The 60,948-nt window shown below is 38.7% G+C and overlaps 2 protein-coding genes and 2 pseudogenes across 2 annotated transcripts; 2 read left to right on the top strand and 2 right to left on the bottom strand.

Annotated features, from left to right (window-relative positions):
• Positions 1-10,232: 10,232 nt before the first annotated feature.
• LOC141560034 (sulfotransferase 2A1-like) lies at positions 10,233-22,618 on the top strand. Its single transcript, XM_074297668.1, has 6 exons — positions 10,233-10,374; positions 12,594-12,802; positions 19,025-19,151; positions 19,791-19,885; positions 21,828-22,008; positions 22,500-22,618. Exons 1-6 carry the CDS (start codon positions 10,233-10,235, stop codon positions 22,616-22,618), a joined length of 873 nt encoding a protein of 290 aa, XP_074153769.1.
• Positions 22,619-30,887: 8,269 nt separating this feature from the next.
• On the bottom strand, positions 30,888-30,979 carry LOC141565192 (U6 spliceosomal RNA; annotated as a pseudogene).
• Positions 30,980-34,756: 3,777 nt separating this feature from the next.
• On the top strand, positions 34,757-50,523 carry LOC141560033 (sulfotransferase 2A1-like). The gene is made up of 6 exons (XM_074297665.1): positions 34,757-34,895; positions 37,136-37,344; positions 45,619-45,745; positions 46,492-46,586; positions 49,744-49,924; positions 50,405-50,523. The coding sequence occupies exons 1-6, from the start codon at positions 34,757-34,759 to the stop codon at positions 50,521-50,523; spliced, it is 870 nt and encodes a 289-aa protein (XP_074153766.1).
• An 8,353-nt stretch (positions 50,524-58,876) lies between these two features.
• Positions 58,877-58,969, bottom strand: LOC141565214 (U6 spliceosomal RNA; annotated as a pseudogene).
• Positions 58,970-60,948: the final 1,979 nt, after the last annotated feature.

Below are 60,948 nucleotides of genomic sequence, written 5' to 3'. Positions count from 1 at the left end.
AGGTACAGCTAGGCCACCTTCACTTGATTTTTTTTTTTTTTTCATTAGTTCCCTTGAAATTCTTGACTTTTTGTTTTTCCATATGAACTTTGTTGTTATTTTTTCTAGGTCATTAAAATAGTTTTTTTGGGAGTCTGATTGGTATCACGCTAAATAAATAGATTAGTTTAGGTAGTATTGTCATCTTTGTTATATTTGCTTGAGCTATCCAAGAGCACTTAATATTTTTCCAATTGGTTAGATCTGATTTTATTTGTGTAGAAAGTGTTTTGTAGTTTTGCTCATATAGTTCCTGATTTTCCCTTGGCAGATAGAATCCCAAATATTTTATACTATCAGCAGTTACTTTAAATGGAATTTCTTTTTGTAACTCTAACTGTTGGATTTTGTTAATGATATATAAGAATGCTGATGACTTATGTGGGTTTATTTTGTATCCTGCAACTTTGCTAAAGGTGTGAATTATTTCTAATAGCTTTTTAGTAGAATCTCTGGGCTTGTCTAAGTATCTGAAATATTTCTTTAAAATTTGGTCCATGGTGGGGACATTGATGACTGGCAAAGGGGATCAGAGGACACTGATAAGCTTGAATGACAGACCACCAGCAATTCCATTTTTCTCTTTTTAAGAAATCAAAATGAAGTCTCAGGTTTGCATTTTTGCTCTTTTGGAAGCATCTTTATCAACTTTTCATTGCCTTTTACTTGGGTTTGCTGTACTGGTGTAAAGTGTCTCTAATTTCATTGAATTGTCCTTTTTTTCTCTTTCTCTCTTCCTCCTGCCTTCTCTTTATCTCTCTCAGTCACAATTTCTCAGAATCTATATTTCTATCTTTCTTATTTATCTATCACTTTTTTTTTGACTCTATTTCTATCTCTCTGTCTCTTAGTTATTTTCTTTATCTCTGTCTCAATCTCCAAGTCTCTGTGTGTCTTCATTTGTCTCCTGCCCATATTTATCTGTCTCTTTCCTGATTTTGATTACTCCAGACAACCTAGCAAAAGTTGTTTAACTTCCTCTGTCCTCCTTGTGAGTGCTTGTCTCATGGGAGTTCTCCATAAAATAGTCCTTTGGGCAAAAATACTTCTGTCATTCATATCAGGAAATTTTCATGACAAGTAGTATTATCTCAAGTAGAGTTGGGCAGCCTTCCTTTACTCCTTTCCTGGAAATTTTTCACTGGGCTTTGCTACTATGCTTTAGATTGATGACTCTGTTATTTCTCCTAGCCAGAAGATCTGTAATTCTGTGAAGGAAATATTCCTAAGGTCACTCCCTTCCTTTTATTCTATGTAGGAACCCAGGGATGATAGATATCTTTAGGCATTTGGATCAAATATGTCCCTTACTGGACAGAGAAGTGCTGACCTACAAACTTGGGAAGACTGAAGTGTGTTTATGAAGGTGGGTAAGAGTGGAAAAGTGCTTTTCAGAATTTTTCAGAAAACTTCACAGACTTTTTTGCCTCCAGCTTGCTGGCTCCTGGTCAAAGATTCTTTTACTTTTAGGAATGCACATCTTTGAAAAGTTTTTACCTGATGGTATTTGAATATATCATAAATAAAGGGACTGTTTGTTTAAATCTTTATGTTCTGAATGATGCAACACACTAGATCTGAAAAGAACATAACTGAAATAACTGAATTTTTAACTATTTAAATAGAATATCAATTGTCAAGAGCAGATGAAGACAATAGAGATGACTCAGTGTCAAATACCCTAAACAGTCCATTGTCACAACTAAAAGAGTTGAAAAGAGCCAAGAAAGGACCTGAGTAAGCAGACACATGACATCCTTTCCAAGAGAAGAAAGATGGTCATTTAAAATAAATAATTTACTTAAGGTTATAGGGTTATAAAGAAAATAAATTTAAAATGAAATTATACCAATTTCAAAGAAAAAAGAAACCATATTAAGAAGGCTTGAGGATTACAATCAGAGCATTGCATAGTAGGGATAAGCAGTATGAGGAAAAACTATTGAGAGGATCTTAATAAGATATCTAAGGAAGCAAAATCATGGCAAAACATACTTAAGGAAGAAAAAGGAAAGGAAAGAAGAAAAAGAATATAGGTAGGTTCTCAGGACAAACTATACACTATAGAGGTCAATACAGCCACCATACTTGAAGTGTAACACCAGGATCCCTGTGATGAGGTCTTGAATGTAAATGTGTGGCATAGTGAAACTGAAGAATTGATAAAATTGGTCAGTCTTGGCTTACCGTGTTTTGTCAGAAATCCCAGCCATATCCCAGAGGAAAATTTTCCCTATAAAATCTATGGCCCATGGCATATTCCCTGCCCTCTTTTGGGTCAGTCTGCCACAACACTCTACCTCATGGTGTCCTTTTCCCTTAACCTTTCCACTATGCCATCTAGTATTTCCCCTAACCCTAAAATACTTGTCAACTCCATTTCTTTTCCTTTTAGGTTACTAACTCTTTTAAGATGGTAAGTCCCTTTCAGGATTTAGCTTGCCAATTAAGAGTATTTCCCAACCTCATGGAGTGTTTCCTTTCTTCTCAGAAGTGCAAGTTCCTCTAGAACTTTCCTTTCCATCATTAATTATCAAAAGCCCTTTCTATGCTTTCCCAAGCCTATTTTATATTTTACCATTCTTAATGGTGTCCCTCTAATTTTTTCTTTAACCTATTCCCCTAAATAAATCAACTTTTGTCAGAGAGAATGGCCATGGTGAATTCTTCACATGACTGGATTTCAATATTTGGTACTTACCATCATTAGGCACATCATTGAGTCCAGAAATGCTAATAAAGAGAAGACAGAGTGGAGAAGCAGCCAGATTGGACCAAATCTATGTATGAGAGATCTATGTGTCAAACACAAGTTTGATTTTGTTAAGAAGTCAATTTATCAAGTCTCTGAAGGTGGAGAAGATAGCTAATTGAGAAGGGAGAAATTTCTGACCTTATTAAAACAAAGAAAACAAGAACTAAATAACCAAGAGAAAAAACTATTGTGAACTTACTTGCATAGTTTATACAAAGCTTTGTGAAATTTGAGGATAGTCTCAAGGAGGGTTTTAGTAGGAAAAAGGCAGCTTTCCTAATCGATATTTTATAATGAATCACATGAATGTCATATAAATGACATAAGTGACTGAAAAGTACAGAAAATGCCACATCCAACTCTGCTTATCATTTGTTGTTTTTGGGAAAATGTTTCACTCAGTTCAATGAAAATATCACTTTGTGGGCTCTTTTCATAAACAACATCCCCCATTTGATATTGATGAAAATTGTTCAAAATTCCTTGAAAGATGAAATAACAGTAATTGGTTTTCTTCAATAGCATTAACAGTAATAATCAGATGAGGACTTGTTCCTATCTTATCTGAGGTTATGTTGTGCCTTCCTAGGAGAATCAGATGTCCTCAAGGGCACAGAGTATTTTGTGTTGGTCTTTGTATGCCCAGTGCCAACCTGCTGTTCCTCCCAAATCAGCCCTAAGTCAGACTCACTTCTGTCCTGTAGTCAAGATCCAAACCCTAACACCAGTGCCACGTCAAACTTTAAATCTACACCTCAATTAATAAACAATATTAAGTGCCTTCTATGTACCAGGCACTGTGTTATAAACGCTGGGAGTCCTAATAAAGGTAAAAAGACAGGCTCTATCTTTAAGGAGTTTACAATTTAATGGGGAAATGAGGAACAATCAAATATACAGAAAACAAACTACAGATAGGATAAATTAGAAGTATATGTAGCATTGGCAAAGCTTTAAGATGCATGCGGTATGGAAAGATTTTTCATAGTTTACTCAGAAAACATTCCAAGGAAAACTATTCTCTGCACCATTGGAGTCACACTCTTTCCTCTTTCAAACTAGCTTGCCTTAAGGCAAAGAGCTCCCTAACAGATGCTCTCTCTTCAATGCTCTGCAGTGAGTCTGGATCCATGGCCCAGGTCATTGCTCTTGGGGGTATTCTCATTGGTCCTGACTTGGAGGCACATTGGGGAGTCATTTGAGTGACTCTGTAAAGTCCTGAAAGTGGAAACTTTCAGATCTACACTTCCCCTCACTAAGGAATGCCCTGGTAACTAGTTGCCATAGATTTCTGGAGGGGACCTTCTGTAGGACGATCTTCTAGTTAAACAGCTGCAGGTCCAAGTGGACCCACACCTCCTGCTATTCCTGCTTTTTTTTTTTTTTTTTTTTTTTACTTTACCTTCATTCTGTATGTATCACTGAGGTTTAAATATGTTTTTTATAAACCACGTATTGTAGGATTATGGCTTTTAATCCAGTCTGCAATCTGCCTCAGCTTTTTGGGCCAGAACTCTGTACTTGAAACAAGGATTCTTACAAGGTGCTAACTCAGTGGAATTGATAAGACAAGGGTTATCTAGTTTAGCAAGATGATTAATAGTTCTCTAGTTTAGTACATTACTTACTACTTAATATAGTTCTACAAGATTCACACCTATGATAATGTAATCAGAATAGAGCATATAAACTGGGATAAACTCAGCCAAATTCATTCCATTGCCCACCTTTGTGGTAGCTGGAGGCTGAAGCACAAGCCCGCAGACTCAGAGACAGATTCATTTCATCTCACACCATTTTGGTAGCTGACTTCCTGCACTTCCCCCACTGAGACCAAGTCCTGTCTGAAAGGTGTTAGGATTACTAGGTGAGAATTCAGGTTGTCTGGACAATTACAAGGTGAGAACTCAGGTTGACTTGACAGTTCTCTGGCTCAGACCTGTAAAGGGAGTTTACACCTTAGGAATCCTAGAAGGAGCAAGCTCATTGGTTGAAGTGGTTCTTCCCAGAAGCCCTTGCATTATCCCATGTCCATTCTCTGGGAGGATAAAAGAGGACACCACTCCAGAGATAGGAGAAGTCTCTGCATTACATCAGGCCTGACGGGGCTCTCTGCAGGAAGGTAAGTCACTTCTCTGGACAAGAGTTAACAGCAACTGCCTGGAGACAACGGTTCCCTACAGGAAGAAGAATCTGTCTGAGAGATTTGAGTAGACACAGCAGATCTCTTCCCAGAGAGCGATCCAGCAGCTTCTGGAGACGACAGCTCACTACAGAAAGGCTCTCCAGAAATCTGCCCAGCCCTAGGCAAGAAGATAATAAAGAATTTGGACTTTATCCATGGCTATTCTTGTGATAATTACTCTATTGAAACAAAAGCTGCTCCAAGACCTCCAGAAAACCAAGGAGAACACTATAGGAGAATTCATCCCATTCACATTCACAGTAAAAATAACGAATTCCATATTTCCTGCCACCTTATTTACCTTAAATTTTGCTTATCTCTTTCCTTTCCCTCTTCTCTCTTCCCCAATATTTTGCTTTTGATGACCACCTTCCTCAAACATTCCTCCCCCTTTAGAGACCCTCCCCCTTGCTTACACCTTTCCCAGATACTTCTTTTTTCTCTTCAATTGATCTTTCCCTTTCTTTTCTCTCCTTCCCTCCCATTTCCCTATAAGGTGAGACAAGTTTCTCTGTGAAATCAAATATGTCTGATATTGTCTATTAGAGCCAAATCTGATGAGAGTAAGATTCACACAATGCTCATCCCCTCCCTTCTTTCTCTCAATTATAATAGAGTGTTTTGGGTTTTTTTTGCCTCCCTCTGAGATGTAATTTTCCTCACTTTACCTCCTTTTTCTTCTTTTTTCCAGTATGATCCCCTTTCCACCTCTACTTTTCATATTATCATAATAAAATCAAATTATAACCCCATTCACTAAATATACTCAAAACAAATATAATTCTCAAAAGTTCTTTCCTTTTACCTTTTTATGCTACTCTTGAATTTTGTATTTGGAGATCAAAGTTTTTGTTCGCTTCTGGTCTTTTCATTAGAAATAGGTGAAATTCACCTATATTGTTGAATGTCCATCTTCTTTCCTGAAAGATAATGCTCATTATAACTGGATAGCTTATTCTGACTGTAATCCCAGTTTCTTTGCTTTTCAGAATATTAGATTCCAGGCCCTTTGATCCTTTAAGGTGGAAGCTATTATGTCCTGGGTAATCCTAATTGTGGCTCCTCAGTATTTAAATTGTTTCTTTCTGGCTGCTTGTAATATCTTTTCCTTGGTATACTAGTTCTGAAATTTAGCCACCATATTCCTTGGGGATTTAAGTATCTTTCAGGAGGTGATCCGTGAACTCTTTAGATGGATATTTTATCTTATGATTCTAAAATATCAAGGAAGTTTTCTTTTATGATTTCCTATAAGATAATGTCTAGGTTCTTTTTTTAATCATGTCTTTCAGGAAGTTTAATAATCCTTAGATTGTTTCACCTAGATCTATTTTCCAGGTCAGTTGTTTTTCCTAGGAGATATTTCATATTTTCTTCTATTTTTCATTTTTTAAATTTTTGTTTGACTGATTCTTGAAGTCTTACTAAGTCATTCACTTCCTTTTGTTCAATTCTAATTTTTAATGGATTATATTTTGCAGTGAGCTTTTTTTCAAGCTCCTTTTGTAATTGGCCAATTGAATTTTTTGTTCATTGCATTCTTTCTCCCTTTCACAAATTTTGTTTTTTAGTGAATAGATATCTTTTTTCATATCTGTTTTTTAGGGAATTATATACTTTTCTTACTCCTTGCAATGATCTCATTTGATTTCTCCATTTTTTTCTAACTCTCTTTTAAAATCCTTCATGCAATCTTCCAGGAAAGCTTTGTGAAATGGGAACCAGCTCAGTCTCCCTTTGGGGCTTCATTTGGAGTTGCTTTGCCTTTAGAAACCTCAGGATTTGGGGTCTATTCTCTCTCTCCATAAAAGCTGTCTATAGTGAGAGTTCTTTTTGTTTTTTTATTCATTTTTTTTAAAGGCCTGAGGTCTGTTCAATGCAAAGGAGCAATAGTTGCTTTAAATTGACCTGGGTTAATTCTGCTGATTGATTTGCAGTGCTGGGTAATGGCAGTTAGGTCTGGCATTCTTCTGGAGGGCTCAGTGGTTTACAATTTGCTTTTTGTAGCAAATCTGCCAAACCACCTTCTTGCAATCAGGACAGAATAGTCTAAGAAACTCACAGAAGATTTCCAGGTGCATGGAAGTTGCAATGCTCTGACTCCCCATCTCAGCTTCTTGTCCTGGTCTCTCTGTGCTGAGGTCTGGGCTTGGCAAACTGTCCCTGTGCCCATTTGAAACAGGTCTTCCAAGGTATCTTCTTTTGGGAATGTGTTGTACTCCAAACATTTGTGGATTCTTTGACTCCAAAACCTGTTTAGTAGCTTAATGTGCTGTTGGTTTGAGAGAAGGTCAGAGGAGCTCACAGAAAGTCATGTCTCCTCTCTGCCATGTTGGCTCTGCCCCACCATAGTAACAAAGAGTTAAAAGATGAGTAAAAGGCTGGGAAAATAAGCCAAAATTTTTTCCCAGCCTTTTACTCAGCTTTTACATCTTTGTTAAAAATAGGATTCTGGGGTAGGGCAGAGGCAACATGGCAGAGAGGCATAGTAACTATGGTGATAACAAAGAACAAAGCCTCCAAAAAATTAAGAATTGGTCTCAGACAATAGAAGAATTCAAAAGGGATTTTGAAAATCAAGTAAGAGAGATAAAGGAAAAATTGGGAAGATAATGAGAGTGAGGCAAAAAAGAAAATCATACAAAAAGCTAATGAGAAGAATTCCTTTAATAGCAAAATTGGCCAATTGGAAAATGAGGCACAAAAGGTCAGTGAAGAAAATGATTTCTTAACAATTAGAATTGAGCAAATGAAAGCTAATGAGTTCATGAGAAATGACGATACACTCTGAGAAAACTAAAAAAAAAAAAAAAAAAAAAAAAAGGAAATGATGTGAAATGTCTCACTGAAGAAAACAACTGAACTGGAAAATAGATCTAGGATAGATAATTAATTTTTTTTTTTTTTTTTACTTGAAAGCGCGATGAGAGTAGCAGTAAAAACACCCTGAATCCACTCTGCCCAAGGCTGAGGGTTCCAGAGGGGAAAGTGTGTTTACAGTTCAAGGGGATGTGGTTCTGCTTCTGTTCTTGTTAAGTCTTCTCAGTATACTAGTCATTAGAAAGTGTTTCCAGACACCCATCCCAAATCAGCTTTTCTAACTCTGCCCCTGGAACCAAAATAGCCATGCCTTATCTCTCTCCTCCAAGGCAGTCTTCCAGCAGTCTTGAAGACATATGCATGCCATGGGCACTGATTAAGGGAAGTGTTATCATTGAGCTAATATTTTTTGTTCTTAGCCTGTGTATTTAGGGCCAACTGTTCTTTGTGCCAGAAAACCTCAGAGATTCAGATTTCTTGACTCTGTTCATGATTTTACCAAACACCCCAACTTCTAAACCTTCTTAATGAACCCACTCTGCCCTCTTCAAAATGAATAGGCATGTGGAATGGGGGGGGGATTCAAGAGAAAGCAGTTACCCATCCTGGAGAAACCTGCCTGCATGGAGAGTCTCAAAAGATTTGGACAGCAAAGGTTCTTATACTTTGGTATGTTATGGAACCTTCTGGCAGACAGTTTGCTGAATTCTATAATCCCCTTATCAGAACACAATTTTGAAATAATTGAGAGTGCAAAATTTCAATAAGAGGTTAATGAAATCAAATTTAAAATTTCCAACTTCCACCCCAATCCCCTACCTCTACCCATAGTTCTGGGGGTCCGTGGGAAGACTCCAGAGGACTTCTGGATGGCTGAGCCTTGAGCTTTCCCTAGTGCCAATAGCAGTGGCATACTGCAGAGATTCTGCCCCTTTGGGGCAGATTTCCCCTTTGGGCCTAGGGACTGACTTTAAGCCACACATTAATCTATCCAGGACAACTACTTTCTATTCCCTTCTGGGTTGTGATTGAATTATGTAAATGTCACCAAAATATGATGATTTCCTTTATTTTTAATGATGGATTTTTTTCTATCACAATATGTTAAACAAATTTTAAAAAATGACCAAGTGAAATGTTTTAGTAGAAATCATTATTGATCAGTAACTTACTGCTTTTGCTATTAAACGGAAAAACAACTGTGGCTTGCCCTGAGATGCAGACAAGGGAATTTGTAATATATGGTAAAGACTCTTGAAAGAGGCTTTGATTTGCTTTCAGTGATAGGTCCACGTATATCTGTGTGAATGAGTGTCAAACCCACTTTAGCAGTCAAAGACAAATGCCAAGAAGTGTTCTCCGGCCTTTCAGAGGAAATGCTCACAGTCCCAGTCTGCTTATACGAATAAAACCCTGTGCAGGATGCATTCAATTCTAGGAGACCTAAAGCAAAAGGTTCTTCGATTTCTCCCTTATTCCTGCAAAGTCCATGTTTTTCTGAAGGTCTCTGGCTACAGACAAGGTTGAGTGAAGGAGGATAATCAGAAGAAGCAACCAATAGCTTTATAGAGCTCCAAATTCCCCAGAACAGTCCTTCACAAGGCCACTTTTGGAAAGCAATGGCTTCCCTCTTCTTGGCCTTTGTTGTTACTCAATAGAGGACAGAGGGTTTATCATTTGTCCAGAGTTGCTTATTATGGGTTGGGTAATGAATGGTGGTCTCTCTAGCAAGATAAGGGGAATGTAAGGGCTTCTGTTGTTCAAAGGCTTCACCCTTCAGCTCTGCCACATTCAGAAGTGAACCTGGTGGGAACCATTCCAGGTAAAGTGAAGGCAACTCTCCCCAAGGATAAAGGTTTTAGAGGGAAATATATGTACAGTTATGGGGAATTGGTTGTGCTTCTGCTCTTGCTATAGCTTATCAGGAACTGTTCTATTGTAAAAATTCTTGGCTGATGATTGCTTTTCAATAATAACTTGTAAACATAATTATACTTGTTAGAAAATATTTCTGGACATGTAGTCCCAATTACCCTTTGCATTTATTTTCCACTCTGTCCTCAAAACAAAAACAAATAGATCTGTCCTCTGTTTTTCCATGATATCCCTTAAAAAGCCTTAAAAGCATATATGCCATGGAAAATGACTCAGGATATGGTGTTGTTCAGCTAATATTTGTTGTTCTCACCCCATGTGCCCATGTTCAGATGTACTTCTTGCCAGAAAGACCCAAGGGTTCTTGGATTTGATAATTCTTATATCAGAAAACCTCATTCCAAAGCTTCTTATTCCTCTCACACACCCTTTGGCTATTCAACAGGTGGGTAATTAACTAGAGCTTGGACAGAGTCAAGAAAACAGCAGCAGGAACAGGAGGAGCAGTTGCAAAGTTCCAGGAGAAAGCTGTCAGCTAACTAGAAGTCAACTGCCTACATGGAGAACCCCACAAAATTTGTCTTTTTCAAGGGAGTCCCTCTCCTTGCCAGTTTTCATGATGTGGAACATATTCAAAGAATGCAGGATGAGTTTGAGCTTCAGGATGAAGATGTCATGATAGTGACCTACCCCAAGTCAGGTAAGGAGCAGGGGAAGGAAACAGGACATGGAGAAGGAGGCTAGAAGAGATGAGCTTTCTTCTGTTCCTCTATATTCCAGGCTCAGTCCTTGGAGAACAAAGAGACTTTAGACTGCAGGTAGCCCAGCCTTCTCATTGGTGACCAGAGATTCCTAAATTTGGTGCACCCTGGTCTCTCTGGCAGGGAGTTTGGTGAAGCTCATAGATCCCTTTTGAGAATAAAATGTTGAAATAATTAAATGGAAAGCTAAACTTGTAAAGTTGTCCCCCTCAACTACATGGATCCTCTGAAATATCTCTATAGATATTTCTGGAGATTCTTGGACCTCAAATTAAGAACCCAAGATATAAACAGAGTGTCTTAGGCACTTAGGTACAGTAGAATGAGAATGATTCATTTTTGTGAGTTCAAATCTGGACTCAGACACTTCCTAGCTCTGTTTTCCTGGACAAATCATTAAATCCTCTTTGCTTCAGGTTCCTCATCTGTAAAATAAGTTGGAGAATGGATAGCAAACCACTCCACTATATTTGCCAAGAAAACCCCAAATGCTGTCAGAAAGTATCAGATAAGACTTCAAAAAGTGAACACCAACACCACGGTCTGAGAAGAAAAGAAGCTGGCCAGGAGCCATAAAGCTACCAAAAAACAGACAGAGAAGACCCATAATCCTGACAGCATGGTCCCCCTTTGCTTATGTTTGTCCCTCAGGAATGTGTCCTGATCCTCTTTAAAGGAAGAAGTGTTTGAGGCACCCCAGGAGGGCCAGGCCAGATTCATGCTCCTGTTCCCAGAACTCAGTGTCACTGGTAGTCAGGGAAAGAGTCACTGGTAGGAAGACTGGAAAGGGACTATGTTCCACAGAGACTTAAAACTCAGACAGCATTTGATGTTTCAGCAGAAGACTTTGGGAGAAGCAACATTCCAACCCAGGGCTTCCTGACTCTACAACTAATGCTTCATTAACTCCAACACTCCAAGGTCTCTGGAAGGTCCCCTAGTTTGCATGGAAATGATACAACTGGGATTAGAACTCAAGCCAAGTCCTCAGGCCATAGGGCAAAGGAGCACTTGTACATATGCTGTGCTACAGCCCTGCTGACCCATCCCTAGAAATGCTCCCTGCTGCCCTCCTCTCATACCTTCCTTTATGCAGAATTCAAAACACAGAATGCACTTCCCATACCCATTTCTCTGGTAAAGCTGGGGACATTTACCTGGCACAGTGCATAGAACACAAGCCTTGAAATCAGGAGAACCTGAGTTCAAATCTGGTCACAACAGACACAATACTTCCTAGCTCTGTGACCCTGGGCAAGTCACTTAACCCCACTTGCTCAGGAAAAAAAAAAAACAAACAACCACCAACTAAACAACCCTCCCCAACTTTCTGGTGAAGTCTTATTCCTTCTTTATGACCCAGAAATCTCTGTCTTAACTTCTCAGTCCCACCAGGGATAGACCTTTCCCATAATACCTATTTCTCTCTTACATCTCTCATGCAAACTTCCAGGCAGGTCTAGCTAGTGGGATGTTTCACAGAGTTGCACTGTCTGCATCCACCTGACTCCATTATAGTGAACAACTTGAATTCTAGGACCACATGCTTATGTCTCCCAACTCTGATCAAAATACACTGACACACTGTACACTGAGCCTAGACTTTGTGCTGGCGTACTCCCCCATGCCTGGAAGGTTCCCTTTCCTCATCTTGGTCTTATACCTTCCCTGGCTTCCTGCAGGACTGAGCTCAAATATCACCTACTAGAAGCTTTCCATGAAACTCCCAACTCCCTGCTCTTTCCTCTCTGAGATCCCCCTGCATCCATTCTCTGTGTCACATTTCTCCTCTTACCTTAGATTATGAGCCCCTTGTGGTAAGAGACTGAGTTTTTCCTTCCCTCTGATCCCCAGCATTCAGCACAGGGTCTGGAACCCCATAAGTGCTCCAAAGATGCTGGTGGAATCGCCATAGGCTCTTTGGTGTAGCCATCCACCTCCCCAGGCACATTTGAATTTCATCTCAACTTAGTAAGTAGCACTCTCTCAGGTAGAGCTGGGAGTCCTTTCCCCTCCTCCTGTGGAAGTTTTCCACTGGCTTGTTCAAATGTGGGCAAGACTGAAATCTGTGAAGTCTCTCCTGCCTCTCCTACCTATGATTCTGTGAATAAAATAATCATGAGACTCTAACCCATCTTTTGCTTTTTATTCCATGTAGGAACCCACTGGATGATACAGATCCTCAGTCTAATCTACTCAAAAGGGGACCCCACTTGGGTTAAATCTGTCTCTTCTTGGAAACGTTGTCCCTGGATAGAGGTAAAATATAACATGGAAATGATCAAGAACAGAACAGACTGCCGTCTCTTCACTTCCCATCTCCCAGTCCATCTCTTCCCTAAGTCCTATTTCACCAGCAAGGCCAAGGTGAGCACATGCGGGCCCCAGTTGAAAGAGAAAGAAACAGATATCTAAGAGGTGGAAGGAGGATGGGACAGAGAGAGGCTGGAGCAACATTTCTGGTTCATATTTCATAGGAATTCAGGAATGGGAGGAAGCAGATGGAGGTTTCTCTCTGCTCTCCATCCTTTACACACTGCCTCATAATTCTCCTGCTTGTTCCTTCTGACTCTGTCACTGCTCACTTTTACCTCTGGGGAGGAAGGACAAAGGTTATGTGGAGGATAACATTCAGGATAGGAGCATGAAATAAAGAAGGGAAAGGAAAGAAAATGGAAGCATGAAGAGGATTTGGATAGGTTTGAAGAAATGCCAAAAACTATACTGGAGATGGGGAAATTTGAAATCCTGGAGAATAGGTAGTAGCAGGATGGGATTCAGGAGAGACAGAAGACCTCTTCTTCCAGTATCTAATGGGCCAAAATATATACAAGTGGTTAGGTTATTTTTTTATGCCTTTCTCCAACTGAGAAAGCCAGGAACAATGAGGAGATGTGATAAATAGGCCTAATTGAAGCTAAAAGGATCCTTTTGAGATGGTAAGTGGATGTTCTTGATTTCTACTTTCCCTTCCTGTTCTATCAGTCATAGATAATTTGATTATTTCTTGCACTATTGTGTCAAAGTTACTTTTTTGGTCACAGCTTTCAGGTAGCCTAATTATTCTTATATTTTCTCTTCTTAATCTCTTCTCCAGATCTGTTTTTCTAATGTTTCCATTCTCTTCTATTTTTTCATCCTTTTCTATTTTATTTTATTATTTTCTGGTCTCTTATAGGTTCACTGGCTTCCCCTGTCCAATTTTAATTTTCAAAGCATTATTTTCATCTTTGAGACTCTGTATCTCCTTTTTTAATTTGTTAACTTTTCCCCCCACAATCTTCTTGTTTTTTCTTAGATTTTTAAGTTTTTCTCATTGTCTCTCATTTAATTTTTAAATTATTCTTTGAGTTCTTTTATAAATTCTCTCTGGGCAGGGAGGCATTTCAAAGAATTATACTACTCACTGGATATGCTGGTTCCTTCTTTTGCAGAACCATGTCTCAGCAGCACAGCTGGGCCTGGTATTCCTAATCAGTAGAAGTTCCTCCAGTCTTCTTGTATTCAGACTCCTGATTCCCCACACAATCTTGGAGGTGAAAGTTCCGGTGATTCTGACTGGGTCTTTAGCCCCAGGGTTCTTCACTTGCTGTTTCTGTGGAGCTGGCCTGGAGCTATTTGCACTTCACCCAAGTGAAACCTCATCCTGGGGACTTTTTTCTCATCTTCTGTTCTCAGGAGGAACACTGTTCTACAAGTCTTTGTTTTTCTGGTCTATGTTCACTCTGAGGCACAAATTTGTTCTAATTGTGGAGAAAATCTAGAGAGCTTGAAATATTCTGACCTTCTCTGTCATCTTCCCAGAGTCCTTATTTTTAATGAGGCTTCCTAAGACCCACTTGACTTCATCCTCCAGTTCTAGATCAGTAGCCATGCCATCCTGGTTATCAGTGATGATAAGAGATTTCTTGTCTATTTTTTTTGTGTATTCTCACCATCTTTTCTTAATCTCTTCTGCTCCTGTTAAACCCTTACCATTTTTTTCCTTTTCTCTTGTCCTTTTTTGCATCAAACTTGTCTTTGAAATCTCTAATTTTCTTGAAGAATCTCTTGTGTATCTTACTCTATTGTTTTCTTCTATTTATTTCCATTGCTCATTTAAGAAAACCTTCTTGTGTGTCCTTGCTATTCTCTGAAATTCTGCATTCATTTGGACATATATTTAATTAACCTTTTTCCTTTCCATTTTCCTTCTTCCCTCAGCTGTTTGTAAAACTTCAGCAGACAACCATTTAGCTTTTTCACACTTCTTTTTATCTGGAATGCTTTTTCTTTGTGGCTGCCTCCCAGACAATATTTCGAACTTTTGTCCAGAGGGCTTTAGGCAATCTATATACAGTTCTCATCCTTTAAATCTTTCAATTTACCTCCATTTCATATTCATAAATGATGTAAATAGGGTCAGATGGTTTCCCCTTCTTTCTTCCATTTAAGTATAAATTTTGCTAGAAGAAGCTCAGGATCTGAGCCACTGTGAGCTTTAGGTTTTATTTTAACTGACTACACTTTTCCACATTTGAATGCACAATATATAAACAATGAGATCTCTGTATTGACCATCAGGTGATATTTGTGTGTAGGGTTTTTTTTTTTTTAAGATTGTTGAAAAGCAGTGTTTGCTATAACCAATAAGTTATTTTGACAAAACTCTATTAGTCTCTGCTCTGGTTTATTTTCTGTACCAAAATCAATCTTGCCTGTTATTCCAATTATTTCCTACTTTAACATTCCAGTCCAAGTAGTGAGTGTGATTTTTTGTATTATTTCTAGGAGATGTTGAAGATCTTCATAGAACTGATTCACTTCGGTCTCTTTAGCATCAGTGGTTAGAGAACTTGCTTGTGTTTCTGTGACCTTGAAGAGTTTGTCTTAGATTTGAACAAAAATCACTTGATATCCACAGTAGCATATGTAGTGATCATGTGAATCAAATTCAGCCATTCCCTTCCATTTGTGTTCACTGACACTTAAGATGTAGATGTTTAATCTTTGTATCTACTATTTGACCGTATCCAACTTATCTTGGTCATAGATCTTACATCCCAAATTCTTAAGCCATATTTATCTTTATAATATCAGCCCTTTTTTGTCACTAGATGCACTCACAGCGTGGCTTCTCTTCAAGTTTGGCCCAACCATTCCATTAGTACTAGAGATTCTTGTAGTTGTCCTCCATTCTTCCCCCGGAGCATATTGGACACCTGATCCAAGGGCTCATCTTCCAGTGTCATTTCTTTTATCACTACATTGTTATGGAAGGAGGGGATTCTATAACAATGAAATTATTTCCTGTGTTTTGGAGAATTACTCAGAATGGACAGCTCAGAGGAGAGAACAGCCCCCCCAAAAAACCAGGTGGATAGTATTTTTTATCATGGGGCCTTCATAATTGTCTTGGATCACTATATTGCTGAGAAGCAATACCAGTTCATCATACTATATTGTTGTGACTGTATACAATGTTGTCTTGGTTCTACTCACTTCAATTTCTACCAGTTCATGTAAATCTTTCCTGGTTTTCTAAAATTATCCTGCTTGGCATGTCTTATACCACATAATAAGCTGTTACAATGAGATATCACATCCTGTTCAGCCATTCCCCAATCCATGGGCATACCCTTACCAAATCTTAGCCACCAAAAAGAGCTATTGTAAATAATTTATGCAATAATTCTTTCCGCCCCCATTTTTGTTAAATTTCTGTTGGATACAAGCCAAATAGTGTCACTGTCAGATCAAAGGTTGCAAAGTTTTATATATTTTATATTTATTTATTTATATTCATATATTTTATATATTTATATTGCTCTGCAGAATAGTTGGATCAGTTCACAACTCTACCAACATATATTATTGTCCTAGTTTTCCCATATCCCCTCCTACATTTATTATTTTCCTATTATTTTTTCATATTAGACAATATGATAAGTGTCAGGTAATACCTCAGAGATGTTTTAATTTGCATTTATCTAACCAGTAGTGATTTAGAAGTTTTTATGAGTACAGATAGTTTTGATTTCTTTATCTGAAAACTGCCTCTTCATGTCGTTTGACCATTTATCAACTGAGGAATTCCTAGTATTCTTATAACCGTAACCCTACATACTTGACAAATGAAGTCTTTATCATAGATACTCATTATAATTTTTTATACTACTTTTGTGTTTTTCTTCTAATTCTGGTTGCACTGGTTTTGGTTTTACGAAAACTTTTCATTTTTATAGAGTCAAAATCATGCATGTTACGTTTTGTAATGCTCTCTATATCTTGTTTCATGTTAAATTCTTCCATTCTCCATAGATTTAACAGTTAATTATTTCATGCTTTTCTACTTGCCTACTAGTATTAGCATCTTTGAATAAATATGTATACATTTTGACCTTCATATGGTATACAGTGTGAAATGTATGTCTGTAACTAGTTTCTGTTGTATTATTTTCCAGTGTTCCCAGCAGTTTTTATCAAATAATGCATTTATGTCCAAAAAGCTTAAATCTTTGGGTTTGTTAAACAATAGATTTGCTATAGTCATTTACTACAATGTCTTGTATACCTAATCTATTCTACTGTTCCACCAGTTTATTTCTTAACTAGGGACAAAGTGTTTTGATAATTACCATTTCATAATGTAATTGGAAATCAGGTATGACTAGGTCACCTGCCTCCACATTAAAAAAAAAAAAATTAATGTCCTGGTTATTCTTGAGCTTTCATTCTTCCAACTGAATTTTTTCCAGCTCTATTAAATAATTGCTGGTATGGTAATAAGTAAATTAATTTAGGTAGAAATGTCAGTTTTGTTGTGTTGGATCATCTCTTAATAGTCATTAAAGTGATCTTTGTTTTCCAGACTTTTCAGCACTCTGGGCAACCTCTAATTTCTGGTTCATCAGACAAAGAGATCTGAAAGATCTTGCTCTGGCCACTAAGATTTTATTCATCAACAATTCCTTTGGGATTTCATGGTTCAAAGTGAAATTGTAATGTTAGATTTATCTGGAGAAGCATCTGAGAACTTTTATATCTTTCAAGTAGTTTAGAATAGGTTTATCATGTACTTGAACCATATTTGTTGTAGGCTGTGAATCAGAGAACTGGAAGCAGGAGAGGAAGAGGGAAGAGGAGTAACTGGAGGAAGAGAGGGAGCACCCAGAGCAAATGGCACTAAAAAAAAATATTCCATTAATGTATGGGTTCGACTAGATGGCTGCTTCTCTTCCCCTTTGCCTCTCTTATTTTGCAATGCTAGAGCTCTCAGAAGAGCAACTTGTGTTAAAGGAAGAAGAGAAGAAGGAATCAAGGAAAAAATCTGAAGCATAGAAGATGATGAATATAAAGGGAAGGATAGAGATTTTCAGGCTGAAGCTGGAAAGAGAAGTACTCAAGGCTGTCACATATGGTGTCCAACCACTCTTCCAGGAGAACCCTGAATATCTGGGATATGGGAGGAGATGTTAACATTTCTAGTGTGTGGAACACCACACTCTCTAGAAGATCTCTGAACTAGTTGTTCAGCCACATTGAAGATATTAGAGTCTCCTAATTCTGTCCTTTGCTTGCCTTTCCCCTCCATTTTCCCTATGTTATCTGGGCCCATTTTGAGTTTTAGTACAGATTCTCTGTGACGTGTCCTTATTTGCATTTTCTGCACTCTTTGTTAATTAGTGTATTTCCAGAGCATCTTCATCTACTTCTTCTGATCATAGTCCCTTTACTTCTAGTCAATCAAATGAAACATTTCATAAGCACTCAGTTTGCCCCTAGAATTTTCCCTCTGTATCCTTCCTTTATATTGAAGTTCCACTCCCTCCAGAATAGACATGCCTTCTATTGTATACTTCTCTTTCCCATACTTTTCAATCAAAACGTATTATAATTTGAGTTACAAACTCCTGCCATACACACTATTATCTGTTCTTTATTTGAATGCCATCCTCAGCCAGGATATTGTCATGCCTTTATTCTGAGCTACTGCCTAAGAAATGCTTATTCCCTTTCTTTTCCTCTTTTTCCTTATTGCTAAGTAAATGACTATATTTGATATCTAATAGTTTCATTATTGTGAGTAGCTCCTTTGTATTAATAGAAAGACATTGGCAAGGACTCAAAAACGAAAGTCATGAATTCAGAAATTATTTTCTCCACAAAAAGAATCACGTGTACAATTTGGACCAAATCTAAGTGTAACTCCAATTCTGAGGTGGTTTTTCTATGAGAACCAGGATCTGATATTATGAGAGTATTTAGGGAAAAGCAATCTAGCCCAGAGAATAGATGTTGCCATGATCACAGCAGAAGTATGCAAAGTTACCAACATGAGTGATCCACTCTACTGAGTAGTTACATGCAGCTGGGGAAATAGTAGAAACAGTTTCCCCAGTAGCAGCAACTGCCAGAGATAATTTAATCAGCCAGCCAAAAAGGATTTATTAAGTACCTACTATGTGCTAGCACAGTTGTAAAGACTAGGGCTATAAGAAATGGATGGAGAAAGCAGCTCCAAAAAATGGTCAAATGTTCTGCTAGAGATGCTTCATGAGGAAGGAAAATGGATGTGCTAACCATGCAATGTTCCAATTTCTCTTTCAGATCCTTTATGTTGCCAGGAATCCAAGGGATGCCCTTGTATCTTTATACCATTATAAAAATCATGTCCCATATTACCCTTTATACTCAACTTTTGAGCATTTCTTTGAAGAGTTCCTGCAGGGAAAAGGTGAGTGAAGAAGGAATGATGGAACTACATCCTTATCACTTTTCCCTATATTTATCCGACACCCTTTTGCCATCATAAAGAAAATCCCTATTTTCTTGATATCCTTTCATTTCCTGGGAAGCATATTCCTTCCAACAGCTCAGCAATATAGAGAGGGCAATGACTACCTCCCCCACCTTAGAGAAGTGTTAGAAGTGAGGACTGCAAAAGGGATTTTTTCAAGACTATATGACTAAGAAATTTGCAGAGCTTGAAATATAAATCATTTAAGTTCCTCTACTTCCTCCACAGAGAAGTTTTAATGTCATTTACTTCAGGGGCCAACCTAGCTTTTTGTCTTGCTGAGAACTCTCAAGTTAAGGCCACTAACTGAACCACATTCTTGGTTGTACTTGTGACTTCCCTGGGCTCTTCTCCTAGCTAACCTTCTCTTGGATGACATTTTACTGTGATTAGGAATCAAGCTCCCTCTCTACTCCCAACCCTACCCTCCCTCCCAGACACACACTGTAAGGTAAGAGCAGAACTTCTTTGTCTATGTCTCTCATTCTGACAAGCATCTAGGGCAGAGTAAGCACCTTATCAGTCTGAAACAGAAATAACCTGGGCTCCCATTTCTCCTTTCCCATTCATTTCCAGTTCCATATGGGTCCTGGTTTGACCACATCAAAGGATGGCTACCCATGAGAAATTCAGAGAAGTTTTTATTCCTAACCTATGAGGAACTTCTTCAAGTAAGGTCCCTGTCCTTTTCCCTTTTCATCTTTCCAGGGGTCCCCATTAATGTTATTGCCTTCCCTTTTGGAAAAGGCTTCCTGTAGAAGGTAGGATTTCCATTGGGATTTTTTAAAAGCCAGGGAAGTCAGACAGAATGGACACTGATGAATTTTCCAAGCATGGGGGAAAGTCAGAACAAATGCCCCAAACTAAGACATGGAGGCTCTTCTTCATCAGTGACTGACATTGGGTCAAGAAGGAGGGGAAAGCAGCCACAAACATCTAGGAATAGGACGGAGCACACAGACCTAAGGAGAAAGCTGGAGTATCAACCCAGCATGTCAGAAACTGCATCAACAGAGCAGCTGAGAAAGAGAAAGGAGGAATGAGTCCCAGTTCAGGGAGGCCGGACTCTATATGCCAGTGTTTGGTTCTGAAGGCACCAACATATAGTGCAGTAACTTATTTATCAAAAAACAAACAAACAAACCATTAAGTCTTCTTTACAGTAGCTGCCAGTTCTGATCCTGGATCCATTCTCTGGTCTAGTCAGATCCCCTCACTGGGAATCTCTTCCAGGGAGAGCCTTGCATTTATCAAGAGTTCTTTGCAGGATATCTCCATATCTGTCAGATTTTCTCTATGTGGTTTGGAAGCTTTGTGGGAAGAGCTCCCAGAATCCTGAATAAGAAGGACCTCTTTTCTCCTTCCCAGGAATCTCTTGAGTTTTCCTGTAACCAACCTCCATATCTACTTTCTTTCCTGTTTGATCTCCCTTCTTTCCTTTTTTTATGGTTTTGTTCATCCCTTATCTCTTTCTTCCTTTATCTTCCTTCTCTTCATCTAATCTTTTTCTTCCCTCTTCATTTCTTAGTTTTTAAAAAATTTCCTCAGAGATCTCTTGCATTCTTCCCTATGACCTTACCCTGCTGGTTTTATTGTCCCTATTTTCTGTAATCCCTTTTCCCTCTCTCCTTCCTCTCCTCAACCACTCCATCTCTTTAATAACATATATTTTTCCTTTCCCCATCTACTCAGTGTCCCTTAACTTCCCCTTCAAACTCTTCTTCCAACTTACTCTTTCTTCCTTTTCCCCTTCATATCTTCTTTCTGTTTTCTTTCTCTTTGTGTCTTTTTCCTGTTTTCTCTTCCTATCTCTTTTCTTTTACCTCCTCTTCTACCTTTTTCATTCTTTTTCACTTCTTTCTGTTTTCTTTTTTCCTTTTACTCCAAAATCTTTTCCTTTTTTTCCATTTTCTTTAATTCCATCTCTTCTTCCAATTTTTTCTTTTCTTTCTCTCTCTACATTTTTGTCCCTATTTTCTTTTCCTTTTTCTTTCCCTCCATCTCTTCTTTCTGTTCTCTCTTTCTTCATTTCTTTTTCTTCAACTCTTCTTTCTATTTTTATTTAATTTCTTTCTTTTTCTCCATCTCACCTATTTGCTGTTTCTTCCTTTTTTCTTTGCCTTTATTTTTCCTGCTTTTTTCCTGTTCTCTTTTAGTCTAGCTCTTCTGTTTTCTTTTCTATTTTCTCCTCATCTGTCCCTACTGTTTTCTTCTTCTTTTTTTTATTTGCTTCAATTCTTCTCTTTTCTTCTGTTCTTTATCTCCACCTCCCATACTAGCTCTTCATCCACTCACCATAATTTCTTATTTTACCCCCCTGTTCTCTTCCTTACTCTACCTTCAAATTTTCTTCCTTCTCTTTTTCTCTACTTGATTGCCTTTGCATTCCTGCTTCAGCTCTTCTCTTCCTTCTCATTCCCACTACTCCCTATGACTGACTTCAATGTCTTTTCTCCTTGTACTTAGTGCTTTCACTCTTTCCCTCACATCTTTCTTTCTTCTTTCTCTCTTCATCTAAAATCCGTGTTTCTTCTTCTCTTACACTTTTGCCCTCTCCCTTTCCCTCCTTTTCTTTTTCATCCCACTATTATAAGTTGTTGTATTTTTTCCTAGAATCTTAAGGTCAATGTGGAAAAATTTTGCCAATTCTTGGGCAAGGAGCTGAGTGAGGAAGAAATTAATTCAGTCGTGAAGAATGCTTCCTTCCAAGTAATGAAAAACCACATCCTGGAAAACAAAGAACCGATATTTATACAAAATATGGAATATGTCAAAATTATGATCATGAGAAAAGGTGAGAAGCAATGTTGTAGGACCACAAAAGAGTTAAGTAGGTGGTTAACCCCCCATCCCAGTTGACATCTAGGCACTCAGAAATAGAATCAGAGAAGGTGTGAATCACAAAACAGTAGCACAGAAAAGAGGCAGCCAAAGAATTTGTCCCATTAATGTAATAACCTGTAGTATACTTTTATGCAATGACACACTCAGAGATGGAATGCATGAGTTTCCAAGAAAATCTCTCCCAAGTTTTCCTTCATCTGAGGAAAACCAAGCAGAGGAGCAGTAAGAGGAAGAGGCAAGTCTCCCTGTCAATACTGCTTGAATAATGAATGATGAAGAGAAGAACTCACTGGTTACAGGGGAGGGATGCTATCCCATAAATATCAGTCACTGCAGTCTACCCATGTCTCCTTCCTGACCCAAGGAGGAAAGGGAGAAGGGGATGGGAAAAAATGATCACTAAGGACATGACCCCAGCACCTGTTGTTCTATATGTGACAGGAATCTGTGGAGACTGGAAAAACCACTTCACAGTGACTCAAATGGAAACATTCAATAAGCTGTACCAAGAGAAGATGAAGGGGATGAACCAGGATCTGTTCCCATGGGATCAATGCTGAGATGGAGATCATCTGGTATTCTCTGATTCACCCATATATGATTAACAAATGACAATTCTGTCTCTTCCTTTGCATTCCTCTTCTACTTTTACTCTCTTCCTGCTATAACTAGCAGAAAGAAAATTAGAATTGAGACACAGGCATCCATGCTGCTTCCCAAAGGAAAGCTTCCAGTGTGGGTCCCTTACTCAGCATGCTAATTATACTTTTGACCAACATGCATTAGATATTATTTTGGAAAGATCCTTTTAAGCCTGTGATTTAAACATAAACAAATGCTGAATGTTGTAGGCTTAATGTTCTACCTGTTGAGATGATGGTGACTATAATCATTTCTCAACAAATTCATAATGCTAAGAGATTATGTAATACTAAATAATGCTTGCCTTGATGAAATAAATTTAATGACTCCAACCTGGTCATGAAGAATAGTTTGCAAAATGAGATATTTTTTCCATCCCCATTGATCCATTGGTTTCTGGAATATTTCTAGCTTAATATAACAACAGGATGTCCTTATAGTTAAGCAAAGCTGCTTTTGTGACCTGTGAAATGCAACAAAGGATAAATTACATATAAAGAAAGATGGTGAGGAGACTTTTTTTTTTGCAAATATTTTTTTCCTTTCCCCATCTGCTGAAATACTTTAAAGGAAAGGTAAAACAAGAAAGCTGTCCACCTACATTGACCAAAGTTGAGTCTATAGAGAATTACAGCCAGGTCCTGGTTGGTGTGTATAATGAATCTCATAAATGTGCACATGATTCACATTCACATTGTATTTTTCCACTGGGCTCTAGCCAGAGGACATATGTTTCATAATAATAACTCGAATAATGACACTTAGAAGGCATAGGACTCCTTTGTGGAATCCACCATTTATATTAATTAACTGAAGCCCAAATTTAGGAAAAACAATAGAGGGTGAGTTACTGAGGAATTCAGAGGAAACAAAATTGAAGAAAGGAGTGAAAGCCACGCTATCCCATGTCCATAAATAAAATTTAAAGTATCGGTATCAAGATGATGAGTTAACCTAATATAATAAATTAATTTTGAAAAAAAATAATGAAACATTAATGATTGAGAATTTAAGCCCTCAGTCTATGTCAGGCACTTTTCTAAGTGCTAGAGTTACAAATATAAAAAGCAATACAGCCCCTGTACAGAAAGTTCACATTTCAATAGGGGAAACCAGGTGTGTTTAGAAGTTCTCTAGGGTTATTTGTGTCTCCTCCTCGCTTTGGTTTTTGGAGAAGCATCTGGATGTCTCTGTTCCTCCTCTCCAGTATTGCCTGTCCTCAAGGATTGTAGGGTATGCCAGTGGTGTGTCAAATCTGATACTTGTTAAGATTCTCATAAAGTACTAAAACAGTCAAATTGATAGAGACAATAGTTTTCTCATTTAGCTTGGTTCAGTGTGATTGATCTGACCCTACAAGGAGATGTTATGGGCCAGAACTTGAAACAAGGTACTAAGTGGAATTGAGAAGACAATGTTTAAATCTAGTTTAGCATTGATTTAATCCTACAACAAATAATGGTTTCCTAGTGAGGTAATGACTGATGTGTACTCAGTGTACGGCACATAAGAAGAATCTTTCAGGGTAAGACACACAAGCCCACTAAAGGATACAAGACCACTCTCAGAGGCAGAGACAGATTCATTCCGTTTTCCACCTTTGTGCTGGCTGGAGGCTCAAGTGGAGGAGATAAGATTTTGATGGAGACAATAAAAGATTTGGATTTTAATTCCTGGCTGCATTTGGGGTGATTAAACTGAACTGAAAGTAAGGCTACCTCCAGAAGCTCCCCCAAGAAATCTGCTCCTAGAGAACATTACATTTAGAGAAGATAACATCTAAATGTTTAGAAGTATATGCAGAGGGACAGCTAGGTGGCACAGTGGATAGATAGAGCACAAGCCCTGAAGTCAGGAGGACATGAGTTCAGATCTGGTCTCAGACACTTCAGAGTTCCCAGCTGTGTGACCCTGGGCAAGTCACTTAACCTCAGTTGCCTCAGGAAAAAAAAGAAAAAGCATATGCAGGTCCATTGTCTGTTTTTATTGCTTGGTGCACACCCATAATTGCAAATGCTTGTATGAGGAATTCAGTGATCACTTGGGCTGCCTCTTTTGCTGCTGGTATTGCAAAAGTGAATCCTGAAAAGGTGTCTACCACAACGTGGATAAAAGACACATGACCAAAAGATTTGTAATGGGTCACATCCATTTGCCAAGTTTCAGTGGGTCTCAAACCACGAGGATTCTTCCCTGGAGGGAGTGTAGGAGCATGGAAAGGAAGGCTAGCTGGACAGGCTTTTACTATGCTCCTGGCTTCCTCTTTTGTTATCCCAAATTGCAAATGTAAAGCTGGAGAAGCCTCAGGATAATTAGAATGAGATTCTTGGGCAAGCTGAAATAGGGGAATATTGGCTAACATGGTGAGAAGACAAGCTGCCTTTGAGTTTCCAAGAAAAATAGTTCCTAGAATAGCAGTATGAGAGTGATAGTGGAAGAGGTAATACTTACCTGGATGTTTTCTCACTTGCTCTTAAAGTTCCTTTAAAAAGTTGAAATATGGTAGAGGCTACAATTTTATCTGGGATGTGGCAATTCTTTGTACCACACCTACTGAATAGGTGGACTCAGATAGTATATTTATATCTCCTGGATAATAAGTAAGAGCTAGAATGATTGTATACAATTCCTTCTGCTGAGTGGACTGAAAAGAAGTTCTGACTACTCTTTTCTTCAAAATTTTTTCTTCAAAAATCCATGGCTAATAATGTAATAACGGGGTTATCTTTAAGAGAGACCCGTGTGTAAAATTTGGAACTGTGCCCAATAAAATTAGCCAGCCTACATGAATTATCCCAGGTAATTGTATTATTCATTTAACAGCCTTTAAAGAGATTCTAGCCACAAGCACTGGGTAAGGAGTAAGGCTTTGTTCTGGTTGTGCTGGGAGGTTCACCCACTCTATCACACTCTCTCCTTGATGAAGGACTGCTGTGGGTGCCTCTTGTGTGGCAAAAACTGATATTTCCAAGGGTTTTTGAGAGACTCTTTCAACCACATTGGATAAGCCAGTTCAACTTCTCTCAGTTCAATCCCTCTTGGGCTTCTTTTGTAAGCAGGTGGGGTCTGTCTAAAGCAGTGACTCCCCTTAAAAGGTCATATAATGGTTGTAATTGATAAGTAGTTAAGCCTAACACCGGACACATCCATTGGATATCTCCTATCAATTTCTGAAAGTCATTTAAGGTGTTCAACTTTTCTGTTCCTAAAGAAAGTTTTTGTACCATTGTCTTGGATTATATTTCATACCCTAAATATTGAAAAGGAACATGTTTTTGAATTTTTCTGGGGCTGTATACAATTGGTAGTTCCTGAGTGTTCTGTGGTTTTTGTAGGCTTCCTTTTAACATTTGCTCCGCAGGGCCATACTCCAAGATATCATCTGTGTAATGTACTAACATAACTTTTGGAAATGCTTTTCTTACTAGAGTAAGAGCAGCAGCCACATACATTTGACACACGGTAGGGCTATTTTTCATTCCGTATGGCAAACATATCCATTCAAATCTTTTATAAGGCTTGGCTAAATTAATGCTGGACACTGAAAAGGCAAAATATTTTATATTCTCTGTCTGGATCCTACCACTGTGGGCAGCCAGGGGTCTTACCAGAGGAACAGGAAAGACAAGACAGCTTTATTGCCAATCAGTTACATGTTCAGGAGCTTCTCCTCCCCCTCTCTCCCTATTTCCATTCTTTATACCCCTATAGCCCTCAATGCCCCATATAATCCTAAAGAACTGTAGCCAAGTTACAGCTGGGGAGGGTCTCCTCAGATCTTTGTGCTCACTCCTGCATATTCATCACTGTCAAGGTATTCTCATGCATGACAGCAAACACTCTGAGATCCTTAGCAATGGTCAATAATCACAGTCTCAGTTTGATGGAAAACAGGCCCTGAGTACATGCACAATGAGTTCTGGAAGTACCACCAGCAGTTCTGCCTGTACCCATTCTTAGTCAATGCTGTTATCCATCAACCTGATAAGTTGACCCTGCACTAATTCAGCTTGGTATTTTCTCATTTTCTCAGGCTGTCTTAACAATGCTCCTTATCCAGAGGGATAGAATAGAAACAATCCTTAATGTGTATAACCCAAAAAGGTCATTCCTTAGGCAACTGAGTAGGAGATGGAAGCCCAGGCTGAAGAGTTCCCATAGCTTCCATCTGTTCATTCACTTTTCTTAAATCAGTCAACATCCTCCATTTTCCAGATTTCTTTTATACAGCAAAATACAAGGGGATTCCAAGGCCTTAGAGAAGGTTGTAAGTGTCCTTGGTCAGGTTCCTCCTGTCCTATATCTAATAAGGCCTGAGTTTTTCCCCTGGGTAAGGGCCACTGTTCTACCCACTGGTATATCAATTTTCTTCTCTTTTGTCTTGCTAGAAGACATAGGAAGGCAAAACTGTGCTGGAGGTGCCCAGGGTGTCACTGCCCCTCTGTCACCTCCTTCTCCCATCCATGTAGGTGGAGTTGAGGGAGTTGTTATCAGAAAGCAGAGGATACCCCAAGGGCATATGCTTGGCCTTAGGCAGAAGTAAGGAAGGCTGAGAAACTGAGAAGCGCCCCGCCCCTCAAACTTCTCAGCACAGTCCTTATCTCCCTTCTGGCCCAACTCACCATGCTCCTCCAACTTCCCAGCCCAAATACAAATAACATAAATAAGCAAAATACTCTAAAAGACTCAGAGCGTTCTCAGAGCCTCAGAGTGCAGACACAGCACAGCCATCGCTGTCCTGTTAGAGGCTCTCTGCTGTGCTACCCCCAGTCTGTAGAGGAAGCCCATTAACACCATCCAGCCCCATCCCCCCCAAAACAGACCAATTGTTTCTCTTGTCAATTTGTTTTCTTCCATTCAGCTCTTGACAAAATGAACAAAAAATTCAAAAGGGCTCTAACCATTGACAGCTTCTGTATGGAGAGAGAGCAGACTTCAAGTACTGAGGAGACTAAAAACAGACTGTCCCCAGAGGACTCCCCTAAGGGGGATATGATCTTCTCCTCAATACAAAAGAATCTCATAGAGGAAATCAAAAAGGCTCTCACAAGAGAGCTAGAAGAGAAATGGGAAAAGGAGAGGGAAGCTTGGAAAGAGAGCCTGGAGAAGTCATCCAGAGTGGATAAAGAGATCAAATCATTGAGAAATAAAATTAGTAAATTAGAAAATGCAAACAACTCCATGGAAAACAGGATTAGTGAGCTGGATAAAGAAAACAGCTCTCTAAAAAATAAAATGGATAAAATGGAAAAAAATTCCATAGAAGATAAAAACACAATTGGACAATTACAAAAAGATATAAAAAAAGTGAGTGAAGAAAATACATCATTGAAAATTAGACTTGAACAAGTAGAAATGAATGACTCAAGGAGAAACCAAGAGGTAGACAAGCAAAACCAGAGAAATGAAACAATTGAAAAGAATGTCAAGTACCTTATTAGAAAGACAACAGACCTGGAAAACAGATCCAGGAGAGACAATTTGAGAATAATTGGACTCCCTGAAAAATGTGAGGAAAAAAAGAGCTTGGACACTATTTTCGAGGAAATTATCAAAAAGAACTGCCCAGACGTTTTGGAAACAGGGTAATATAGACATTGAAAAAATTCATCGATCACCTACTGAAAGGGACCCTAAAATCAAAATGCCAAGAAATATAGTGGCCAAGTTAAAGAACCATCAGACAAAGGAAAAAATATTGGAAGCTGCTAGAAAAAAGCAATTCAGATATGGAGGATCCACAATAAGGATAACCCAGGATCTAGCAGCGTCCACATTAAAAGAACGAAGGGCCTGGAACATGATATTCTGAAAGGCTAAGGAACTTGGTATGCAGCCAAGAATAACTTACCCAGCAGAAATGAGCATTGTTTTCCAGGGAAGAAGATGGACATTTAATGAAATAAATGAATTCCATCTATTTTTGATGAAAAAACCAGACCTACATAAAAGGTTTGATCTTCAAATACAGAACTCAAGAGATTTCTAAAAAGGTAAAAAGAAATCTTGAGAACTATACTTCTGCCATAAAAATATGTAAAGAACATATGTATAATTTGTCCTAGAAACTAAAGGTGGAAAGGAAATTATATCATAAAAAGGTGTAAAGTGGTGGTACTACATCTCATGAAGAGGCAAAGGTAACCTATTATATCTGAGAGAAAGAAAGGAGGGAGATGACATAGTGTGTATTAATAGACATATTCGATTTATGGTGAAACTTCTTCCACTTCATTGAAAAGTGAGAGGGAAGGAGTAAGCTAAGGGGAAGGGAATACAGAAATTTCGAGGAAAAGGGGTAAAATAAGGGGAGGAACTTTAAGGTGGAGGAGGGATCCTAAAAAGGGAGGGCTGTGAAAAGCAAGTGGTGTTCACAAGTTTAATAGTGGGTAGGGGGGTAAGAGAGAAGGAAAACGGAAAAGCATAAGCAGGGGTTAATAGGATGGCAAGCAATATAGATATAGAATTAGTCCTTCTAACTATATATGTGAATGGAGCAAACTGCCTCATAAAGAGGAAGCAGTTAGCAGACTGGATTAAAAGTCAGAATCCTACTATATGTTGTTTACCTGAAACAGGGTGAGACATTCAAACTAAAAGTAAAAGGGTGGAGCAGAATCTACTATGCTTCAGGCAAAACCAAAAAAGCAGGGGTAGCCATCCTCATCTCAGATCAAGCAAAACCAAAAATTGATCTAATTAAAAGATAAGGAAGGGCATTATATCCTGCTAAAGGGTAGCATCAATAATGAAGCAGTATCAATATTAAATATATATGCACCAAGTGATGCAGCATCTAAATTCTTAAAAGAGAAATTAAGAGAGCTGTAAGAAGAAATAGACAGCAAAACTATAATAGTGGGAGATCTCAACCTTGCACTCTCAGAATTAGATAAATCAAACCACAAAATAAATAAGAAAGAAGTCAAAGAGGTAAATAGAATACTAGAAAGTTTGATATGATAGATCTTTGGCAAAAGCTAAATGGAGACAGAAAGGAGTATACTTTCTTCTCAGCAATTCATGGAACCTATACAAAAATTGATCATATACTAGGGCATAAAAACCTCAAAATCAAATGCAGTAAGGCAGAAATAGTAAATGCATCCTTTTCAGACCACAATGCAATCAAAATTACATTTAATAAAAAGCCAGGGGAAAATAGACCAAAAAATAATTGGAAACTAAATAATCTTATACTAAAGAATGATTGGGTAAAACAGGAAATCATAGATATAATTAATAACTTCACTCAAGAAAATGACAATAATGAGACATCATACCAAAATGTGTGGGATACAGCCAAAGCAGTAATAAGGGGAAGTTTTATATCTCTACAGGCCTACTTGCATAAAATAGAGAGAGGGCCAACGAATTGGGCTTACAACTAAACTTACTAGAAAAGGAACAAATTAAAAACCCCCAGACAAACACAAAACTTGAAATTCAAAAAAATAAAAGGTGAGATTAATAAAATTGAAAGTAAAAAAAAACCTATTGAATTAATTAATAAAACTAAGAGTTGGTTCTATGAAAAAACCAACAAAATAGACAAACCCTTAGTAAACCTGATTAAAAAAAGGAAATAGAAAAAGCAAATTATTAGTCTTGAAAATGAAAAGGGAGAACTCACCACTAATGAAGAGGAAATTAGAACAATAGTTAGGAGCTACTTTGCTCAAATTTATGCCAATAAATTCGATAACTTAAATGAAATGGAAGAATACCTTCAAAAATATAGCTTGCCCAGATTAAGAGGAAGAAGTAAGTAGTCTAAATAGTCCCATCTCAGAAAAAGAAATAGAACAAGCTTTTAACCAACTTCCTAAGAAAAAATCCCCAGGACCAGATGGATTTACATGTGAATTCTACTAAACATTTAAAGAACAACTAACTTCAATGCTATATAAACTATTTGAAAAAATAGGGATTGAAGGAGTCCTACCAAATTCCTTTTATGACACAGACATGGTACTGATACCTAAACCAGGTAGATCAAAAACTGAGAAAGAAAATTATAGACCAATTTCCTTAATGAACATTGATGCTAAAATCTTAAATAAGATATTGGCAATTAGTCTCAAGTGCTCCATTATCCAAGTGCATTTGCTCAGTTCTAGCCCATTACAAGTATCAATTAATGATTTTGTACAAGAAGAATTGAATACAAGAAGAAGAACCAAAAGGAAAAAAATATGGAACACCATGGATTTTTGTGTCATCCTTGTGCAGGGACCATGCCAGTTTGTATCATTCCAATTTTAGTATATGAGTTACCCATGTGCTAATAATAAGACCTAATAATAAGTAATAGATTAAAGTTATGAAATGGAAAGATTGATGTTGAAAAAGGACCTAACCTCCTTCACATTACAACTACGACAACAATCATGATAACCTTTCCTTTACAAGCCAGAAAAGGGGGGTGGTTCTTTAACCTTTCCCTCCCTTTGGCCAAAAGTGAGAAAAGTCAAGTTCTCCATTACATAATCACCCTGTCTCTTTTTACTATGAGGATGCATATTTCCAGAGTTGAAGCTCAGAAACCAAACTGTGTGCTGAGATCGGCAGAACAACAATTCTTTGCACTCTACATCTGGATAACCTCAGCCACAGAACACTCTGAGAATAATTCCACATCAGCACTGGCTGACTATTTGGACAAGCACCTGTAATCCCCATGCTCTATTCATGAGTCCTGCATGAAGGCAAATTTGTGCATTGTTGCTATTACCTCTCCATGGTCAGGGCTACTGCTCACTGTGTATTTATTGATATAAGTATTGAGATTTGCCCACTAAAGGGTATTTTCTCTAGAGAACCCAGAGCTCATGTGTCTTGTTTTCCTCTTTAAATGGAATAAAAAAAAGCTTTTTACTTATGGTCACTATTATCTTTGTGTTTTTATTTCATTATTAAGAGTTAACTGTGCTTGTGATAACCTATAGGAGCTCTCTGATTCTTTCAATGTTAATAGTTTGTTGCAGAGCTGCTGTGACTGTCTCATTTTGACAGCAGTGACACCCATAAAGGGCTGCTCTAAGGAACTTGGAGCTCTCTAAGGTACTGGTGATTCACTATGGCCAACCATCACCTCTCAGTCTGCTCTCTGCACAGGAACTCCAGAAACATAGACCTTGTATTCACAAAGGGAAAGACTGAAGGACTGACCATCTACTTCAGATTTTCTAGATCTTCAAGTAGACATTTCTGGTAACAAATGTGAAAGAGGCAGACTTGAATTCTGAACATTTCCTCTCAGAGGCTAGAAGATCTTTCTTGGCATTTATCCTCGACTGGTGGAATACTGGCTGGCTCAACAATCATTCAAACAGAAATGCCTAGATTCACTCCCAAGAACAAATCACCTTCAAGACTGCTGGAAAACTGCCTTGGAGGAGAGAGATGAGGCATGGCTATTTTGGTTCCAGGGGCAGAGTTAGAAAAGCTGATTTGGGCTGGGTGTCTGGAAACACTTTCTAACAACTAGTAGTATCCTGAGAAGACTTAACAAGAACAGAAGCAGAACCACATCCCCTTGAACTGTAAACACACTTTCCCCTCTGGAACCCTCAGCCTTGGGCAGAGTGGATTCAGGGTGTTTTTACTGCTACTCTCATTTCCTCTGACCAGATTCATTTGTGAATGTGGCAGACCTAATGGGTTTTAGCAACAGAAAGCCCTCTGTTCTGCCTCTCCTGCCAGAGGGACCATCTTGCATCATTTTGCACATAATAGGCAACTCTAGACAAAGGACATTATATGATCCTATATCACATATTCAGTTGCAAAGAGGACCTGGGAAAAGGCAAACCATTGATTTTATAAAGTGATTTAGATTTCCATTTCAGATAAAGAAATTGAATACATCATATATGAGTTTCCTAAAAACAAACAAACAAACAAACAACAACAACAACAAAAAAAACCAACACTAGGGCTAGGTAGATTTGCTGTTCTTCAGCGGTGATCTTTGTTAAAAGACATTCCATCTGGATCTTTAATCTCTTTATATAGGCATTATGTTCAAATGTATCCTTGAGCCTGATCCCGGAGTTACCTGGATCCATATTGCCTCTCTGCCTTCCCTCCTAAGTGGCGTTTCTACCAGATCTTTCAGAATCTTAATACTGAATATTAAATATTTTCAAAACCTGATACACGTTCAGGTGCCATTTGTAACATGCCCTTCTGGAAGTTACAATTACTAGTCTGTCCTAGGCCCAACAGAGTACCTTTGACCACTGACCTTTGCAGTGTCAACTCTACCCGGCTAGCCTCCTCTGAGGCCTTCAAAGATCTCTGGCCATGATCTCTTGAATGTATAGCTTAATAACCGGTAGCACGCTCAAAAACAGCCATGTGTAATCTTAAAAGCCTTTATTATACCTGCTAACATAATGCCCTGACTTGTTGGTTCTCTAGTGTACACCTGGTCAGAAGACCCACGTGTTCACTACCAAACTCTCTGGGCTATCCGGTTGGCTCAGGGAGCCAGGTTAAAGAGCATGACTGCTGTCTGAAGTGGGCTTATAAAGAGCCTGTGAGGTCACACACACAGCCAATGAGCAAGAGAGTCACCCATTACAAAGCTATCTCAGTATGGCCAAGATCCCACCTACAGGGCAGTGCTAATATCCACAGAGATTACTTCTGGGCCACTGGAATCTCCTGTTGCACTGTGTCCGCCCATGTAAAGGGCCCTTACAGGAATATGTTAAACAAAAATTTAAAAAAAAAAAAAAAGAAAAGAAAAAACAAAATGAAATTTTTTTAGTGGCAATCATTATTTATTGGGAACGTACTACTTTTGCTGTTAAACTGAAAAACAACTGTGGCTTGCCCTGAGATACAGGCAAGGGAACTTGTGGTGAAGGGTAAGGACTCTTAAAAGAGCCTTTGATTTGCTTTCAGTGATAGATCCTCATATATCTGTGTGAATGGTTATTAAACCAATGTTACCAGTTAAAGCTAAATGCCAAGAAGTATTCTCCAGCCTTTCAGAGGATATGCTCACAGTCCCAGTCTGCTTATATGAATATGATCCAGTCGTGGCTGAATTCAGCTCTGGGAAACCAAAAGCAAATGCTTCTTCAGTTTCTCCCCTTAGTCCTGCAACATCCATGATTTTCTGAAGGTCTCTGGCTACAGACCAGATTGAGTGAAGGAGGAGAGTCAGAAGGAGAACCAATAGCCTTACAGAGCTTCAAATTCCCCAGAACAGTCCTTCACAAGGTCACTTTCGGAATGCAGTGGCTTTCTTCTTCTTGGCCTTTGGTTACTCAACAGAAGACAGAGGATTTGTCATTTATCCAGAGCTGCTTATTATGGGTTGGTTAATGTAGGGTGGTCTCTCTATCAAGATAAGGAGAATGTAGGGGCTTTTGTGCTCAATGGGTTCACCCTCAAGTTCTGCCACATTGAGAAGTTTACCTGGGGGGACCATGCCAGGTAACATGGAGCCAACTCTCCACAAGGATAAATTCAACAATTCAGGGGATCATTGTACTTCTGCTCCTCCTATATCTTATTAGGAACTATTCCATTGGAAAAATTAATGGCTGATGATTGCTTATCAATAATAACCTGTAACCATAATTATAGTTGTTAGAAAATGTTTCTGGACATGTAGTCCCAATTACTCTTTGTATCTCTCTTCCACTCTATCCTTGAAGCTAAAACAAACAGATCTGACCTCTTTTTTTCCATGACACCTCTTCAGAAAGTTTAAAGACCTCTGTGCCATGGAAATTGACTTAGGATAAGGTCTTGTTTATCTAATATTTGTTGTTCTGAGCCCATGTGACCAAGGAACCTGTACCAAGAAATACTGTGACTGCTGTCTCTTTTCACAGGAAGATGCAGGGGATTTATATTACTTGGCTTTGTTCATTCTTATATCAGAAAAGTGAATCCCAAAGTTTTTAATCAATGGTTAATCAAGGGAGGATAGTTGACTGGAGAGGCAGAGTCAAGAAAACAGACACAAGAACAGAAGCAGCAGTGACAAAGATCCAGGAAAAATCTTATCACCTAACCAGAAGCCAACAGCCTACATGGAGAATCCCACAAAATTCCTTTTTTTCAAAGGAATCCCTTTCCTTCAAAGATATGATGTGGAATATATTCAATGGCTGCGGGATGAGTTTGAAATTCAGGATGAAGATGTAATAATAGTGAGCTACCCTAAATCAGGTAAGGAGCAGGGAAAGGAAACAGGACCTGGGGAAGGAGGCTACAAGAGATGAGCTTTCTTCTATTCCTCCACATTCCAGGCTCAGACCTCCGAGAAGGAAGAGACTTTAGACAGCAGGTAGCCCAGCCTTCTCATTGGTGACCAGAGATTCCTAAACTTTGGTGCACCCTGGCCTCTCTGGCAGGGAATTTGGTGAAGCTCATATACCCCTTTTCAGAATAAAAAGTTGAAATAATTAAACTAAGTTTTAAACTTTATTAAGAGATTGTTAAAAACAAAGTTGTCCCCCTCAATTTCATGGATCCTCTGTGTCTGTGGATAACTCTGGAGATTCATGGACCTCAGCTTAAGAACCTAAACTATAAACAGAGTGTCTTGGGACAAGTACAGTAGAGTGAGAATGATTCATTTTTGTGAGTTCAAATATACACTCAGATACTTCCTAGCTCTGTTTTCCTGGATAAATCATTTAGTCTTCTTTGCCTCAGTTTCCTCACCTGTAAAATAAGTTAGAGAATGAATAGCAAACCACTCCAATATCTTTGCCAAGAAAACCCCAAATGGTGTCAGGAAGTTTAAGATAGGACTTGAAAATTAAACATGAACAACATGAGCTGAGAAGGAAAGAAGCTGGCCAGGAGCCATAAGGCCACCAAAAAAGAAACAGAGAAGTCTTATAATCCTGACACCATGGTCCCCCTTTGCTTGTGCTTGTCTCTCAGGAATGTGTCCTGATCCTCTTTAAAGGAAGGAGTGTTTGAGGCACCCCAGGAAGGCCAGGCCAGATTCATGCTCCTGTTCCCAGAGCTCAGTGTCACTGGTAGTCAGGGAAAGAGTAACTGGTAGGAAGACTGGAAAGGGATTATGCTCCAGAGAGACTTAAAACTGAGATAGCATTTGATGTTTCAGCAGAAGACTTTGGGAGAAGCAACATTCCAACCCAGGGCTTCCTGACTACATCCAATACTTCATTAACTCCAACACTCCAAGGTCTCTGGAAGGTCCCCTAGTTTGCATGGAAATGATACAACTGGGATTAGAACTCAAGTCAAGTCCTCAGACCCACAGGGCAAAGGAGCACTTGTACATATGCTGTGCTACAGCCCTGCTGACCCATCCCTAGAAATGCTCCCTGCTGCCCTCCTCCTATACCTTTGCTTATGCAGAACTCAAAACACAGAATGCACTTCCCATACCCATTTCTCTGGTAAAGTCAGGGACAGCTAGGTGGTGCAATGGATGGATCACCAGCTCTGAAGTCAGAAGAAATTGAGTGCAAATTTGGCCTCGGACACTTAACACTTCCTTAGGCAATTCACTCAATCCCAGTTGCCTCAGCAAAAATGCCAAATAAACAAATGAACAAAAAAACCCAAACTCTTTGGTGAAGTCTTATTCCTCCTTTATAGCTGAGAAATCTCTGCCTTAACTTCTCAATCCCATCAGGGATAGATCTTCCCATGACAGCTGGTTCTCTCTTAACATCTCTCATGCAAACTTCCAGGCAGGATTAGCTAGTGGGATGTTTCACAGAGTTGCACTGTCTGGGTCCACCTGACACCATTATAGTGAGCAGCATGAACTCTGGGAACACATGCTTATGTTTCCCAACTCTGATCAAAATAAACTGATACAACATACACTGTATATTAAGCTTATTTTGTGCTGGCCGGCTCCCCCAATGCCTGGAAGGTTCCCCTTCCTCATCTTGGTCTCTTACCTTCCCTGGCTTCCTGCAGGACTGAGCTCAATTATCATCTTCTACTAGAAGCTTTCCATGAAACTCCCAACTCCCTGCTCCTCCTCTCTGAGATCCCCCTGCATCCATTCTTTATGTCACTTATATGAACTCAGTTATTCACATTTTTGCTCCTACATTAGATTATGAGCCCCTTGTGGTAAGAGACTGAGTTTTTCCTTCCCTCTGATCCCCAGCCTTCAGCACAGGGTCTGGCATCCCATAAGTGCTCCAAAGATGCTGGTGGAATCGCCATAGGCTCTTTGGTGTAGCCATCCACCTCCCCAGGCACATTTGAATTTCATCTCAACTTAGTAAGTAGCACTCTCTCAGGTAGAGCTGGGGAGTCCTTTCCCCTCCTCCTGTGGAAGTTTTCCACTGGCTTGTTCAAATGTGGGCAAGACTGAAATCTGTGAAGTCTCTCCTGCCTCTCCTACCTATGATTCTGTGAATAAAATAATCATGACACCCTAACCCATCCTTTGTTTTTATTCCATGCAGGCACCCACTGGATGATAAACATCCTCAGCCTGATCTACTCAAAAGGGGACCCCACTTGGGTTAAATCTGTCCCTTATTGGAAACGTTGTCCCTGGATAGAGGTAAAATATAACATGGAAATGATCAAGAACAGGACAGACTCCGGTCTCTTCACTTCCCATCTCCCAGTCCAACTCTTCCCTAAGTCCTATTTCACCAGCAAGGCCAAGGTGAGCACATGCGGGCCCCAGTTGAAAGAGAAAGAAACAGATATCTAGGAGGTGGAAGGAGGATGGGACAGAGAGAGGCTGGAGCAACATTTCTGGTTCATATTTCATAGGAATTAGAGAATGGGAGGAAGCAGATGGAGGTTTCTCTCTGCTCTCCATGCTTTACACACTGCCTCATAATTCTCCTGCTTGGCTCTTCTGACTCTGTCACTGCTCACTTTTACCTCTGGTGAGGAAGGACAAAGGTTATGTGGAGGATAACATTCAGGATAGGAGCATGAAATAAAGAAGGGAAAGGAAAGAAAATGGAAGCATGAAGAGGATTTGTATAGGTTTGAAGAAATGCTGAAAACTGTATTGGAGATGGGGAAATTTGAAAGGAATTGAAAGGTTTCCTGATGATTTAGTAGTAGGAAGGGACTCAGAGAGACAGAAGAATTCTTCTTCCAATATCTAGTGGGCCAACATATATACAAGTGGTTAGGTTTTATTTGTTTGTTTGTTTGATGCTTGCTCCAAAGGAGAAAGCCAGGAGCAATGAGGAGATGGGACAAATAGGGTTAATTGGGGCTAAAAGGATCCCTTTGAGATGGTAAGTGGATTTTCTCCATTTCTACTTTCTCCTCATGTTCTATAATCAAGGATAATTTGATTATTTCTTGCACTATTGTGTCAAGGTTCCTTTTTGGTCACAGCTTTCAGGTAGCCTAATTATTCTTATATTTTCTCTTCTTAATGTGGTCTCCAGATCTGTTCTTCTAATATTTCACATTCTGTTCTATTTTTTTTCATCCTTTTCTATTTTATTTTGTTATTTCCTGGTCTCTTATAGCTTCACTGTCTTCCCCTTGCCCAATTTTAATTTTCAAAGAGTTATTTTCATATGTAAGACTATCTCCTTTTTCAAATGGTTACCTTTTTTCCCCACAATCTTCTTGTTTTTTCTTGGATTTTTTTTTGTTTGTTTTGTTTTGTTTTCTTTTTCTCAATGTCTCACATTTGATTTTCAAATTCTTTTTTGAGTTCTTTTATAAATTCTCTCTGGGCAGAGAAACATTTCAAAGAATTATACTACTCACTGGATATGCTGGTTTCTTCTTTTGCAGAGCCTTTTCTCAGCAGCACAGCTGCTGGTATTCTTAATCAGCAGAAGTTCCCTAGGTCTTCCAGTACTCAAAGCCCTAATTTCCCACACTGTCTTAGAGGTGAAATTTCCTGTGATTCTGACTGAGTCTCCAATCAAATTTACCTAGCCCCAGGGTTCTTTACTTGCTATTTCTGTGGAGCTATCCTAGAGTTGTTTGCATTTCATCTAAATTAAACTTCATCCTGGGGACTTTTTCCTCTTCTTCTGTTCTTAGGAGGAACACTACAAGTCTTTGTTTTTCTAAAGTTGATGTTCACTCTGAGGCACAAATTTGGGGAAAATCTGGAGAGCTTGAAATGTTTTGACTCATCTTCCCAGAGTCCTCCTACTAGCCTTATTTTTAGTAAGGCTTCCTAAAACCACTTGACTTCCTCCTCCAGAATGTCTAGCTCTAGATCAGTAGCCACATCATCCTGGTTATCAGTGATGGTAAGAGATGTCTTGTCTGCTTCTTTTGTGTATTCTCACCATCTTTTCTTAATCTCTTCTGCTCCTGTTAACCCCCTACCATTTTTATCTTCTATCTTGTCCATTTTCACATCAAACTTGCCCTTGAAATCTCTAATTTTCTTGAAGAGATCTCTTGCCTATCCTACTCTATTGTTTTCTTCTATATCTTTCCATTGCTCACTTAAGAAAACCTTCTTTTGTGTCCTTGCTATTCTCTGAAATTTTGCATTCATTTGGGCATATATTTAATTAACCTCTTTCCCTTCCATTTTCCTTCTTCCCTCAGCTGTTTGTAAAACTTCAGCAGACAACCATTTAGCTTTTTCACACTTCTTTTTATCTGGAATGCTTTGTCTTTGTGGCTGCCTCCCAAACAATATTTCAAACTTTTGTCCAGAGATATTTAGGCGCTCTGTATACCAGCTCTAATCCTTTTAATCAATTAACCTCCATTTCATATTCATGAATGATACAAATTAGTTCATACCTATAGGGTCAGATAGTTTCCCCCTCTCTCTTCCATTGAAATCTGAATTGTGCTACAAGAAGTTCAGGATCTGAGTCATAGTCAGCATTAGGTTTTATTTTAACTGACTACATAGCGTTTCTCCACGTTTGAATGCACAATATATAAAGAATGAGATTTCTATATTGACCATCAGGTGATATTCATGTTTAGAGGTTTTTTTTAGGTTGTTCAAAAGAAGTATTTACTGTGACCAATAAATTATTTGGACAAAACTCTTATTAGTCTCTGCCCTGATTTATTTTCTGTACCCAAACCAACCTTGCCTGTTATTCCAATTATTTTTAAGTTTCCTATTTTAACATTGCAATCCATTAATGAGTGGGTTTTTTGTATTATTTCTAGGAGATGTTGAAGATCTTCATAGAACTGATTCACTTTGGTCTCTTTAGCATCAGTGGTTAGAGAACTTGCTTGTGTTTCTGTGACCTTGAAGAGTTTGTCTTAGATTTGAACAAATATCACTTGATATCCACAGTAGCATATGTAGTGATCATGTGAATCAAATTCAGCCATTCCCTTCCATTTAAGTTCACTGACACCTAAGATGTGGATGTTTAATCATTCTGTCTCCTTTTTGACCATATCCAATTTTTGGTTCATGGCTTTTACATTTTGGGTTCTTGAGCAATATTTATCTTTATAATATCAGCCCTTTTTTGTCAGTAGATGCACTCACAGCTTGGCTTCCCTTTAAGTTTGGTCCAACCATTCCATTAGTACTAGAGATTCTTGTAGCTGTCCTCAATTTTTCCCCAGGAGCATGTTGGACACCTGAAACAAGGGCTCATCTTGCAGTGTCATCTCTTTTATCACTACATTGTTGTAGAAGGAAGGGATTCTGTAACTTAATGAAATTATGACCTTTGTTTTGAAGAATTACTCAAAATGAACAGTTCACGGGAGAGTTCTGACAATAGGTCATTCCCTGGAGAAAGAAATGAAAAACCACTTCAGTATCTCTGCTAAGAAAACATCATGGACAATACTAATACCATAAAAGAGATTTTTAAAATAAATTTTATAATAATAAATTTTGACAGTACATATGCATGGGTAATTTCTTTTACAACATTATCCCTTGTATTCATTTTTCCAAATTTTCCCCTCCCTTCCTCTACTCCCTCCCCCAGATGACAGGCAATCCCATACGTATTAATGTGTTACAGTATAACCTAGATACAATATATGTGTGTAAAACCAAATTTCTTGTTGCACGGTAAGAATTGGATTCCGAAGGTATAAGTAACCTGGGTAGAAAGACAACAGTGCAAACATTTTACGTTCAATTCCCAGTGTTCCTTCTCTGGGTGTAGCTGTTTTTGTCCATCATTGATCAACTGGAATTGAATTAGATCTTCTCTATGTTGAAGATATCCACTTCCATCAGAATACATCCTCATACAGTATCATTGTTGAAGTGTATAATGATCTCCTGGTTCTGCTCATTTCACTCAGCATCAGTTGATGTAAGTCTCTCCAAGCATCTCTGTATTCATCCTGCTGGTCATTTCTTACAGAACAATAATATTCCATAACATTCACATACCATAATTTGCCCAACCATTCTGCAATTGATGGACATCGGTTCATTTTCCAGTTTCCAGACACTACAAAAAGAGTTGCCACAAACATTTTTGCACATACAGTCCCCTTTCCCTTTAGTATTTCTTTGGGATATAAGCCCAGTAGCAGCACTGCTGGGTCAAAGGGTATGCACAGTTTGATAACTTTTTGGGCATAACTCCAGATTGCTCTCCAGAATGGTTGGATTCTTTCACAACTCCACCAACAATGCATCAGTGTCCCAGTTTTCCCACAGCCCCTCCAATATTCATCGTTATTTGTTCCTGTCATCTTAGCCAATCTGACAGGTGTGTAGTGGCATCTCTGAGCTGTCTTAATTTGCATTTCTCTGATCAATAGTGTTTTGGAATACTCTTTCATATGAGTGGAAATAGTTTCAACTTCATCATCTGAAAATTGTCTGTTCATATCCTTTGACCATTTATCAATTGGAGAATGGTTTGATTTCTTATAAATTAGAGTCAGTTCTCTCTATATTTTGGAAATGAGGCCTTTATCAGAACTTTTAACTGTAAAAATATTTTCCCAATTTGTTACTTCCCTTCTAATCTTGTTTGCATTAGTCTTGTTTATACAAAAGCTTTTTAATTTGATGTAATCAAAATCCTGTATTTTGTGATCAATAATGATCTCTAGTTCTCCTTTGGTCATAAATTCCTTCCTCCTCCACAAGGCTGAGAGGTAGACTATCCTATGTTCCTCTAATTTATTTATGATCTCATTCTTTATGCCTAAATCATGGACCCATCTTGATCTTATCTTGGTATATGGTGTTAAGTGTGGGTCCATATCTAATTTCTGCCATACTAATTTCCAGTTTTCCCAACAGTTTCACAAAAGAGATTTTAAATAGACTCATTTAAATTGATCATTTCATTCTGAGTCAGTTTATGAGGGAAAAAATGGAGAAAAAACTTGGGAAACATTTTTTCCCAGTTCAAACTGTTTGATATCTGTTTCAAAATTTAAAAATAACATTTTATTTTCCTCCAACTATGTGTAAACTACTTGTAACAATAATTTTTAGACATTCATTTATTTTTATTCAAATTTGACATCCAAATTTTTATCTCTCCTTCTTCTTACTCCTCCTTGAGGAAGAAAGCAATCTGATATAAATCATATGTACAATCATAAAAAAATTTCCTTTTTATATATTGATTGCAATAAAACAAATGAAAGAAAGAAGGAAAAAAACAAAGAAACAAAAAGAAGTAAGAAGAAAAAAGGAAGGAAAGAGGGAAGGAAGAAAAGAAGGAATGAAGGAAAGGAGGAAGGAAGGAAGAAAGAAAGGAAAATGTAATAAAGATGAAATGAATGAAAAAAAGAAATGAAGGAAGGGAGAAATAGTGTGTTTTAATCTGGTTTGAAAAAATCACTGGGACAGCTAGGTGGCATGGTGGGTAGAGCAACAGCCTTGAAATAGGAAGACCTGACTTCAAATCTGGTCTCAGACACTTAAGACTTCTTAGCTGTGTGACTCTGGGCAAGTCACTTAACCCCAATTGCCTCAACAAAAACAAACCATCATTACTTTCTCTAATGATGGATAATATTTTTATCATGAGTTCTTCATAATTATCTTGGATCATTATATTGCTGAGAAGCAATCTCAATTCATCATACTATATTGTTGTGACTATATACAACATTCTCTTGGTTCTACTCACTTCAATTTCTATTAGTTCATGTAAATTCTGGTTTTCTAAATATACTATTACAATCAGATGTAATTTCTGGTTCAACCATTCCCCAATTCATAGGCATATCTTTACCAATTCTTAGCCACCACAAAAGAACAGTTATAAATAATTTTGTACAAATAGATTATTTCCCCTTTTTTACCTCTGTTGGATACAGGCCAAATAATGTCACTGCCATACAAAGGGTGCAAAGTTTTATATTCTATTGAGAATTGTTCCAAATTGCTCTCCAGAATAGTGGGATGAATGCACAACTCTACCAACAATATAGTACTGTCCTAGTTTTCCCACATCCCCTCCTACATTTATTATTTTCCTATTAATCACATAAGACAAACTGATCAGTGTCAGGTGGTACCTCAGAGATGTTTTAATTTGCATTTATCTAATAAGTATTAATTTAGAAGTTATATGAGTACAGATAGTTTTGATTTGTTTGTTTGAAAGCTGCCAGTTCATATCCTTTGACCATTTATCAACTGAGGAATTACTAGTGTTCTTATAAATTTGTTATCTAAATACTTGAAAAATGAGGTCTTTATCATAGATACTCATAAATTTTTTTTCTAGTTTTGTGTTTTACTTCTAATTTTGGTTGCATTGGTTTTGTTTGTGCAAAACCTTTTCATTTTTGTGGAGTCAAAATTATGCATTTTTCATTTTGTAATGCTCTCTATATCTTGTTTCATGTTAAATTCTTCCATTCTCCATAGATTTGACAGTTAAATTATTCCATGCTCTTCTAATGTTACTATTATCACTATCTTTGAATAAATTATGTATACATTTTGACCTCCATGTGCTATACAGTGTGAAATGTATGTCTGTAACTAGTTCCTGTTGTATTATTTTCTAGTCTTCTCAGGAGTTTTTAATCAAAGAATGAATTTATGTCCAAAAAGCTTAAATCATTGTGTTTGTTAAACATTAGATTACTATGGGCATTTACTACAATGCCTTGTATATCTAATCTATTCTACTGATCCATCAGTTTATTTCTTAGTTAGGGACAAAATGTTTTGATAATTACCATCTCATAATGAAATTGGAGATCAGGTATGACTAGGTCATCTGCCTTCACATTTTTTTCTTTGATTCCCTGGATATTCTTGTCCTTTCATTCTTCCAATTGAATTTCCAGCCCTATTAAATAATTGTTGGTGTGGCAATAAGTAAACTAATTTAGTTAGAACTACCAGTTTTGTTGTATTGGCTCAGTCATTAAAGTAATCTTTGTTTCCCAGGCTATTCAGCACTCTGGGCAACCCCTAATTTCTGGTTTATCGGACAAAAAATATCTGAAAGATCTGGCTCTGGCCACTAAGATTTTATTCATCAACAATTCCTTTGGGATTCCATGGGTTAAAGTAAAATTGGAACATTAGATGTATCTGGGGAAGCATTTAAGAACTTCACTATTTATTACCTTTCAAGCAGATAGGTTTATCATGTACTTGAACCATATTTGTATATATGGTGTAAATCAGAGAACTGGAAGCAGGAGAGGAAGAGGGAAGAGGAGGTGCAAAAGGAAGACAAGGAGGCTGCACTCAGAGCAGATGGCACTAAAAGAATAAATATTTCAATAATGTAGGGGTTTAACTAGATGGCTACTTCTCTTCCCTTCTGCCTCTCTTATTCTGCAATGTTAGAGTTCTCAGAAGAACAACTTGAGTTAAAGGAAAAAAAGTCAAAGGAATCAAGGGAAAAGTCTGAAGAGGAGTAGGTGATGAATATAAAGGGAAGAATAGAGATTTTCAAGCTGAAGCTGGAAAGAGAAATACATCAAGGCTGTCACACATTGTGTCCAACCACTCTTTCCAGAGAACCCTGAATGTCTGAGATATCTGAGGAGATATTACTATTACTATTGTGTGGAATACCACATTCATTGGAAGATGCCTGAACAAGTTCAGTCATATTGAAGATATTAGAGTGCCATGATTCCCTCCTTCACTTGTCTTTACCCTCTATTTTCCCTATATTATCTGGGCCCATTTTGACTTTTGGGTAAATTCTCTGTAAGCACTCAGTGTGCTCCTAGAATTGCTTTCTTCTGTGTCCTTTCTTTAAACAGAATTTCCACTCCCTCTAGAATAGACATCCCTTCTATTATATACTTCCCTTTCCCATACTTTCCATTGAAAACTAATTTAATTTGAGTTACAAACTCCTGCCATACACATTCTTATCTGTCCTTTATTTGAATGCCATCCTCAGCCAGGATATTGTCATGCCTTTATTCTAAGTCACTATCTAATAAATGTTTATTCCCTTTCTTTCCTTATTTTTCCTTATTGCTAAGTAAATGACTATATTTTATATCTAATATTCACATTGTTGTGAATAGCTGCTTTGCATTAATAGAAAGACATTGGCAAGAACAAAAAAACTAAAGTCATGAATGAGGAAATTGTATTCCTCACAAAAGAATCATGTGTAGAATTTTGACAAAATCTAAGTGTAACTCCAATTCTGAGGTGGTTTTTCTGTGAGAATCAGGATCGGATATTATGAGAGTATTTAGGGAAAAGCAATCTAGCCCATGGGGTGAGTAGGTGCTGTCATGACCATAGCAGAAATATGTAGTTACCAACATGAGTGATCCATCTATGAGTAATTATATACAATAGAAACAGTTTACCAGTAGCACCAATGGCTAAAGATAATTTAGTCAGCCAGCCAAAAAGGATTTATTATGCACCTGATATCTGCCAGCACAGTAGTAAAGACTAGGGATATAAGAAATGGATGGAGAAGGCAGCTCCAAAAAATGGGTCAAATGTTCTCCCTGCTACAGATGCTTCATGAGGAAGGAAAATGGATGTGCTAACCATGCAATCTTCCAAATTCTCTTTCAGATCCTTTATGTTGCCAGGAATCCAAGGGACATCCTTGTATCTTTATACCATTTTAAAAATTATATCCCATGTTACCCGTTATACTCAACTTTTGAGCATTTCTTTGAAGATTTCCTGCAGGGAAAAGGTGAGTGAAGAAGGAATGCTGGAACTGCATCCTACTTCCCATCCTTATCACTTTTCCCTGTATTTATTCCACACCCTTATGGCATAATAATGAAAATCCCTATTTTATTGACATCCTTTCATTTCCTGGGAGGCACATGCCTTCCAACAGCTCAGCAATATAGACAGAGCAAAGACTTCCTCCCCCATCTTAGAGAAGAGTGTTTGTTAGAAGTGAAGACTGCAAAAGGGATTTTTTCAAGACTATATGACCAAGAAATTTACAGAGCTGACACTCATTGGAGCCCAGGCCTTTTGAGTCCAAGACCAGTGTTCTTTAGGAAAGGCAGAGCTCAAGACACCAACCAGCTCGGGGCCTGCATTGAAATGTAAATCATTCAATTCCCCTACTTCCTCCATTTATTTCAGGGGCCAACCTAGCTTTTTCTCTTGCTGAGAACTCTCAGGCTAAGGCCAGCACCTGAGCCATGTTCTTGGTTGTACTTGTGACTTCCCTGGGGCTCTCCTCCTAGCTAGACTGCTCTTGGATGACATTTTGCTGTGATTAGGAATCAAGCTCCCTCTCCACTCCCAACCTCACTATTCCCCCTACCCTCTCTCCTAGACACACACTGTAAGGTAAGAGTAGAATTTAGTTCTTTGTCCAAGACTCTCATTGTGACAAGCATCTAGGGCAGAGTAAGCACCTTATCAGTCTGAAACAGAAATAACCTGGGCTCCCATCTCTCTTTTTCCATTCATTTCCAGTTCTATATGGGTCCTGGTTTGACCACATCAGAGGATGGCTTCCCATGAGAAATTCTGAGAAGTTTTTGTTCCTAACCTATGAGGAACTTCATCAAGTAAGGTCCCTGTCCTTTTCCCTTTTCATCTTTCCAGGGGTCCCCATTAATGTTACTGCCTTCCCTTTTTTCAATTCTTTCCAATTAATCTTGCATATATCTTAGTTCTGCATGACAGGTTGCATATTGTTTCACTCAGAAAAGGAACAATGTTTTCCAAGGATTACATGCCAGGCATTTTGCTAAGTGCTAGGAATACAAAGAAAGGCAAAAGATAGCTCCTGCCCTCAGACACCATAAAATCTAATTGAGGAGAATGTGCAAATGACTTTGTATGAATAAGAACAGTACTGTAATAAATTGGACACATTCAGGAGACGGGCAGGCTAGGATGAGGAGGGCTTGGGAAAGGCTTCCTGTAGAAGGTAGGATTTCCATTAGGAGTTTTTAAAAGCCAGGGAAGTCAGACAGAATGGACAGTGATGAATTTTCCAAGCATGGGGGAAAGTCAGAACAAATGCCCCAAACCAAGACATGGAGGCTCTTCTTCATCAGTGACTGACATTGGGTCAAGAAGGAGGGGAAAGCAGGCACAAACATCTACGAATAGGACGGAGCACACAGACCTAAGGAGAAAGCTGGAGTATCAACCCAGCATGTCAGAAACTGCATCAACAGAGCAGCTGAGAAAGAGAAAGGAAGATTGAGTCCCAGTTCAGGGAGGCCGGACTCCATATGCCAGTGTTTGGTTCTGAAGTTACCAACATATAGTGCAGTAACTTATTTAACAAAAAACAAACAAACCATTAAGTCTTCTTTACAGTACCTGCCAGTTCTGATCCTGGTCCATCCTCTGGTCCAGTCATGGCCCCTCACTCTGAATCTCTTCCATGGAGATCCTGGCATTTGTTAAAAGAGCTCTTTGCAGGATATCTCCACATCTGTCAGAAGCTTTTTCCTGTGACAGCCATTGGAGGCTGATTTTCTCTGTGTGGTTTGAGAACTTGGTGGGAGGAGCTCCACAATCTTGAGTAAGAAGGACCTCTTTTCTCCTCCCCAGGAATCTCTTGAGTTTTCCCTTACCCACCAACCATGTCTACTTTCCTTCCTGCCTAATGTCCTTCCTTTCATTTCATTATGGTTTTGTTCATCCCTCATCTCTTTCTTCTTCTATCTTCCTTCTCCTCTTCATTTCCTAGCTTTTAAAAAATTTCCTCAGAGATCTCTTGCATTCTTCCCTATGACCCTACCCTGCTGGTTTTCTTTTCCCTAATCCCTTTTCCCTCTCTCCTTCCTCTTCTCAACCATCCATCTCCTAATAGCATATATTTTGTTTTTCCCCATCCACTCATTGTCCCTTAACTTCCCCTTCAAATACTTCTTCCAGCTTCCTCTTTCTTCCTCTTTTCCTTTATATCTCCTTCCTGTTTTCTTTCTTTCTCTTTATGTCTTTTTCCTGTTCTCTCTTCATTTCTGTCTTTTCTTCCACCTACTTCTCTCCACTTTTCATTTCTTTTCATTTCTCTTTCTGTTTTTAACTCTAATTTCTTTTCTTTTTTTCCATTTTCTTTCCCTCCATCTCTTCCAATTTTTTTCTTTCTTTCTTTACCTACAGTTATTGTTCCTATTTTATTTTCCTTTTTCTTTCCCTCCATCTCTTCCTTCTATTTTCTTTCTTTATTTCTTTTTCTTCAACTCTTCTTTCTATTTTCATTTAATTTGTTTCTTTCTCTCAATTTCTCACATTTGTTGTTTCTTCCTTGGTCTTTGCCTCTATTTCTCCTTCTACTTTACTCCAGCTCCTCTGTTTTTTCCCTTTTCTAATTTTTTCCTACAGTTTTTTTCTTTCTTTATTAGCCTCAATTGTTCTCTTTTCTTCTGTTCCTTTATCTCCACTTCCCTTACCAGCTCTTCATCTGCTCACCATAATTTCTTATTTTACCTCCTGTTCCTGTTTCCTATTCTACCTTCAAATTGTCTACCTTCTCTCCTTCCCTACTTGATTGCCTTTTCATCCTTCTTCCCATTCCCACTACTCCCTAGAACCCACTACAAGGATATGAACAGACAATTTTCAGATGATGAAATTAAAACTATTTCCACTCATATGAAAGAGTGTTCCAAATCACTATTGTTCAGAGAAATACAAATTAAGACAACTCTGAGATACCACTACACACCTGTCAGATTGGCTAAGATGACAGGAAAAGATAATGATGAATGTTGGAAGGGATGTGGGAAAACTGGGGCACTGATGCATTGTTGGTGGAGTTGTGAAAGAATCCAGCCATTCTGGAGAGCAATCTGAAATTATGCCCAAAAAGTTATCAAAATGTGCATACCCTTTGACCCAGCAGTGGTACTACTGGGCTTATATCCCAAGGAAATACTAAAGAAGGGAAAGGGACCTGTATGTGCCAAAATGTTTGTGGCAGCCCATTTTGCAGTGGCTAGAAACTGGAAAATGAATGGATGGCCATCAATTGGAGAATGGTTGGATAAATTATGGTATATGAATGTTATGGAATATTATTGCTCTGTAAGAAATGACTAATAGGAGGAATACAGAGAGGCTTGGAGAGACTTACATCAACTGATGCTGAGTGAAATGAGCAGAACTAGGAGATCATTATACATTTCCACAATGATACTGTATGAAGATGTATTCTGATGGAAGTGGATATCTTCAACATAGAGAAGAGATAATGCAATTCCAATTGATCAATGATGGACAGAATCAGCTACACCCAGAAAAGAACACTGGGAAATGAGTATAAACTGTGAGCATTTTTTTTGTTTTTCACCCCAGATTATTTTTACCTTTCGAATACAATTCTTCTTTGCAACAACAACAACAAAATTCGGTTCTGCACATATATATTGTACCTAGGATATACTATAAGATATTTAATATATATGGGAATGCCTGCCATCTAGGGGAGGGGATGGAGGGAAGGAGGGGAAAAACTCAGAACAGAAGGGAGTACAAGGGATAATGTTGCTAAAAAAAAAATTACCTATGCATATGTACTGTCAAAAAAAAAGTTATAGTTATTAAATAAATAAATAAATAAGTGAACTTTCCCTTCAGATTTTTCTTTCTCTCTCTATCTAAAATCCCTGTTTCTGCTTCTTTTACACTTTTGGCCTTTCCCTTTTCCTCCTTTTCTTTCTATAAGACTTTCATCCCACCATTATAGGTTGTATTTTTTCCTAGAATCCTAAGGTCAGTGTGGAAAAAATTTGCCAATTCTTGGGCAAGGAGCTGAATGAGGAAAAAATCAATTCAGTCGTGGAGAATTCTTCCTTCCCAGTTATGAAAAACCATATCCTGGAAAACAAAGTACCTGTGCCAGTAAAAGATATGGAATCTTCCAGAATTATGTTGATGAGAAAAGGTGAGAAGCAATGCTGTAGGACCACAAGAGAGGTAAGTAGGTGGTTCACCCCCTCCCCCTATCCCAGCTGACATCTAGGCACTCAGAAACAGAATCAGAGAAGGTGTGAATCTCAAAACAGTAGGTCAGAAAAGAGGCAGCCAAAGAATTTGTCCCATTAATGTAATAACCTGTAGTATATTTTTATGCAATGACACACTCAGAGATAGAATGCATGAGTTTCCAAGAAAATCTCTCCCAGGTTTTCCTTCATCTGAGGAAAACCAAGTAGAGGAGCAAGCAAGCCTCCCAGCCAGTTGGATGGCGGGAGTTTAGGGTTAGAGAACTCACTGGTTGCAGGGGAGGATGATGTCCCATCAATATCAGTCACTGTAGTCTACTCATGTCTCCTTCCTGAGCCAAGAAGGAAGGGGAGAAGGGGATGGGAAAAAATGATCACTAAGGACATGATCCCAGCACCTGTTGTTCCATATGTGACAGGAATCTGTGGAGACTGGAAAAACCACTTCACAGTGACTCAAATGGAGACATTCAACAAGCTGTACCAAGAGAAGATGAAGGGGATGGACCAAGATCTCTTCCCATGGGATCAGTGCTGAGATGGAGATCATCTGGTGTTCTCTGATTCATCCCTATATGATCAACAAATGATAATTCTGGCTCCTCCTTTGCATCTCTCTTCTACTTTTTATTCTCTTATTACTATAACTAGCAGAAAGAAAATTAGAATTGAGACACAGGCATCCATGCTGTTTCCCAAAGGAAAGCTTCCAGTGTGGGTCCCTTACTCAGCATGCTAATTATACTTTTGACTGACACACATTAGATATTATTGTGGAAAGATCCTTTTAAGCCTGTGATTTAAACATAAATAAATGCTGAATGTTGTAAGCTGAATGTTCTACCTGTTGAGATGATGGTGACTGTAATCATTTCTCAACAAATTCATAATGCTAAGAGATTATGTAATGTCAAATAATGCTTGCCTTGGTGAAATAAATTTAATGACTCTAAGCTGGTCATGATGAATAGTTTGCAAAATGAGATATTTTTGCATTACAATTGATCCTTTGATTTCTGGAACATTTCTAGCTTAAAATAACCACACAAAACAAAGGATAAATTGCATATAAAGGAAGTTGGTAAGGAGTTTTTTTTTTTTGTTTGTTTTGTTTTGTTTTTTTGGAATTTTGCAAATATAACCTGAAAAGTTTTAAAAGAAAGGTTAAAAAAAAAAAAAAAGAAAGCTGTCTACCTAGATTGACCAAAGTTGAGTCTATAGAGAATTACAGCCAGGTCCTGGTTACTGTATATAATGAATCACAAATGTACACATGATTCACATTCACATTACATTTTTCCATTGGGCTCTAGCCAGTGGATATATTTTTCATAATAATAATAATGAATATTGAATCTGAATAATGAAACTTAGAAGGCATAGGACTCCTTTATGGAATTCATCATTTGCATTAATTAAGACCTAACTGAAGCCCAGATTTAGGGAAAACAATAGAGGGTGAGATACTGAGGAATTCAGAGGAAATAAAATCGAAGAAAGGAGTGAAAGCCATGCTATCCCATGTCCATAAATAAAATTAAAGTAGAGGTATCAAGATGATGAATTAGCCTAATACAAGGATCAATTTTGAATAAAAATAATGAAAAATTATCAAATGAGACTTTAAGCCCGCAGTCTATGTCAGGCACTTTGCTAAGTGCTAGAGTTACAAATATAAAAAACAAGACAGGCCGTGTGCTGAAAGAGTTTACATTTTAATAGGGGAAACATAGTCAGGAGAGAGTGTTGGCCAGGGAAGCCACAAGGTTTGGGAGTGGAATTGGAGAGTGTCTGAAGCAGGCCCATACAGGCTGGTGTTTTAATAGGTTAGGTTCTGGGGTGTAGCATTTCACAGGTCACATAAGCAGCTTTGCTTAACTATAAATAAAACTTTACAAAGTTGGTTCTTCAACAAGGACACCCTGAGCTGATTCTGCCTGGTGTAGCTTTGTTGCACCAGTTGTCCATCAGGGTTTGCAACTAAGCAGCCATGAATACTGGGAGATCCTTCTGGATATCTGGTATTCAAGTGACCAGGAAGGGATGTCGATCTCTAGAGCCAGAGAGGGACAAGACTAATCTTAAGTCCTTTAAAGGAAACACTAACCTGGTTGGCCTGAGGAGAGGGGTTATATGCCAGAAGGAGATTGGCTGAGGTATATTTTGCAGGAAAGTTGAGGCTAATTTGGTAACTTTTCCAGTCATAGGAGGCCCATTGGTGGGCCATGGAATGTCTGGGGAGAAAGAGCAGTGTGATGAGTCTGGGAAGGGCAGGTTTTGATGAAAGCATCAGAATCCCAGGCCCCAGAATGGAGCTATCAGCTGAATCAGGTGTTGTGGAGCTCTTAGAGAATGGTTAGATATCAAAAAGTGCCAAGGTCGTTACTCCAAACCAACCCATACCAAACATCTTGACTTTGGTCTTGCCACTAAACATTGGTGGCCCTGAAGGACAGAGTGAGGCTGATGACGTTTCTCTACTCTGCCCCACATAAATACAATTGATTCAGGAATTAGAAGATACCATCCTTACTGTTTTATCATTTTTACCTAAATCACAGCCCTATGGACACAACCAAATGATAAATCAGCAGGGGCAGATACACCGGGAGCTATAATCCCAACACCACTCACCAGAGTCTCAGGCCATAAGGCTTCTCCCTGGATTGAATCAGAAGTGCGCCTTGACAGCCCCCAGTTCTCTGAGCAGGCTTTTTGTTAAAGGACCACACTATGTGCCTCCTGGAACGAGAAATGGGCTAAAGTGCCCTAAATAATTGTATGAGGACAAAGTTGGTGATGAGAGGATGAGATGTGCAAGTCTTCAGTAATAAGTGATCATTGCCATTGCTCTTTCTGACTGTATCCCTCTCAAGGAATATGTCTGATAGTCTGTGCCTACTCATGCATCAAAGTGTATTATAAACACATTGATGATGAGGATCTCCAGGTCTTTATATGAAGATTTTCTTTGACCCTATGAAGGTTTGTCATGGTGAGATAATATACACTGATGAGGGTGGTTTGGTGCTTTCCTGCAATGGAGATCACATTTTAATGTACCTGTTGTCCACTCCTTTGGCAGGAGTAGAAATTTATTGACTAGATTAGCCAATTAGTTGATTAGATTTCAAAATCTCTTCCTGCTTCATGCCCCTCCTCATCACCATGGCCAATCCAGAAAAATATGAATCCCATTCCAACTCTAGTACGCTGACTTTCATTTGTCCACCTTGGTTAACTCTGGGCTATTTGAATGTGACACCTGCTGATTTCTTTCACAAGAGATGTTCATCTTTTAGAACTACTGAGTTTTGCGTTGTGCACATGTTCCCTCCATCAGTGGTAAGTGGAATCACCTTTGCAAAAGTGGTTGTACATTTTTATTTGTTTGTTTCTTTTTATCCTGCAGAGTGGGTTTTGTGCCTGCCTCAAGCCTCAATAAGCAGAAGGTCTTCTCTTTTTCCATCTCTCTCCAATGGGCAAGGCAGATAGAGCTCATTGGCACCCATTGGATTCCTGCTCTCTTTGCAGACACACAAGCAAACCTTCTGCCCCAAGCAGTTATTCTGTCTGGTCCCTCCCATTCACTGCTCTCCAGATCTCGCCACATCATTTGGCAATTATCTAAAGATATTGGAGCTGCTAGTACTGGACACTGGCCTTTCAGCACTTTATGAAACTTGTCTGCCAGAGCCAGTGCATCTTCATCAAATTTTTTTTTAAATTAACAATATAAAGAGCTAAATTTAGAAGTTCTCTAGGGTTATCTGTGCCTCCCCCTCTTTTTGGTTTTTGGAGAAGCATCTGGATGTCTCTGTTCCTCATCTCCACTATTGCCTGTCCTCAAGGATTGAAGGGTATGCCGGTGGTGTGTGAAATCTGATACTGTGCACAAAAATGTGCAAAATGTTTACAAGTAAAGGCAGAAGGGCAGCTAGATGGCACAGTGGACAGAGCTCCAGCCCTGAAGTCAGGAGGACCTGAGTTCAAATCTGGTCACAGACACTTAATGCTTCCCAGATGTGTGATCCTGGGAAAGTCACTTAACCTCAATTGCCTAAGCAAAAAAAAGAAAAAAGAAAAAAAAGAAAAAAAAAGTCTATGCAGTTCCATTATCTTTTTTTTTATTGCTTATGGCACACCCATGATTGCAAAAGCTTGTATAAGGAATTCAGTGACCACTTGGGCTGTCTCTTTTGCTGCTGGTATTGCAAAAGTGAATCCTGAAAAGGTATTTACCACAACGTGGATAAAAGACACACGACCAAAAGATTTGTAATAGGTCACATCCGTTTGCCAGATTTCATTGGGTCTCAAATCACCAGGGTTCTTTCATGGAGGGAGAGTAGGAGTGTGGAAAGGAAGGCTAGCTGGACAGGCTTTTACTATGCCCCAGCTTTCACTTTTCTAATCCCAAACTGGAGACAAAGCTCGAGCAGCCTCATGATATTTAGAATGAGATTCTTGGCACTTCTGAAATAGGGGAATGTTGGCTAACATGGTGAGAAGACAATCTGCCTTTTGAATTTCCAAGAAAAATAGTTCCTAGAATAACAGTATGAAAGTGACCGTGGAAGAGTTAATACTTACCTGGATCTTTTCTCTCTTTCTCCTGAAGTTCCTTAAAAAGATGAAATATGGTGGAGGCTACAAATTTTATCTTTGCTGTGGCAATTCTTTGCACCACACCTACTGAATAAGCTGAATCAGATATTGTGTTTACATTTCCTGAGTAATAATTAAGAGCTAGAATAATTGCAAGTCCTTCTGCTGAGTGGACTGAAAGAAAGTTCTGATTCCTCTGTTTTATAGAGAAGTCAGGAGAGTATACAGCACAAATGTTATGTTTGGATGCATCTGTAAAGATAGTTGGTCCTTTAAGAGGAGCTTTAGAAACTTTTCCTTCAAAAATCCATGGCCAATTATGTAATAGTCTCGTAATCTTTAAGAAGGCCTGTGTGTGAAATTTGTTGCTGTGGCCAATAAAATTTGCCACCCTGGGATGTTTTCACAGCACACATTAACTTGTGCATTAGTATAAAAGATCTTGTCAGGTCTTATCCCAGATAATTGTACTGCTTGTTTAATGGCCTTTAATAAAATTCTAGCCACAAGCACTGGGTAAGGAGTAAGACTTTCTTCTGGTTGTGCTGGGAGGTTTACCCACTCAATCACACTGTCTCCTTGATGAAGGACTGCTGTGGGTGCCTCTTGTGTAGCAAAAACTGATATTTTGGAGTGGTTCTTTCAACCACATTGGATAAAGCCAGTTCAACATCTCTTAGTTCAATCCCTCTTGGGCTTCTTTTGTAAGCTGGTGGGGTCTGTCTAAAGCAGTGCTTCCCTTAAAATGTCACACAATGGTTGTAATTGATAAGTAGTTAAGCCTAACACTGGATACATCCATTGGATATCTCCTATCAATGTCTGAAAGTCATTTAAGGTGTTCAACTTCTTTGTTCTTAAAGAAAGTTTTTGTACCATTAATTACCTTGGGGTATACTTCATATCCTAAATATTGAAAAGGAACATGTCTTTGAAGTTTTTCTGGGGCTGTATACAATCAATAGTTCCTTAATGTTTCTATGGTCTTTTGTAGACATGCTTCTAACATTTGCTCCTCAGGGGCACACTCCAAAGTATCATCCATGTAATGTAATAATGTGACTTTTGGAAATCCTTTTCTTACTAGAGTAAGAGCAGCAGCCACATACATTAGACACATAGCAGGGCAAATTTTCATTCCATGTAGCAAAACTCCATTCATATCTTTTATAAAGCTTGGCTAAATTAACACTGGGCCCTGAAAAGGCAAAAAATTTATATTCTCTGTCTGGATCCTACCACTGTGGGCAGCCAGTGTCTTACCAGAGGAACAGGAAAGAGAAGGTAGCTTTATTGCCACTCAATTACTTGTTCAGGAACTTCTCCTCTGCCTTTTTCCCTGCCTCCTTTTATGTACCCTATAGTTCTCAGTGCCCCATATAAGCCTAAAGAACTATAGCCAAGTTATAGCTGGGGAGGGTCTCCTCCCACAGATCTCTGTGCTCACTCCTGCACATTCATCACTGTCAAGGTATTCTCATGCATGACGGCAAACATTCTGAGATCCTCAGCAAAGTCAACAATCATGATCTCAGTTTGATACAAAACAGGTCCTGAGTACATTCACAATGAGTTCTGGAAGTACCAACAGCAGTCCTGCCTGTACCCATTTTTAGTCAATGCTGTTATCCATCAACCTGATAAATTTACCCTGCATTAACCCAGCTTGGTATTTTCTCATTTTCTCAGCCTAAGTCTTCAACAAGACCCTTAACAATTCTCCTTATCCAGAGGGATAGAATAGAAACAATCCTTAATGTGTATGACCCAAAAAGGTCATTGCTTAGGCAACTGAGTAGGAGATAGAAGCCCACGCTGAAGAGTTCCCATAGCTTCCATCTGTTCATTCACTTTTCTTAAATCAGTCAACATCCTCCATTTTCCAGATTTTTTTTTTTTTTTTTTTAATAGAGCAAAATACAAGGGGATTCCAAGGACTTAGAGAAGGTTGTAAATGTCCTTGGTCAAGTTGCTCCTGTCCTATATCTAATAAGGCCTGAGTTTTTCCTCTGGATAAGGGCTACAGTTCTACCCACTGTGGTATCAATTTTTTCTTGGATGGAGATAGATGTAAGGGCTGGCAGACATTTATCACCCACCCTGTCTAAAAAGCTGAAGTGCTCAATTGTAATCTCAACAAAATGTCTCTTCTCTTTTGTCTTACTTCAAGACATAGGAAGGCAAAACTGTGCTGGAGATGCCCAATGTGTCACTGTCCCACAATATTCCTCCTTCTCTTACCCATAAAGGTGGAGTTTAAGGAGGAGGATCAGAAAGAAGAGGATGCCCCAAGGGCATATGCTTGGGTTTAGGCAGAAGTGAAGGAAGGCTGAGAAACTGAGAAGTGCCCCGCCTCTCAAACTTCTTAGCACAGTCCTTATCTCCACCACTTCAGGCATAACCCCCTGCTTATTTTTCTCCTCATACTTCCTTGTTTGACACCCCATGCTAAAAGCTTTCTTTTTCTTTTTCTTGTATGTCCCTAAGAGAAACAGTGTGAGGAAGCTTTGGGGAGGCTGCTTCACTTGGGCCAAAGTAAGGGTGATAAGGTTCTGCAGCTGGAACATTCTCCTATCCAAATCCCTCTTCTAACACCAATGATCTCATTTGAAATTTGCTAAGAGGAAGATGGAAGCAAATCTGCCAATAATTCATCATTTTGTATAAAGAGCATGTGATCTGATAATAAATAATAGGTCTAGTGGTCTTGGCTCTGACCACCTTCAGGATACAATACCCTTTTATAAGCACACACCAAAGTACAGAGAAAAAAATCATCTAATTGGTCAGCACCACAGAGGTGAGAGATTGTCATTGGCTGCTTCCAAAGAAGCAGATATAGGTGCCGCGTGTTATGAAGACCACCTCATTCACTACGTCCCAGGAATGCCTTTATAAACTTACAGATCCCAGCTACTCCCAGAATTCCCTGATGACAACAGATTTTCTGGTAATTGGGGAATTTGATAAGATCACCCTAATTGTTAAAGCTGGGACAAGGACAGGTTCTCCTGGCCAAGTTGTCCTGGCTTCTCAGGAATAGCCCAGAAATCTTGCAAGAGGTGCTGAAACAATTCTGACTCGGAATTCTGAGACAATATGAGACTATGGAGAACAAAGTATCTTTTTTAACTCCTGGCAATTGTATCTTTAGTGTGTAACATCAGGGAGGGAGATATGGACTCTAGCACAGCTAAGCCTCTCCACCCAAACATGAGAAAATAGGCTTCAGATTTGAAAGCATCATAATAGTATCAATTTATAATTTTGTACAAGGAGAACTGAGTAAAAGAAAAAGAACCAAAAAGGAAAAAAAAATATGGAACACTTCATTGTAAAGGGCTGAAACTCTGAGTTGGTGCACTGGAATCAGACAAGGGAGCACTTAAATGTAATGTTCCCTTTTCTAAAATTATAATCGTTCTCTGGGAGCAGGTCTCTTGGGGAGCTTCTGGAGGCAGCTTTAGTTTCAATTCTGTTCAATAATCCAATATGCAGCCAGGAGTTAAAGTCCAGTTCCTTTATTGTGCCTTTCAAAATCTTGAATCTTTTCCTGGGCCTGGTTAGCTTTAATAGAGGCCTATCTCTTTCTTTGGTTCCAAGAACCCTCTCCAAATCTCTCCAGCCAGCTTCAGTCTCTTGTCCTCCCAATGTCTCCAGCCAGCACAAAGGTGGAAGTTGGAATGAATCTTGACTCAGCATCTCCCTAAGTCCTTCGGAAGTCCTCTCCTCCCTAATCCCCTTTGGCCCTGAGAACTTCTTGCTTATATGCTGCCCACAGAGTACACACCAAACATTTCATCACTAGGAAACCATTATCAAATCAATGCTAAATTAGATTTAACCATTGTCTCCTCAATTCCACTCAGTACCTTGTTTCAAGTTCTGGCCCATAACATCTCCTTGTAGGATCAGATTAATCATACTTAACCATGCTAAATTAGATAATTATTGTCTCTATCCATTCCAATAACTTAGCCCCTTGTAAGAATCCTAACACTTAAGGCTAATTACCTATTGGACAATACTTTATTAGGATATGCTTGGAAAATGGCCCTTCCCACTATTCTGTGCTGGCTCAATCTTTTGGTGTAGATACAGATAATTGTAGGAGGGATTAGGGGGCGGAGTAAGATGATCCAGGGTCACTTTAGCTGTGGACAACAAGGAGGAGACATGGAGAGCTCATGGTTTTTTTCATCCATCTCCTTTACTTCTCCCCCTAAAGACCAAGGACTTCTGCTGACCCTGATTCTGGCTGATCTGAGGTCAACAGGGAGCTAACTCAGACTTCACACTTCATGAATTTTTGTGTTATCCATGTGCAGGGATGATGCTAATCTGTATCATTCCAATTTTAGTATATGAGATATCCATGTGAGTACCTACCTCTCTTTTACTGGCCAAAAGGAGGGGATGCTTCTTTAAATTTCCCCTCCTTTTGGTCAAAAGGGAGAAATGTCAGATTCTCCATTTCATAATTACCATGTCTCTTTTTACTATGAGGAGGCATACTTCCAGAGTTAAAGCCCAGCAATGAAACTGTGTCCTGAGATTGGCAGAACAATTCTTTGCACTTTACATCTGGATAACCTCAGCCACAGAAAATTCTGAGAATAATTCCACATCAGCATTAGCTGACTGTTTGGACAAGCACCTGTAATCTCCATGCTCCATTCCTGAGTCCTGCTAGGAATCACATTTGTGCATTGTTGCTATTACCTTTCCATGGTCAGGAGTACAGTTCACTGTTTATTTATTGATATAAGTTTTGAGATTTGCCCACACTAAAGGATGTTTCCTCTAGAGGACCCAGAGCTCATGTTTCTTGTTTTCCCCTTTAAATGGAATAAAGAAAATCTTTTACTTATGGTCACTGTTATCTTTGTGTTTTTATTTTATTAGAGTTAACTGTGTTTGTGATAACCTATAAGAGCTCTCTGATTTCTTCAATGTTAATAGCTTGTGGCAGAACTGCTGTGCATCTCTCATTTGGACAGCAGTGACACCCATAAGGGGCTCTAGGGAACTTGGAGTTCTCTAAAACTATTGGTGATTCACTATGGCCAACTATCACCTCTGTGTGGTTTCTGCACAGGAACCTCCAGAAACATGGACCTTGTATTCACAAAGGGAAAGCTTGAAGGACTGCCCATGTACTTCTGATTTTCTAGGGCTGCAGGTAGACATTTCTGATGATAAATATGAAAGAGGCAGACTTGAATTCTGAACATTTCCCCTCAAAGGCTAGAAGATATTTCTGGGCATTTGTCCCTGACTGGTGGAATACTGGCTGGCTCAACAATCATTCAAACAGAAATGCCTAGATTCACCCCCAGAGCAAAGCAATATGTCCTGAGGACTCTTGCCTCTCATCAGGACTTCCCACCTAGTTCAGGGCAGGTCACTGTTACTGTTTTAGCTTAACAGCAAAAGCAGTAAATTCACAGTCAATAATGATTACCCCCAAAAAGTTTCAGTTGGTTATTTTTTTGTTCTTCATTTAACATATTCTGATGCCAAAATCCATCATAAGTGCTGAAGGAAATAATATCTTCCTGGTGATTTTCATGTAAAGTGAATGAATACATGATAGTTTACCCAAAAGCCAGAACAACACAGATTATCTTTATCCTGAAGAGTTTAAAGTGCTGTTCCTATCGACCCTTCGGGCCAAAGGGGCCATCTTTAACACTGGGGTAAATGAACCAAACTGGATTCACTGATGTAACTTGGACATGTCCCATATGGGGAGTAGTTGATTCCATTGATTCCACAATCAATTGATGAACCTTCTGACCATTATCACCCACATTCTTGCAGTTGTTTTTCTCCCAGCGATGAGAAGGTTTTATGTTCTTCCCAACACAGAATATTCATTCTCTACTCTCTTCTCTGTCATTGAGAGTTCTCAAGGTCTCTTCTACCTTTATACCAATTCCTAAATGATCTTGACTCTTCATTTTCCCTCCTCTTCTACCTCCTCCATCTCTTCCTCTTCCTCCTCCTCTTTCTCCTTTTCCTTCTCTTTCTCCTTCATCTTCTCCTTCTCTTCCATCTTTTCCTTCTACTCTTCCTCCTTCTTTCCTCCTCCTTCTTTCTTCTCCCTTTTTTCATTCATTTTTCCTCTTCTTTAGAAAACAAAGTACCCATTTAAATCCTTAAGACTTTTTGTAACCAGAGGGAACTCTGTCTTCCAAACAAAAAATAAATAAGTAATAGATCAATAATCTAATAATAATAAGCTCCAATAATAAGTAATAGATCAAGAATGTAATAATAATAAGATCTAATAATAAGTAATAGATCAAAGTTATGAAATCTGAGCATTCATGTTGAAAAAGGAGCTCACCTC

The sequence above is a fragment of the Sminthopsis crassicaudata genome, chromosome 3, assembly GCF_048593235.1.
Source record: "Sminthopsis crassicaudata isolate SCR6 chromosome 3, ASM4859323v1, whole genome shotgun sequence".
Taxonomy (NCBI): domain Eukaryota; kingdom Metazoa; phylum Chordata; class Mammalia; order Dasyuromorphia; family Dasyuridae; genus Sminthopsis; species Sminthopsis crassicaudata.
Note: the sequence above shows the minus strand (reverse complement) of the source record. Positions and strands in the feature narration are given on the sequence as shown.

What these genes read in the sequence shown, in the direction of transcription:
- LOC141560034 (XM_074297668.1), top strand. Translation starts at nt 10,233, where the DNA reads ATGGAGAACCCCACAAAATTTGTCTTTTTCAAGGGAGTCCCTCTCCTT. An exon ending in AGTGACCTACCCCAAGTCAG is followed by an intron (nt 10,375 to 12,593) that starts GTAAGGAGCAGG and finishes TATTCCATGTAG; the next exon opens with GAACCCACTGGATGATACAG. An exon ending in AGAGTTCCTGCAGGGAAAAG is followed by an intron (nt 19,152 to 19,790) that starts GTGAGTGAAGAA and finishes ATTCATTTCCAG; the next exon opens with TTCCATATGGGTCCTGGTTT.
- LOC141560033 (XM_074297665.1), top strand. Translation starts at nt 34,757, where the DNA reads ATGGAGAATCCCACAAAATTCCTTTTTTTCAAAGGAATCCCTTTCCTT. An exon ending in AGATTTCCTGCAGGGAAAAG is followed by an intron (nt 45,746 to 46,491) that starts GTGAGTGAAGAA and finishes ATTCATTTCCAG; the next exon opens with TTCTATATGGGTCCTGGTTT. An exon ending in AATTATGTTGATGAGAAAAG is followed by an intron (nt 49,925 to 50,404) that starts GTGAGAAGCAAT and finishes CATATGTGACAG; the next exon opens with GAATCTGTGGAGACTGGAAA.